This window comes from Nelusetta ayraudi, unplaced genomic scaffold, assembly GCF_046127955.1.
Source record: "Nelusetta ayraudi isolate G7.1 ecotype Tasmania unplaced genomic scaffold, CSIRO-AGI_Nayr_v1 ptg000136l, whole genome shotgun sequence".
Taxonomy (NCBI): Eukaryota; Metazoa; Chordata; class Actinopteri; order Tetraodontiformes; family Monacanthidae; genus Nelusetta; species Nelusetta ayraudi.
The window spans coordinates 3,535,722-3,607,571 of NW_027466186.1; the positions used below are offsets into that span (position 1 = coordinate 3,535,722).

Here is a 71,850-nt window from a genome sequence, read left to right on the forward strand (position 1 = left end):
AAACATAAGTAGGCATCATTAACTTTAACACTTTAATTTTGAGACATTTTCTGTGGAAGCACAATTGAATGCATTGTGGCACCAAATAGAAAAAGCGTTTTTGTTCCCAATGAGTATAAGGGGATCCCTGTGGCGACATAATAGAATACATTAAAATTAGGCACATTAAGGCGCTGTGAGTCAGAAACAATTGACTTCATTGGAAAGAATGAAGCCAATTCTTTACCCAGAATCTCTCATAATCTTCCGTAGCTTCCACGCATCTGTTCTGGCAGCGTCTTCCTGTTGACTGTTTCAAATTGGGCGGTGGGAGGGAGTCCACATAGATAATAGCAGCCTTTGTGACTTGTATCTTGTTTATTTTAGTTTATTTTAGATGTGGTTGCTTCTTTTAAGGCTGTCAAAATGTGTCTGTTTTAAGCGAAAAGCAGAAAGCAAAGGCAGGCTGGGTAAAAACTCAAATACAGTAACAGATGGCAGCTGAAAAATGTGCCATCCTCCTGATATGGCTTTTCTGAGCACAATGTTAAAAAGGAGTCATTGCTAAGGAGACAGCATGATATTGCTCACACTAATAAAAACAGCATGAAGTTGCATGGTCGGGATTTTTCATTATTATTTTCTGCTCTTGGTCCTAATAGCTTTGAATTGTTCAATCTTAAAGGAAGCCTGCAATTATTTCTTCATTTATCCGGTTTGTTTAACCAGAAAATATTAATTTGACGTGTGTGGGAGAAACGGTGTTATATCCATGTTCATGTTGTTTAAATGTCAATGTGATTCATAATTGTATTTCACTTACTTACTTAAGTATTCTGTTATCCATGGAAGTTCAATGAAGTTGGTTTAAAAATATATATAATATTATTTTATGGACTCTTGGTTATTTATCATGACATTGAGCCCTTCTGCTAGTTAATCATAAACATGCTCTACTGGCAGCCGTTCCACCGCAACAGATGCTGCAGACTATGAGATAAATCCGCTTTATGGCATACCAATATTACAGTTTTTTTGTAGATGACTCAGGCTCTCTGCTAGCCATATTTCTTCTGATTGCTGTCTCTAATATGCTGTTTAGAAAATTGTTTTTCTGTTTATCGATGTGTCCATTTCCCTTTTAAGAACAGTATTTTGTGTACTTGCAGAATTTGTTGGATAAACTGTGGCTTTTTTATGTAAATAATAAATGAATAAATAAAATAACAAACCAAAGCAAATTTACTTTCTTTCTATCTCTTTATCGAACGCATATATGATGGTAATATAACTGTATTGTTTTTGGTTAAAGTGGAAAAGCGTTGTACAAACCCTCAAAGCTGATGGTATCCAAACGCAACAGCCCCAGATTTTGACCTCTTAATAGGAACAAAGATATAATGTTTCGCATTAAACCTGTGTATCCTGTCAGGAGATTCCAAATATTCATGCGGACTGCAGTTTGTTTGAGGTCAATCTATTTATGTGGCTCGTGTGACTGGAATGGGGCCTGCAGCATGACCAGCGGTACAGCACGGGATCTGCTTCAAAAGATTAGAGAACAGATGGGACAAACAGGCAGCAGAAAAGGACATCAAAAATAATATCAGATCCATCACTGGCCGCAACAATCAGTGGGTGGACTTTGTGCTTTGCATTGGTAACCAAAGACATACACTTATCAAAAAATCCCGAGAGAAATGTTCATATGTTCCTGCAAATTATATATTAATCACAAATATTATTGATTTTTCTATTTTAATACACTAAAATCCATCACAATATTGTAGTTCTAGCTGTTTGTTACTGACGTCTCCAGCAGCAGGTCAGGCGCCATTGTTGCACAGCGCCCCCTATCTCCGCTGGGCGCCGGGCTGCTCAGATAGACTCCTCCTCCGCCATTTTTTGACTGTAAACATCCTGGCGATTTTAAAAGGACAGCGGTGAGCGGGAGGAAGGCGGCTGGCGCCATCTTGGCTGTTTTAATGAGTACAACAGGGGAGAATACGCTGGGAGAAATAACCTAATCTTTGGGATTTCACTCTGCTGGGACGCACCTGGTAAGTGTGTTTTGCAACGGGAATAGTTTTGCGCTTTTCGGCGACTTTTCGGAGTCGAAGTAAGCATGCACACTCGTGTTTATTTTAAACGCGGCCTTCATTGGAAAAGGAGCCGTTAGCGACCAGCCAGCGACACAGTAGTGTTGGTAAAGCGGGGGAAAAGTACGATGCCCTTTTAATGGGCGCCTATTTCCCGTGTACTTCTGTCCACTTCGCATAATAGTTTTATCCACCGTTTCGCCGAAACAATACATTTATCACCGGGGGATTAACTCGCTCTAGCCATTTCTAATAACGTCACATGCGCACGGCTCCACCGCTTCTTTTGTAGTTAGCTGGCGGCTAATTGAGTTCATCCCACTTGATGGCGCCGACTATTTACTGGGGAAGCCCAACGCTCTGGCGGTTTTTTTGGGGGGGCAGAATGAAAATGCAAACGATCTCACCAAACCACATATTCAACACTTTAACTTGTAATGCTGTTTATGTTTGTGCTCTTAAGAAGTTAGGGACTTACTGAGCCACAGAAAGCGGGATACAGTAGCGTGGGACATGCGCATTTCCGATGTTTTCTTCCCTGACCGGGAAATAGGCGTAACTCCATTCAAGTCGGCGCTTTTTTTGGGGGGCCAGTACATTCTTTTTGACCGATTTCATCTAATAGCTTTGCTAAAAAGTGAAGATTGAACAAATTAACTCTTTTAGTCAAATAAGGCAGAAATCTCGCTTTAGACGATCTTTATCAATGACTTGCGGAAGTTAACAAGTCTTGGGTATGGGCACAACTCATGTTAGCGCAAAACTGTACGAAGTGTTTCACTTTAAGGTCACAATGTAGGTAATCGTTTAGTTTGGAAACAACAGGAATTTAAGGAAAAATCAATAATTTCGCGTGCAGTGGCGATGGTCGTCTTGCGATCTGCTGAGCATGTTGCCATCTGGCCGTCCCTTATCAAGTTATGTTTGGTTCTGCTGATCAGCTTTGAATCAGCAGGATTTTCCACAGAAGCACTTTTGTAACTCTTTATTTAAAAGAGTTTTTTATGGTAAAAATAAAAAGATCGTTCATTGCAAATGAACAAAAGTTAACTAATAACATTGAAAATAAACAAGTTGTTGCTTACACTTGCATCTGTCGTAGACCTTCAAATTTTGCACTTTCCAAATATTGATTGAAAAAGGTTTCTGTTCTATATCCCACACGGTTTTATTAGGGTTAAAAACAAAAATAATCAACCAGGACTGTGACCGACCTATTAGATTGCTGTGAGCGAGTACCAAGTTATGTGACTACTCACCAACATCCCTAATATTGGTCTACTTGATTAAGTGATGTGCTGTGTTTCTCAGGTGAAGCATACCACAGTGTGAGTGTTTGAAGCAGAGGAGCCGGGGCAATGTTCTACGCCCACTTTGTCCTGAGCAAACGTGGGCCGCTGGCCAAGATCTGGCTAGCGGCCCATTGGGACAAGAAACTGACCAAGGCCCACGTGTTTGAATGCAACTTGGAGAGCAGTGTGGAGAGCATCATCTCGCCCAAGGTAACCCAGTAAACTTGTCTCACTGTTGTCGTCTTGTGTTGCGCTGTAGGGCATGTAACCTCTTGAGGCTTGAGACGCCCTCAGATCAAGAGTAGCTGTGTGGCTTTTTAACTTCCTGTTTTTGCCTTCATGAAATTAATATTAAGTTTAAAAAAAACATTTTTTTCCCCACAGTTATGTCCTTTCTACTCAACTGAAGAGACGCTCTTTGCCAGTCACGTATTACAACTGTATTTTTACTTGCGCGACTTTCCCTTTATTCCCCAAGGTTAAGATGGCATTGCGTACGTCAGGCCACCTGCTGCTTGGCGTGGTGAGAATCTACCACAGGAAGGCCAAGTATCTGCTTGCTGACTGTAACGAAGCCTTTATTAAAATCAAAATGGCTTTCAGGCCAGGTAAGGACAGATTTGTTCTTGAAACTATCAAACAGTATTAAGTATTGTTTGCAGTTGTAAACAATTACAGAAATGAAACTTACTTACTTCTGTATTAAGGTGTTGTGGACTTGCCTGAGGAAAACAGAGAAGCAGCGTACAATGCCATCACCCTTCCAGAGGAATTCCATGACTTTGACCAGCCGCTTCCTGATCTGGAGTAAGTTGACATTTTGGCCCTCCCGTTTTCTTTTCAAACCTACTCTGCCATTTTAAAAATGTATTTGTTAGCAGACCTCACGCTCGTTGTCTCTGCCTCTGATGTACCTTTCGTGTTTAATTCAAACAGTGACATTGATGTGGCCCAGCAGTTCACTCTCAACCAGAGCAGAGTTGAAGAGATCACGATGAGGGAGGATGTTGGCAATCTCAACCTCCTTCAGGACAATGATTTTGGTGAGATGATGCTCCTTGTAGAGTAGTCAACTGTGTAAGACTTAAGATTTCAACAGGATTTGTTTAAACAAAAATGAACGTGCTTTTCACAGCTGACTTTGGTATGGATGACCGGGAGATGATGCGTGATGCCAGCACGTTTGAGGAGGATCTCATGCATGGTGCCACGGCCTCAAACCTGTTGCTAGAGGCTGAACCAGGTCCAGCCACTCTTCCTGACAAATCTAACCACATGGAGTATGACGACTTCGGTGATGCTTCCATGGGCAACAGTGATGGAGGAATGCTGGGTAAACCATCACGTTCAGTTTTCTAGGACTAGAATACAATTGAGTTTTCTGTAGGTTTCAGATATTTTTGCAATTAACTTTTTTGCTTTTCCAGTTGACAAACTGCTGAGCTCTGAAGATGGAGGTGGTATTTTCGATGACCCTCCTGCTATCACAGAAAGTGTCATGATGCCTCCTGACCACGGTGACGACGAGGACGATTTTGACAACCTTCAGTCACGTAAGGAACTTGGAGACCTTCAACTAAAACCCAAGTGAAAGTAAAGCTGAGAGCAAGTTGTGTTATCGGTCTGTTTCATGGATTTCATTCTTGTTTTTGTGGTGTAGCGGGTCCAGACAGTCCCGACTCAGGCCCAGCAGAGCCTCTGCCCGCAATGGCTGACCAGACAGAGCAGACCACTCTGGTTCACAATGAAGAAGAGGCCTTCGCTTTGGAACCCATTGACATCACTGGTAACATGTCTTTCTGTTTAAAAATGATGGTTTCATGCTTAAAGAATCCACTCAACTTTTGTTTTAACCGTCAATATAAATCAGTATAGTCATTTAGAAAAGGACTGTATGAATGTGACGCTCTGAATGTTAATTATTGAAGCTGCTGAGACAATTTTCGTCAAAGTGCTCCCCCAAAAAAACTCACAGCAAAACATTTATTTAAGTGATCAACGTTACAAATGAGAAATGATGGTGATGCATTTCTTTCTTTTGTCTCCAGTGAAAGAGACAAAAGCAAAGCGTAAGAGGAAGCTGATTGTGGACAGTGTGAAGGAGCTGGACAGCAAGACCATCAGGGCCCAGCTGTCTGACTACTCGGACATCGTCACCACCCTGGACCTCGCGCCTCCCACCAAGAAGCTCATGATGTGGAAAGAGACGGGAGGAGTAGAGAAGCTTTTCTCTCTGCCTGCTCAGCCTCTGTGGAATGCCAGGCTGCTCAAGGTACTGCATGATGTCATAAGCACGCATTTTGTAAAAGCATGACCCACTGGAACAGCACTCAACTGTCAGCTGTCTTCCTAAGATCAATAGGCAAGCCAAAAGGGAAATTCTCTGTTTAGGTCCCTTTTTTCTTATTGAAAGAAGAAAAGTAGATTTTTAATGTTTAACATGTCATTGTTATTCTGTTCATGCTTAGAGGTGTAAAAGAGAGCAACGAAGGGACGGAGGGTTGAGGAAATGATTGTTTTTCTCTCTTTCAACCTCTCATGCCCACACCATTCCTCTGCAGAATACTGAATAGAACCCTGTTGCTGCATAATTTAGCAAATCTCAGTTTCTCTGCGTCAGTACTCTATCAAACTATGTTGCAATCTCTAATTTGTTTAAACAGTTTTTGTCCGTTTGCATTCATAAATGTACACCACGTTCTTTCCATCTGAGCCTAACTGTTGTACGTCTCCTATCAGATGTTCACGCGCTGCCTGACGCCCCTGGTGCCAGATGAGCTCAGGAAGAGAAGAAAGGGCGGTGAAGCAGACAGTTTGGATGAGTTCCTCAAGGAGCTGGAGAACCCAGAGGTCCCAAGAGAAGACGTCATCGGTCAGCACAGAGATGTTATTGGTAGGTTCAGCTGAAAGATCTGAGAGCGCTGGTGCAACGGTGCACGCATAGGTGTTTCTAATATTGATCCTGCTCATCCGACTCTCAGACCAGACCATCATTGAGGAGCCCAGCATGCTGGCAGCCTCTGTGATGGAGGGCAGCAGGACAACCCTGGACGAGACGGCCATGCCACCTCCATCCACACCTCGTGGTGTCAAACGCAAGACCATCGACAAGGAGGCCTCGCTACCTGTAAGTATCGTCATTGACCAATTATTATCATTCGGAGCCTCTTTTAAAAATTTGTCTAGTTAATATATATAAAATAAAATAAAAAACAGTTTTGGGGGGGAAATTCCTCCACCTCCATGCAGCCAAAAAAGGAATTTGATTTTTTGTATGCATGTATTGACTGCTCCATCTTGCTCTTCCCCTCTCAGATGCCGCCGCTGGAGCCACAGGTGGCCGAGCGCTCCAACTTGTCCCGTTTAGACATGCCCCAGGTGGACCTGCCACCAGAGGAGAGCAGCCTAAACCTCACACAGCTGGTCCCAGAGCTGGACTTGATCGGCGACAAGAGCAAAGATAAGAAAGACGATAGCGAGGAAGAAGAGGTAAGAGTGGAAACGACGAGAAGGGTCACACCAACGTGTGTATGAGTGAACCATTTGAGGCTAAATGCATTCCTGCTGTCCTCAGGAGGAAGACGGTCAAGCTGGTGACCAGGACCAAGAGGAGAAGAGATGGAACAAGAGAACGCAGCAGATGTTACATGGCCTCCAGGTAAAGTGAAGATTCAAAACTCAATCTTGCCACAGTTCTTCTAGCAAATTGAAGTTCGACCAAGTGTTATTTCAGAAGCGTGTCTACACCATTGATCAGTTATTTGCTAATTTATTTTAGTTTGACGTTAACGATCGTTATGCTAATGCCTTGTGATTAAATCAATGATGGGACTATCTTTGAGAGTCACTGCATACAATGCGTCTGCCTCTCCAGAGATAAAAAAAAAAAAGATGACTGAGAAATCACTGCTGGCAGTGAAATTAAATTTGGTGTGACATGTTCTCTCCCCCACAGCGTGTCATGGCCAAGACCGGCGCCGACAGTGTCAGCCTGCTTGAGTTGTGCCGGAACAACAACAAGAAACAGGCAGCTGCCAAATTTTATAGTTTCCTGGTCCTCAAGAAGCAGCAAGCCATCGAGGTCACCCAGACTCAGCCCTACAGTGACATCATCGCCACCGCTGGACCAAGATTTCACCTTATTTAGACATCGGAAGAACGAAAGAAAGAAAAAAACATTCTCCTTGCAACAGACCTACTTTTTAAATTACTCAACTTTTGCCCTTTTTTTAAAAAAAAGAAGAGAATTTTGTTTTCTTTCTCTGCCTTTTTCTGGGGAAAGGGAGGGAATAGCGGGAAGGGGTTTGAAACTTTTTAAATAAAGGATTTTACTGTACAACAGATTGAAACATGCAGTATTCATTTTGGTTTAAATGGATTCAGGAAGAATGTTTAACAGCTATATTTATACCACAACCCTTGTCAGTCACCAACCTGTAAGCTCTGCTTGATTTTGTATTATACTTTAAAGTCTGATTGTCTGCTCATTCCATTTGCTTTGTACCATCGACCCTCACACCTCAAACATTGCAAGTTTAAACAAAACCAACAGCCCTTTATTTTCAGATGGAACCCCGTGTTGATTCCGTACATGTTCCGGAAAGGTACTGTTCATTTTTTTTTTTTTTTTTTTTTCCAGAAGTGTAACCTCTTAAGCCGATCACTGTTGCACTTGTTCTTTCACAAGCAAAATTATTGTCAAGAATTGGGAAACCGCGTTCGACATTAAATATGTTGCAGATGTATGACAGTTTTATTGGTCAAGGTTTTTTTTTTTTCTTTGTAACTTTGTCTATGCTTATTCACCTTTTTGCATCATTTAACTAGATAATGTACTTGCTCCTGTTAATTTTCAGTATCACACCTTTTTAGTCTTCTGGTAATTTCTAGTTGTGAGACATCTGTAAAGATTTGAAATAAAAGTGTTTTAAGTATGTGGCGTTTCTGTTTTCTATGAATGGATGTGACCTCAAGCACAAAAATGATGCAGTCAGGACTTGGTGAAATGACCTATTGGAGAGGGTAATTCCTTTGTCGACCCCAATGTTCACAGCCTGGATAGGGAGGGCAGACGGTTTGAGAGAATGGCTTAAGAAGTCTCCACGGGTGATTTTATCCAAATTCACACCACAGCCCATTTCAGACAGGGTGGGGAAACTTCTCACAAAGGCGTTTTGGGTTCCAACTCATGAATGGCTTTCACCTATTAACATAACAACAACTCACCTGGTGGTAGGGTGGGCCAACACAGTATCACCTCCAAGGTGTTACTCACTGAGCTTAAATACGTGGGATACCCCCAAACGTTTTTAAAACTCAAGTCTTTTGAGATCTAGACACTACAGTCTTCTCAGCACCTGAAGACTCTCGCTCTCAAATCATCCCGCCTTGTTCGCGTGTGTCGGCTTGTTGATGGCCTCCACTAAAGAGTCTGGTGCAGAAGCACCAAGCGCTAGTACGGCTTCCACGAGCGGAACTTTGCACTCCTCGGTACAGCAGATCCAAATAGACGGACTGGTAAGTTTCTCTGCCATTTGTTTTTGATTAACGTATACGTGGACACTGGGCCAACGTTATTAGATTAACGAATGCTGGGAGTGATGGGCTCCAAGAATGCTACGTAAGAATGCTAAAGTAAGAGAGAAAACTTTTTTTTTTTTTTTTTTTTTTTTTTTAAATCATATGCAGAACTTTGAGTACAAGCTGCCTGTAAACAGAAATCCTTTGTGAAAGTAGATCTGAATTTGTGCCAGAAAAAAACAAGATACTGCGTTTCACTGTTTATTTTGTGAGGTATTTACACATTATCACCTCGGCCTCTTAATTTTGGATTTAAATATTAAACCATTGGTTTAATCAACACAGGATTAACAAATTTACTGGAAGAAACAAATTTACTGAGATTGTCCTTTTTTAAGTGACGTCATGAATTTGCGCTGGCTGGCAAAACTTAAACCATTGCTTTAATTACTTATCAATTGTAATGGGTTTGATATTTGACACTTTGTTGACTTGCGCTCAAGTCAATTTACACGGTAATCTTTCCAAGGTGTATCAAAGTACCCTTACGATAGCACCCAGCCGTGGTCTTTTAAAAATAGAGTTTTTATTCTTTTAATAGTAATTACATAAGTATATTAACGTTAGCCTCGCTTCTTGAAATTTCCCATCTTTATATGTAGGACAATGATTAACGTCGAGCTCCGTGTTTCAACTCGGGACAGGAAAATGAATGCATCTAGGCCGGAAACGTGCGACACTCAAATTCTTCCCTCCCTTCTCCGCGTGTGTCGGCTTACTGATGGCTTCCCGTAAAGAGTCCGGTTCAGCATCTAGTGCTGCTATGGCTTCCACAAGCGGAACTTTGGACTCCCCGGTCAAACAGATCCAAATTGAGGGAATGGTAGGTTCCACTTCAGTTGTCTGTTGAAAGAAAAGGTGTTTGGTCGTGCGAGTTTTAATTTGAGCAGACGAGGATTCTAGCAACAACATCAACATGGCGGCCAGATGCTACAAAACCGATATCAGCCAATGTTGCGGTTTCTCTAAATGTTTCGAATTGATTTTGTCTGAAAAAAATTATTAATAAAGTATGACAAACAAACTATATTATCGAAAATGTTAATGTAAACCGACATTACCTTTCGCTTTCCTCTGCGATTTATTCACACGTTTGCTTCTTTATTTTAGATTTTAGTATGAAACTACTGGACAATATTTTGACCTAAATCAAAACATGGATCTAAACTTTCGTGAGTAATGCGATTCAGGATTTGGTATACTGTATTTACATCAAACTTGTAACCAAAGTCTAATTGTCCTTCTGTCTTACGGTTATCGCCTGTGGAAAAAGTATGACCAAACCCTACATGTTTCAACCCGGACGAGAGTATGAATTACTCCACCGGAAACGTCCGGCACTCAAAATCTCCCTTCTTTTTGTCGTGTGTGTCGGCTTATTGATGGCCTCCCGTAAAGAACCCGGTTCAGTATCTAACGCTGCTATGGCTTCCACGGCGGGAACCTTGAACTCCTCAGTTAAGCAGATCCAAATTGACGGACTGGTGGGTTTCACTACAGATTTGTGTCTCTTGAAAATGTCTTGAAAGAATAACACGATTTTTTTTTTTTTTTTTTTTTTTTTTTAACGTAACCAAGCATCGATTCTAGCTCCAGCGAGCATCAATATGGCGGCTACGTGCCACAAAACCGGCTTCTGCCAACGTTGCTTTGACTACTTTGGATTAGTTTTTTAATTAATAGTATAACTTTCTAATGTATGATTGAAATGATAGGCGTCGTTGCGGCAAGCGTTTAGTTGAGTTGTTCACTGCTCGAGGCCTCGATTAATGTATTTATCAAAGGCATAAGTGTGAATACTGTTCCGACATCCTCCGTACAGGTAACAGTATATTACTGACAGCAATGGATGTTGAACCTAGTCTGTCTTTATACACTGTAAGACTTGCAGTGTTACTTACTAAGTGAATATTTAGCAGGCATCGAAGGCTCCAGAAAAATGTGTCCTATATATATCTGTGTTTAGCTGTAACACCAGTGTGCTGATACTGGTAATGCACGTAAAATACATATTATTTTGGTTTTTGTGTTTAAGAAAATCTGATTTGTTAATTTGTGTATTATTGATAGTTTTGCTTGTTTGGTTTAAGCTTTCACAACCATAATATTGTTTTGTTAGTTTGTAGTACCATTGAATAAACAGCAGAGGACAAACTTGCTTCACTTACATGCACACGGTCTTCCTGCCTGTGGCCTAAGCTGCACTGGATAGCCGACACAAAGCAACACTGATGCCTGAATGCAGTGGCTAAACTTTGAATATTCAGCTGCAGCTGATTTTCATATATTATTCCCCACAAAACGTTTAAAAGGACGCTGTCAGATTATTTATTTTTTGTGTGGGAATTTTGCATGACATCATTTGGATTCCATGCAAAAGGTGTCTGATTATGAAACAGGTTTTCACCTGGGCGCATTGATATGCAGCGCTTGCTGCTTTGTTGCATCATGACTCGTCGATCAGAGGCCTTGCTCGAGGGTTGCCCACAGACAGCATCACCACTGCCATGTAACAGCCAGATTGTTTCCTTGCTTTTGAAGTTGCTTCAGCCGCGCTCAGTGCTGCGAAGCAAGGGGGTTCCATTAAAAACACCTACAGAGATCACAAATCTGTCACTGTGTTTGAACCACTCATTCGTCATCTGGCCTGACACTTTTGGCACACCAAACACAGGTCTCGGGCACGTGCGCTGAATTACGGAACAGGCAGAGCAAATGCACAAACACGTTTTTATATTTTGTTTTGGATGCTCTAGGGGATGGAAAGCAGAGGAATTGCTTTTTCCTTTTTTGTGGGAAACATATGAACAAATAGAAAAAGTGACAGAACGTTCGTTTTCTCCCGTAGGCTTTTCCTCTTGCCCCAGGCCCTTAAACTGTGGCTTGTCACAATGGGTTTACACTGCGTAATGTGACTTGGATAAGGCCTAACGCACATGGACAACAGAGATAATTTACTTTGCAGTCTAGCGCCTTGCTACCAGTGCTTGTTCTGTCACCTCTCCCAAATAAGTAATTTTTAGGTCTACACGTGCATTTTTAGGGCATACTCTTTGAGATTTCTAATTCAGCATACAAAATGCTTGCTACGCCAAGCTATAACTGGAAAAGCTGTTGTTTTTAACACAAGCACCCAAGCTTGCTGTGTTTGCATCATGGATCCCCTCTGCTTAACTGTAGTTCCTCCTACGTTTGTGTAAAAGGATATCAATATCCAGTTTCTGGTCACCCGTTTCCTCTGTGGCTTTTTGGCACAGCCAGCCAGATGTGAAATCATGAATACCAATTGATATTTATGGTTTGGGATGAGGGTGGCCTCTGACTAATCCAGGAGGAGTCAAATAATCACGTCGACGCCACGCCAAGGGCCTGTTAATGCTTCCGTTGTCTTCGAGAAGCGCCGCATTCACAATGCACAATTCATTCTGCAAATGTTGACGTGGATCACTGGCACGTTTAATGAAGAGGTCTCTGGGTCCGCCAGATTGACATTGATGAAAGCCGTGCCGGCGACCAATTCCCGCAAGGACACATCACAGCGCTTTCCTGTTCGAGCGTCTCCACATCACTGGCACAAAGCAAAACCCATTACGCCATTGTCTCTCTGCCTCCCTCTCTGGCTGTGCTTCTTCATAACTTGAGACGAGTCGTGGCAGGGATATGAGCCTCTTTGTGTGTGTGAGCGAGCGAGCGAGAAGATTTATGATAAGAATTAACGGCATCCACGAGGGGATTTGGGCCGCAATTGATTTTGCACAATTCAATTTTAAGGGTGTTGATTTATAATCTGCTGTCCACATATCAATCTTGGGCTTTTCCATGTGAAACCAACGGACCAGTTGGCAAGCTAGATCTATTATCTCTGTGTGTATGTGCGTGTGTGTGAGACAGACAGGAGGAAGGCAGAGAAAGACGGCCTTGCAGTGAGTTGCGCTGTTCGTGTGTGCCCTCCTAGACGTGCACACACCTGGAGCTTCCCAGGCTTTACTTAGCAATAGTTGATGGCATTTACTCAGCACCAGGCGCCAGCACAGCAAATCCTCTGACACGTCCAACCCCGACCCCCTTCCTCCCGCATCTCTTAGAGCCGAGACCCCTTTGTTACCTCCTTTATCGCCTTTGGGCTTTTTTTTATGTTAAATTTAGCAGCCTTTATTTTGCCCCAATTTTCAACTTGAATCCATGTTGACCCGTAAACATCTTCAAGTGTGTTTTATTTCACACTTTCTTTCCATTTCTTGTTGAGTTTATAGTTTCTGTTTTTTGTGTGCCTAGGGTTTTCAGTGCGGAGAATACTTATCAGAACTGGATACGGTGCCACTGTTATTCTGCCTCTGGAATTTTTTTTCCCCATCCCGTGGGGTCCAAAAAGCATTTTTCCCAATACAAAAATGCAATACGAAAATAAACACTTGTAAAGCAGCGAGGACGACTCCTCCAGACCGGAAACACGATCACAACGAATCTTTCGATTGTACTTCCCTCGAAAAAATTTTTGCAAAGGTTAGAAAATCCCAAGAAAAGAGTTGATTCACAGCGCATGAGCTGGGTCTCGGCTCGCACTGATTGGCTGACGTGTTCTGATGGCAAGTGACACTTCTGTGCGCGTGCGTTGAAAATGATGAATCGTTCAACCGTATCAATACTTTTTTTCTATGGGGTGAAGGTGGAGTCTTATTGCGAATTGGTGATTGTGAGCACTTGGGACGTGACCATATACGTCGCGTCGGTTGACGCGTAAATGCGAAAGTGTTCCCATGACACTTTATTATTTTACTACATGGATACGTCTGAAGAACCACCTCATGAGAGCGTATAAAACCTTTTAGTGATATTAGAGATGTTTTTCAAAGTGTAGGTGTTTCCATGACCAGTTTTTCTTACTGCTTTATTTAGGTTTTTTTTGCGATTCTACGGGTCATGGAAACGCAGCTACACTCGAGCGTCGAGAGGTTATGGGCTGAGATGACGGAACTACAACCACATTATTTTTTAATCATGCCACTGTCTTGTCTTAACCCCCCTATGTGTCCCTCCTGTTGCGCCGCTCCGCCAGCCTCCACCATCACTTGAACATTTCCTCGCACTCTGCCCGCCAGCCCCTGACCTGTTGTTCCGGCCCCCCCTCAGCCCGGGGGGGACGGGGGAACGGGGCGGGGGGGTGCAGGCGGGTGGGGAGGGAGGGAATGAGATTTGTTCCCTCGACCGCGAGCCGACCCACAGTCTCTCCTCGCCCGCCCCTTGCTCCCTTTTACTTGTTGCGTGACAGGTCCAAAATAAATCACCTCCCAGGACGCACGCACGCACGCGTTGGTGTTACAGTCGGACGAGTGAAGACTTCTCTGTCGCTGTGACGGCTGCTCTGTTGTAACCGGGTCCAGAACCCTGTTTTTTGAAGTGGCTGTGGTATTATTAATGTCTCTGGCTGTGACCTGCACACACTCTTTTCAGTATGATTTATGCCCATCCCCCCTCTCCATTGAGTTTTTCTACTGTTCTGCTCATTTAGCTTTTTGGTCTTTCACCCTGTTTGCTGCTGCTGCTGCTGCTCATCCTGAATGTGTGTTTTGGCCTGTCTGAGCCACAGCTCCTCTCCGCTGTATTCCTTTGGTGTCGGCCGTGCAGGGGGCCTTGTCCCTTTGCCCCATTTTTATCTGCCATTAAAAATTAAATGCACACAATGATGCATGGTCGCCCTGTCCAGATGAGGCATGATGATGTGGGACATCAGGCCACAAGCCCTAAATATATTCTTCCCACTGCACAAGGGTAGCATTTTTCAAATCTCTCTCTCTCCAGGTTTCATCCCCCCCTACCCCCCGTCTTAATTTGCGAGCTGTGCTGAATATTAATTTTCCTTTTGTTATGCACTCAAGAGCAGCGATGCACCAAAGCTTGTAGGTGATGCGCGCCACACACGGAGACGGTGATTGTCTGTGGAACGTGTCTCACGTTTTTTTTTTTTTTGGACAAATTTCTTGCTTCATGACCGATAATTCAAGCCAAGGATTTATTATGCCATTAAGTATTGATCCGGGTAGGACTTGCCTTAACGCATTTAAGTTTCTGCCATTAAATCAATGTCCAAAGCGGTTTCCAAGCGCTGTTGATTTTTCTTCTTCTTCTTCCCTCTGAGGACAGAGATGCTGCATTTGCTGCTACAACAAAAGACAAAAGACAAATACAGCAAAAATAAATCACCGTCTTATCAAATCGTTTTAGTGCGCTGTAACTCGGTGCACCAGACTCCAGAGAGACACGCAGGCAGTACATGGGGCACTTGCTTCAGGGATGGAGACAAAGTCCCCTTCCAATTATGTGAAGAAATTTGTTAAAATTTGTGTCATGTTGTGCAAATCAAAGAAGTTCTTTTTGCGACAAAAACAAAACCTGATTGAACAGGGAGGCAATTCAAAAAAAAAAAAAATGTGGACAAAGAATTCTACAGAATTAAAAGTAAGCTCTCGGTTCTCGCCTACCTGGCTATTGGCCCAACGAGCTTCAGAATCCACTCTGACCAGGTGTGTGAAGACATCCGCAAGTTTGGTCTTTTGCCGTTATTTATTCACACTTTGCGCTCTGTTGGCATGAATGTCAGGATGTAAAGTCAACAAGCCTTGTGGGAACAGTCAGTGTGGTTATTAAATCCAAGTGTAAAGAAATGTTAGATGGGTCATTTATTTGGTCCCGGGGGAAAATCTTTTAAAGGCTGTCATTCCACACCTGAGGCATTGGATTTGAGTTGCTGTCTTTTTACATTTTTATGAATCACAAACATCTGGATAGGAAAAACTGAGTTGGAGACTGTGTATGTATATATAGATGTATTATCAAATAGGAATAATTTCAAGCTCCAGGGCGAATGGGATGAAAATCGACATGATTTCCAGAATGGCGACGGGGTGGGATAACCTGTATGAAAGGGATAATACGATGAAGCAAGAAAATGCAAAGAACCAAACACCTGCCCCCCCCACCCCTCAAACATCGACGTTGCCGTAATGCACGGACATGCAAAATGAATTGACTTTTGGTTCTGAAGGAAATGAATTCTACAGAAAGCGTTAATGGGAGGCAGGATTAGAGCGTCTCTCCCCTCTGCCGTACCTCTCCTCTCCTCTCCTCTCCTCTGAAGCTGGTGCTTTATCCCTACCTGAGTGATATTTAGCTCTGTCCGTTTGGCAGGTGGTGCTGAAGATTATCAAGCATTACCAGGAAGAGGGCCAGGGGAGTGAGGTTGTCCAGGGCGTCCTGCTGGGCCTCGTGGTCGATGACCGGCTGGAGATCACCAACTGCTTCCCCTTCCCTCAGCACACAGAGGACGATGCAGACTTTGATGAAGGTAAGCGAGAGCAACCTTCTCTCTCTGTTTGTTGTATTGATTTTTTTTTTTCACGAACCCCCAAACTCCCAAGCTTGTAAAATGGACTGAAATAACGCCACAGCAGAGGCTTAAATTAATACCTGTAAAGCTCATCATCCGAGAACAACTCGCTGTTATTGAAAGTAGCAGCCTGGGCCACTATTGATAAAATTTAAATGACCAGGAAGCTCAAAGGATTTTGTCTGTTAAAGTTCTGAAACTGCCCACCTCCTATTTTTTGATTATTTTTTTGTTGAAGTCTTTAAATGATTCCCTCCCTGAATGACACATTTTGAACAATCTTTAAATTAAGCCATGGTACATTTGACCATCACAATGACTGTTTATCACTCAAATGTTTTCACTTTCGAAACAATGTAGCCGGTGCCCTGTTATTTCATTTGATTGTCCTTGCTGCGTTAATGGCATGTAATGTAACGGATCTGAAACTTGAATCACAGGCCATTGGAAATGAAAGACGTTTGCGGGAGTCCATGAAATTGACTCATTCTTGTGCCCTTCCCTTGATGCGCAGTTGTCCTTTTTGTTTTGAGCCCAAACACCAAACCAAAAAAAAATCTATCCTATGTATTGTTCAGGCTCACAATTCCCATTCCCGGTGTGCGAAGGAGCCCATAAACCTTCGGACTAAGCCACTATTCAACCGTGCAACGCGCCCTCAAAGTTCTCACTGTTGCGCTCCCTCGGAAATGTTTCCCCTTGGTGTCCCCCAGGGGGCGACGCTGTTGATGACAACTCTGATTTTAAACCAGGCTAACTAGCTGCTGCTCCTTCTGTGCTCTCTCAGTCAGGGGTTGATGTGCCAGGGCACCGCTGTGGGAATGCAGCGCTACAAGTACCGACCGCGAACATGCACTGGTTAACGTTTTATATTTCGAGCGCTATCACTTTTTTTTTTGTTCTTTTGCCACCCCTCCACGCTGTTTCTCTTCTTATCAATGGTTATCGCGTGAACTGACCTCAGCCCTTCTTCCCCTGAGCCCTGTTGCTGACTTCATGTAACAAAAAACTGAAGACCCAACTAAAAGCAGGTCGGGGAGGGCTTGAAAGGTGAGAAGATGTGGGGGGAAAACATTGCGAAGGAAGAAGATTTCGCTCCAGGCCTCCGCAGCTAACGAGCAACTGTCAAAACACTCTGCACGATACTGAAGCGGCGGCGGCTGCGGCGGCGGCACCTAAAGGTCATTAGTGTCAGGAAGAGCTCACTCGGCAAGCGCCATGTCGTGGTTTTTTTTTTTTTATTTTTTATTTATTTTTTTTATAAAACATACCAAATGTTTACATCTGCCAGTCCCTTCGAATTAACAAGGGCTTAAGTGAGTGGCACCTTGCTATTTGCCTTTGGAAGATTTTTTGCTACTTCACTGGGTTTCTTTCCCTCGGCTGGGCTTTGATTAAGCAGCGCGACGTGACAGTCTTCAGGCTGTCTGTCGCTGCAGAAGTGCATTTAAAAGATAAAATGAATGCAGACACGTTGGCAGGGATCCATGTTGTGTCCGCCGTGTTGTTGAAATAATTTTAAATTAAGACCCATGAAGCATGAAGTCGGGGTGTCTGTGTGCACGTAATGTAATATCTTATCTCGAGTGTGGATCTCTTTGCTTTATTCTTGATAAGGCGTTTGGGGGGTGTTGTTAGCACTCTGCCATTTTGTACTTTTTAGAGGAACATCTGCTAATGTCTGACCACGACAAAATCTACTGCTCCACTTTTCAAAAGTATAGAATAGCTGCGTTTCCACGACAGTTTTTTTTTTGCAAAATAAAAGCGATATTTCTAAGTACAGTTGCGATTTGCAGGCGTTTCCATTGAATGGTTTTAAGCGTATAAGCTGTAATTCTCGTCCACCGAGACCCCACTTTGAGGAGGACGGAGGTGCAAAACTCCTTGTATAAATAAAAGAGTTTTTTCTAAGTTTAGGTGTTTTCATTACCAGGTCTTTCTTGCGATATTTCGGTTTTGCGCAGGTCGTGTTAACAGTTGATAAGCCAAAAACCAAAACTCTCCCTTAATGGCCGATGACACAGTGACGATTACATTACCTACCCGAGCAAATGGTTACCTTTAGCCGCACATTTACCACCGTTATGCCTCTTTTGCTGCGTTACCGGCAAGGCATTTTTTTGAGGCTTTCTGGTACGTTTTGAATGCACAGAAATTTGGCATAGTAAGTTTTGAGTATTCCAAGTCTGCGATTTAGGTCACTTCTTTCAGGGCACTGATTTGACAGCGTCATTTTTTTTCTTTCCAAATCTACATGTCAGCAATTATTTTGCAGAGTCACATCAATCACAAAGTGCAGACGCTGACACACACTTGACACGCACGCTGCTGCTTTGCGCGATTCCCAGAAGGATGCACTTGCCATTTAAAATCATCAAGTTGGCAAATTCCGTGTCCGCATTATCTTGTCAACAGTCTGAGATAGATTGCTTTTATTTGCTGCAGCTCAACACATAAAGGCATAGTTTTAAAGCTTGCAGTCAGAATGGAGCCCAAGTGATTTACCTGAAAATGACTTGGCAAAATGTTACGCTTGTAAATTTGCGTGGGTGGCGGAGAATACGATAAGCCCTCAGTTTCCAGTTTTGTGTGGCTACAATGGCCGTTTCCATTAACCTTGGACGTTTGGATTTTGAGGCGGGAACGATGACATGTTCCTGTTGCGAGTCAGAAAAGCAACCTGGATTGTTGTTGTCAGCATTTCCAGCTAATACCAGTATATTGCGGCAAGCCTCACGATTGTTTGCCAGTGAAAGAAAAAATGGATGGATGTGGCTTTTGTGTGGCAACTTTTTCTCAATTATGAGATAGCGACACTGAGTTTACAGTCCAGTGCTGTTCCCCAGAGTTTTGGAGTTTTCCCTCCAATTTTCTGACCTTTAAAAAAAACAACAAGAAACGAGCTCAGGTGGAATTTAATGAAGTTCTCAGCTGTTATAAAGGGCATTATGAAGTGTTTCTTTTAACATATAGTTAATTGACAGTGCTCTTGACTCTTGTACTAGTTCTCAAACCTGTGACATTACAAATACTATTTCAGGTGATCCAAAAAGTAATTGCAAATTAAACTGATTGCTTTACATTTGCTTGCGTCTTCTTGCAGGGCTGGGCACATTGTGGTTAAGCTTTAAGTAAGGGATTGGCTTTTGGCATCGAAGAATCACAAATATAGCTGTGTGCGTGCGCGCGTTTTTGTGTGCGAGCCAACTTGTTTGCTATACTGCTGTTTCATCAACAGGTGCCAGTATGGAGCCGTAATTGCGGCCCGTCCACAGCAGCTGTGGCCAGTATGAGAGGGGAAAAGCAGAGGAGGGGAGTAATTGAGCTCATGCAGCAGAATCGGACCCAGATAGAACCTTGGCTGAACCCCAGCCCTCCTATTTACCTCGTCCTTGCACCGCTGCGTCCTTGTGAGATCGACAAAATGTATGGAGGGAGATGCGCGGAAACTGCGCTCACTTAATTCTGCATGCTTTTTTTTTTTTTCCCCCTCACACTGGAGGGACACCAGCGGGCGTGTTAACAACCAGGAGCCCCTGCCCTCCTCTTTTGTTGCGATATCAACGATAATAAGACGTCGTATCCGGCTGCAGGTATTATTAGCGGAGGCCGCCGCATGTTTTATAAATTACCCCGGACATTGCTGGGGAATAAATGCAACCCTCGCTCGGCGCAAAACAAAAAACACGGCCCCCTCGTTTACACTTCAAGGAGAAGTGTTAATTAGCCTCTGAAAAGCCTTTGTTTCTTAAGAGACAAAACTGTTGCTCAGCATTTCCCCCTGTTCTCAATCCTCGCCTTAAATTAACCATTAAATGTCGGAAAATCTATTTTGACAGATTGCAATTCAAACCCCCGACTCTCGGCAGCGAGTGGAGCTGTCAGCCGTTTGGCCGGAGCGTTGTCATTATCTCTACATTTCTTTGACATCGGCCGATTGTGGAGGCATCGATGAATGAGTGTGAAAGAGGGACTAACGTGAAAGCGCATGACGGACCAGCATGTGGCAGGGAACAGGACAGCTAATGATGGTTAACGAACCGACGGTAGAACACTGGGAGAGAAAATAAAAAAAATAATAATATGAGCGCTGTGTGGTGTTCTGAAGTTCATGCAGTCGTAATTTTATTTTATTAAACTTTTGCGAAATTACAGCACACAGGAGGTCATTATTCAGCTGTTCAGCCTCTGTTCCGGCGTGACGCACCTGACAAAACCCCGCTGGCACCCAGCGGGTTGAATGGATGTGAATAAACGTTAATATCGAACTTATACTGAGATGTAGATTTTACTGGCTTTTAGTGAAACCGTAGGGCAGAACTCAACCACGTCCTGTCCATTATTCTGGTCATTATTCTGGCAAACCTACTGTGTAGCCTGTATAGGGTAACGCCTTGTCGAAAGTGTCATGACAACAGTTGCCCGAGGGTCAGTTTCCACCATCCAAAACTACCAGATTTAGTCAGTCCAGCCTGCAGTTTTCTCCCTCATGCCATGTCTTAAATTCTTTAATGCTTCCCACTTGAATTATTCACAAATGGATAAAAAATGGATTTACAATGAGGGATGGTAATTTGTCCGTCCTGTCTGTCAGAATGAAGAGTTTTCTTTGACAGTTTTGTGCCCAGTTTTGTTCCTGGGAAGATATACAGGTTTGCAGTATCTTTATTTTCCACTAAACTGTTTGCAGATTTTCCCATGCATGTAGTAGGAATGTGGAAAACAGACTTGAATACTGTCTAGAACAGGTGTCACCAACGTGGGCAGCAGGTAGCACCCCAAGGACATCATGAGTAGCCCGCAGACCCGTTGGAAAAATTGCACAGCTCGTTGAGCTGTGTCTAAAATTCAATTTTATCCAACCTTGTTAAGTCATAATTATTGAGAACTCGTGATCTTGATAAGTGTCTTCACATAGATAAGTATCATTAATAATAATGTATAACTCAGAGAGTTTGTTATTTCAGGAGAATCTAGCAAACTGGTAGCCCTTCATACGGCTCAGCACCCATGAAGTAGCTGTCAGTGCCAGAAAGGTTGGTGACCCACCCCTGGTCTAGAACATTGTGTAAACCCTCTAAATCTCAGTCACATGTTAAGTGAGCGTGTTTGGCAAAAAAATGACTGATTTTCATGCATATTTGCATGATGCTGTCACTTCTTTGAAGCGTGCCATTCCTCAATGGTAAGTGCGTTTCAATATTTCAGCCCTTGTCACTAGTGTCCCTCAGCAGGAGGAGTTGTCTTGGAGGTGAAATAAAATTAGCAGCCACCCTCTCTAAATAGGTGCAGAGGAGAGAGCTGCCTCCAATAGTCTCTGTCTGTTCCCCTACCCCCTCTTTCCCTCTATCTGAACTCTATTTATCAGTGATTTGCTCCCGCATGCTGTTGCGTTTTCCTTTCTTAGGTCGACATCATCAGTCTTTATTTGTCTTCCTCTGGCTCTCAATCCTTGTCGCAGCAGACTTGATTTGGTGAATTTACAAGAGAAAGCTGTAAGAACTTGCAAAAATATCACCCTATAAATTTCATATTTCTATTCGTGACAATTATTTTGGACGACATCTATTATTTTATTTTATTTTTTTATCTGTGGTGAAGCATGTTCCAAAAAATATTAACAAAATAAGTCTCTGAATGTAGATCTTTTGATTCTTTTCGTCTGTCACTTTGCTACGACAACTTTGAAAGCTCCCAACATAAAACACTCACATTGTTGCTATGAGCTCGAAAGATAGAAACAGTTGATCTACAAAGTAGGTTGGGTGTAGTTGTCTCTGTATTTACAGGTGTACGCCTATTTTCTACATTTGGTACAACATTAATAAGTCAGTTCACCTGTTTTCTTTATACATATTCAGTTGTTTTTTTTGGCAGAGGAATACTAGCCAGGCGGGGGTAAAGGCACGAGTCCGTTTTGCAGTCATGCCATAAAAAAGCACCCGAAGACATCCACCACATTATTTTTTTTTCTTAAATATAAATAATGAGGGGTGTGGTCATCACCCTGTGGCAGAAATATTGATTTTCAATCTGACTGAACTCCACAGGAACTGGAGCTGTACAGGTTGTAGCTGCCGTGAGCCATTAAATATGCAACTGAAGCATAATGTGAAACATAAAAAACAAATATTTAAATAAATAAGTGAGTGTTGGACTCTCCATAGTTTCATAAACCTGCTGTGACCATATGTGAAAAGCACAGGAGGAATACTACCAACACATACACAGCTGCATGGTGTCTGGGAGAAATCAGCTTGTCGGGCTATTCAGCTTGAGTACCATGCACGAAAATGCCTTCACACCGCCGTACGCTGAACCTGTATGCACAGCAGCGACTTTTACTTTATCACATAAAGTTGATTTCCTCTTCATGTGTCTTCAGAAAGGATTTTGTCATGACTGAAGTCATTAACCCTCACTGTAATGCCATTGACTGGATGCCCTTTTCCATCTTTTCTAGCAGCATTACTTTCACCTTGGTAAATCGAGTCAGTTTTATAGCTGGGGGGTCCGGGTGGGGAGGGTTGCGGGGCAGTAGTGGCAGCCGTCGCATTGTTTAAACACCCGGACGACTCGTCATGCATTTATATTCCAAAGCCTCCTGTTGGTATTCCATTTCCGTGCAGCTGCTGTTCGAGATTTTGAAGTGACCTTCATATGTGTCACATGTAGAGTTGCCCAATGATCCCCCAGGTTGCCCACAGTTCTTTGCTGTGACAGTAATGTCAGCAGAGCGCAGGTAGATGGCGACCACACAATCGCCAGAGGCCTGACGTATTGATGTACTTTATTTCATTCAATAGAAAGTCTGACCCACTATCACACAGTGAAGAAATGTTTAGGTAAATGACCCATTGCCATTTATCCTGGGTCTTGTGATGGTTAAAGTAATTACACACCTTGTTCTTAAGTATCCGTGATCGTTGACCCGCCCACTGCTGAACACACCTGTTACTCGAGTCCCGGTGATGGTTAAGGTGCAGTACAATAAAAACAAACAAACAGTTAAAACGCCTGCTAAACATTTTAACAAAAATAACTGAAAACCAACCTTTTTAACCCATTTCTATTTTATAATATATAAATAGTATTAGGTTATTTTGATCATTTTAACCGGGTTACATGTATATTGCAGCAAGCGTGAGCAAGTGAACAAACCTGGCGTACCAATGTTATCTAAAATGAGGCTAAATATAACCGAAATCCTCAGAACTCTATTACCATACTGTTGTCAGGTTACTAAGGAGACCACTGTCATGTACTTTGTAAAACTTTCTGAAGTTCAACCATTTGCTCGCGGTCGAGGTGGTAGCGTCTCGCAATTTGTTATTGTGGGTAGGACACCTGTTTGGATAGACGGGACGAGTCAGAGATTCACATGCACTAACAAGCATGCACGACCAGTCCGGCTTTGAAAATAAAAGGATAATAAGAGCTCGATACCAATTGGCCGTGGTATTACTCAGTGTTTACTTTTGAAGGACAGAAGCCCTTTCCATCTTATTGCCACTTTGGTTTACTGCCTCGGGCAGTGTTGGAATCATTTCAGTCTGGTAATTAGCAATATTTTGGATGGTTTCAAGATGACTTGTAATGAAGCAGACATCATTTGGCAAAGAGGCAATGCATTTTACGAGGAAGCCAAGGACTTGAACAAAGGTTATTTGGATTGGTTTATTGGGCATCGTTTTGTTTCTGTGAGTTCTTCTCTTTTTTTCCCCCTTTATTTTTGTAATATTTATCTACATGTGTTAAGGATTGCTGTTCCAGTCTTGGAAATAATTTTCGACCGCGCCAGTTCCTCCTCGTTCTGCCACTACCCAATGCCAATGGTAGGGGCTTGCCAGGGACCCATATTGGCTCTTGTCTTTCTTTGCCTTGGCCTCGAGCACAGGAACAGTCGTCAGACTGTTGAAACAAATTTAAGACTTACCTGAATTCAGCCAAGCTTCCTCTTTTGTTTGTTGAGTTTTTATTTATTTTTGGATAGTTGAACAGCACACGATGGCCGGTAGTTACTTTTGATTGTCAGATGTGAAATGAAGGTTTGGCTTTTCCAGTCCCAACCAGATGCAAAACACTAAGGAAAATGGCAAATATATCTTGTTATCAGAAACGATGCAATGCCATTGATTAAAAAAGAAAAAAAAGTTTGGTTTTTCAGATTGGCAATCATCTCAAGTTCATTTGACATGTGTGACTTTCCTCCCGCCGCCATTTGAATCTCTTGGCAAAACCAATTAGCCAGACAATCTCGGAGTGAAGTTCACATGACCATTCTGTGAGCCATTTAGAACTGTTGTGATAGATTTAATAGCTCCAGAAATTATACTATAGAGACTCTGAAAAATCATATTAATTTCCCATGACTCCTCAGTCTAATGGACACGTGTATCTCATTAGAGACTCATTAGTGTAACTTGCCACTGTTTACTATAAATGTGTTGCAATAGATCCACCCTTTCCCATGCAGATTAGGTCTCCGTTTTTGGTTTGGTTCCAGTCTGAGGTTCACTTAATTAATTTTGTTTCAGGCCATGATTTTATTGTTGCCAGTTGTATTTTCTGTTAAGATTTACAGCTAACTGCCAAGAAAGTAATTCAGTACTTTTTTTTTGTTTCTTTGTGTGTGATTTTTTTTTTTTTAATCATTTGAGCGACGGTATATCAGCCCAAGTGAGCTGGGTTGATCTCAATGAAGCCAAGTTGCCAGAATGGAAATTATGCTCTGTGGTCAGTTCTAAATATGTTGTTGCCTCGGATATTTGAGACATTTGGGATCATTTTTGAAGCCCTTCAAAATGAACACCGAGAGCCCATACAAAAAGAACACTGTTAAATGCAAAACATTAGACCCCTTACAAAACGCACAAATATCAACAATTGTCCTCACACACTGAACTTCTATGATGAACATGTATAAACTTTAGACAGTAAAAATCCAAGAATGATTTTGGTACTGCTATTGGCTTGGAAATGCCAATGGCTCGATTAGACAGGGTAATGATCATTTTGACCTTACCCTACCTGTTAATATGCTAAGCTATAATATTTAAAGACCATGTCACCATAAGCGTCTGCTCTTATCTAAAATTTGACTGTTCTCAGCGGCTGTCTGGTGCCGTGATCTCCTTTGACCAAGGTGAAGAGATACACATGAAATTATTCAAATAAATACACAGGCTTAACCCCTCAGAGTGGTTTGAACGTTTTAAGTATTTCTAAGTTTAATTGTTGTCGACAGCAGGGGGATTAAAAATGCCTCTGCTGTGATCTTGTGGATCTTTGCTGTAAATGCACTATTCAGTATGCAGTGAAGTGTTTGAGTATATATCTGGTGGGTTGGTAAGAAGGTAGCCTTCTCCCGTACTGATAAGGTCTTCCTTGAGGTTGGCCCTTCAATAGATTAGTCTACCTGCTCTAAATGGGAAATTGATTTCCTCCGTTTTCCTTGCTCCCCCTCACTGAGGCTAATTAGAAATCACTCGGCTGCCCACCCTTAAGAGAAATATATAAACAGTTAAGATATCATGTGACCTGCTATGTTTTCAGAATTTTTTTTACTGCAGCTCATTTGTAAAGCTGTGAATCTGTGAGATTGTCTCGTCTTTTCTATTTCCCAAAACCATCACTCCCTTTCAACTCTGGCCGTCGTGATGATGTGGGACTAGCTGTTAGCGGCGTACGGGGGCTGTATCTGCTTTTGACTGCCTACCTGGCATTATGAATAGAGAGTGTGGGTCCCTCGGGTGCCGTCCCCATCGCCATCACTTCTACTGTTTTATTCATTCACTCCTTTGTCTCATCACGATTCTGCCACACATTAAATTCTGTGCATGGAGGCTTTGGAGGGGCAAACCGCTACCCCAGGTGGGCTGCTGGGAGTCGTGGAAGACTAAAAGGTGAGCTTGAGGGAAGAGCAGGATGTGACAACAATGACAGATTTAAAGAAAGGGGCTTTGGAAGGCGAGAGGGAGGGGGTTTGAAGTGTTGGTTTTGGCGAGATGTAAGATGGGGAAAATGTCACTGTCCAAGAAAAATATACTACTAAACTCAAGGAGAAACAGTACGGTTGACAGCATAACTAAATAACTAAGACATGCCTGGGTGTGAAAGCAGCCTCAGAAAGATACATTTAATAGTCACAGCTGACTTACCTTGGCAAAATATATCTGGACAGAGAGAAGTGTTTCACCAATGAAAATGGGTTGAATAAAAGGACTTTGTTTTAACATTACATTTAAGGGCCACAATTAGGCTTAATCTTGCGTTAAACTTCATCTTTTTGTCCTTGTAGACCGTGTCATAGGTTTTTCTCTTCTTTTAGTGCGTTGGTGAGCCTCTGATTTACTGAGATCATGTTTAATGTCAACCTAGAATCATAAAGATCTTAAGTGCGATAATCGTATTTTCTAACTGGGACTTGCAGTTTAAATCTTTAATTCAACCTCAATGGGACCGCAAATGTCAGCTATGCTATTGTCGAGCCAATGCATTATCACTTGCAAGTACACATTTAAATGAGCCTCGGCAAGTGGATCAAATAGAACAGTCCATTTGTTCTCTACCATTCCAAAGTCCAAAATTAAAATCTATATTGTGTGCAATCAGACAGGCAAAGAATGCTTCCAACTTCCAAATCAAACCGCAATACAAAGCCCCTTTGACAGTGAGCACCATCACATGTGGCGAACTCATCAGTGTGTTGCACACCCGAAGCAGCTGCTTTGCTATTGTCTCGCTCCTGCCCGTGCCTCAGAGCGTCACTCTGTGTTTGTATGCCCGGCTGTGACCCAGTGTGTGTGTTTAGACGTCTGTATGTGTGTGTGCGTTTGTGAATGTGAGGCACACACGCATCCACGGGGCTTGCTTAACCAAGATTAATTGCTCCATATCCACTGTGCCAGGTGGGTGTGCTCACAAAAGACACACACTCGCAGACACTCGCACACATTCCATTATAGCCTGGCTTCAGAAAATTAGCCTCTCGCCTCTCCCTGCACCCTGGACCACAACCGCAACTCGATACCGCCATTTACTTGCCGACAACTTGCACATTCATCACTTTGTCTTCTTTTTGACAGTTGAGCACGTGTACCGACAAAGTGCCGCGACACAGGGACAAACCACCCGCTCTCCACCATTAGCCTCTGCTCACCTTGACCATATGTACGACAGGAGGTTGTTGATGTTGAAAAGTGTGAAAACCTAAAAGACAAATGGTAAAAGTGAGAAATCTTTACGGGTCTTTAGACGGTCAATTGTCGTACTAACATAACATGGGGCACATCCTATGTTGGCAAATATGTTTAGCCTTCTTAATTTGAGCGCCTAATACAAACCTAACATGATCATTGCTTTTCATCACTTTGAAAAATTGTTTGTGTCAGCAATTTACACTCCAGGGAGATGGAATGCAAGCAGGGTCATGGATCCTCATTTTCTTCTCCGTCCACTGAACCCTGTGGATCAATGCGTGGTGTTCGAGGTTATCCCCTCTTTCACTGGATGTAATTAGAGTATTCATTTTGTTCTATATCGCCTTCTCATTATACTTCATTTGAATCCCTTAAGAAATAATGTGTTTTCCATGCAAGAGCTTGGCATTTAAACCCAGTGAGGATTCTTCAGTCAGGCATCTACTTGCACTTTTTATAGTTTGAGAAAATTGGTTAAATAAGTGGTGGTTCACATTGACTGCTTTCACATTTTTTCATAGTAAGTTTGAGCTTGTGGCCATCTGCACCTGGAAGCCATTCATATTGTATACATTTTGATTTTATATTTATGTATTTTTCTTTTCCTCGTACTGCATTTGTTTCTCTGTCTAGCCATTTCTGGACATGGCTAGCTTTGAGAGCCAACGGGAGAAAAGAAAATCAATTCAAGGTTTATATAGGTGCACATAAAGACACTCGAGGGCAACGTCGGTAAGCTGACTGGTGGGTGGTATTGTCCCACCGGGACAAGCATAGCCCTAACGAATGAGACTCAGACAGAGCCTGGCAACCTGTTGAGGATCTTGTAATAAGATTTTCAGACACCTATGTCAGCGCTCTTATCATGTTAAATGTGCTGCGCGTTGGTGCCGTGCTTTGGGACTACATGGATAGTCTCCATATTATTCATTTGAGAATGTCAAAGGGTTTCTCGAGCGCAGTGCAGCTGCAGACGTTTGACAATGTGAAGACTTAAGTGTCCTTGAGAATAACTCTCTATCCTCCTCATTCTTTCCATCAATGGAAGAGGCATTTTCCACAAACCTGATTATACTTCACTCTACAGGGGGTGGCTTTCCTTTTTGTAGACAAATTATTCCAACCCCCAAATATAAATTGTATTTGCAAAAAAAAAACAAAGGCTATAAATCAAAATGGGTTTTTAGGGGTTTGTGACCAAACACATGACTTGTTTTCTAATGTTATTCACAAGGAGGGAAGAGGGAATTCAAGCAAGTGTCTCAACATGGTCAAGCTGAGCTTCAGCCATTTGCATGGCACAAGTCTTCTAGCTCTGAATCCCTTTGTCAAAGGTCCAAAAACAGCCCGTTTCATATTTTCACACCACTTAAAACAAGGTTCTGTTTTTCTACCTGATGAAAGTTTAAGGTAAATTTTGAACCAGTAGAGGCCTGTTTTAAGGAATGAACATGGACAAATTGTTCTTTGAGTGGTGTGTACTGTGTTCCAGCATTGTTGGACCCATGGGCATCCGACTTTCTAATTCCTGCAGTTCTGATAAGCTGATTTGCAGATGCATAGGGACTTGCACAACCTCTCATATGACGCTGAGTAGTAAGAGTTTAAAGTGGGCAATAAGGCAGGTCCTGGCAACCGTGATGCTAACTTTAGAACTATTGAAAAACAAAACAAAACAAAAACTAATGAAAGTTTCTTATTTTCTTCTTAAATTGGGTGAGCGGGGGTAAGTGAGTTGGATTATAAAAAAATAGACACTTTTTTTATTTTTTTTTATTTTTTTTTATTTATAGATTGGATGAGCACCACACGCTGTATTTTTAGAACACTTACCATTGTCAAAAGAATAGGTAAAAATGCAGAGTTCACACAAATCAATCTGTTTTTAGCTTCTAAATCAGCTTCCTTTTTAAAAGGATGGGTACGGGTGTCAGAAGAGTGCTGATGTGCTTTTCAGCTGTTAAATGAGGGGTTGGAGTACATCTCTTAAATCCTGAGTCTTTTTGTCTTCTGAGGGTTTGAGAGGAATGGAGTTGAGAAAAAGTCGAGGGACTGTACCCCATTTGTAAAATCAGCTTTCTTTAAACTGTAATGAATCCAGAAAAATAGTTTAGCCTTTCTTTTGGACTCTGGCACATGTATGAAACGCCATGATGAGCGGACTTTGCTGTCACCACAGAGCAAAAAGGGAGAAATGCGAGGACTTGGATATAAAGAGCTGCCAGTGAAACTGGCAACGCCATCAATCATTCACAATGTTGTTGGTTTTTTTGTTTTTGTTGTTTTTTTCCCCCCACGCCTCCTGTTTTTCAGTGTGAATTATTCTTAGAGGTTATTGATTGGTCAACACACAGTGAAACAAAATAAGTGTTTTATGTGTTCAGTGTGGGGAAACTCACACCCCAACATTTACTTATTGATACTGGGCCTATCACTTGCTGTGCAGGACAGGAGCAGGGCTGTATTTTTTATGTGGAGTCCAAGGTTTTCCGCCAGAGGCCTGTTTTTGCATTTTTATTTTGTATTTTCCTTGATGGTTTCAAAAGTAATTGCTTTTGCTTATTGTAATTAAGACGTTTTACCCCATGCACATCGGTTATTTACCAAGATGAGGGGGCTTGGGAGTGAAACCAAGGCTAAAAGAAGCATAATCGGTTTACATATTTGGCTCTTTTTTTTTTTTTTAAGGAAATTAGTTATACATTCGCTCAGCTTGTCACCAGGGTTTTGGCTGTTTCTCCTCTGAGTTTGCAAGCTTCCATTAGTCTGTGAAGGTCAAGGTTGGAATGCATCAAGACCAGTGGGACGTGCATCCATACCATCTGAGACAACTTTGTGTCTTTGCGCACATCTTATTGCCTCTGCTGAGATGCTTTGGCTGGAAAAACTTCTTGTGCCTACCAGGAGCCCGTCAGGATTCTGTCCCGTTCATTTTATTGAGACGATTTTTTTCTGGCTTGGTCTTCAGAGCATTTGCATGCAGAGTTCAGCAAAACTACATTAGCTGAGCTGTTATCAAGCTTAGGAGTACGGCTCAACTTGGCCATTTAACTGGACCAGTGCCCTTGGACATTTATTCATTCATTACATATCTTGATTTACCACCAATTCTCTTAGTGTTCCCGTTGACTTGGTTTTAATTTTCACCATTCTCTTTTGTCACACAACTCTGTGCAGGAATATTTAACTTCCAGCCACATTATATAGGTGTCAGCCTGACTTGGTACCATTACGGTCAGATAGATATGTTACCATATACTTTGAACGGAAACACACACACACACACACGCACGCACGCTTGCGCACACACACGTCAACCAACAGTGTGGGCAGACTCATTCCCTATCTTGCCCCTGGGACACACAGTGATTGATAGCAGAGGTGGTCGGGCAGCTGGAGTGACTGAGGAATAGTAAACGGCAGCATATGCTCTCACCTCTCCTCACTGTTGATACTGGGCCCCAAAAATGGCTTTTCTGCCAATACCATGGCTAATGTATGCTTTTATTTCAGAATGGTTGAGTATAAGCATGGATTTTGGAGGGTTTTTACTCCACTTTATCAGTAAAAATGACCTTTTTGAAGTTGAAGCGACTGTTACCAAATAAAGAATGCGGTTGTTCTGCCGTGGATAAGCGAGTGAGCATTCTGATATACAGGCTTCGCAACCCCGTACGCTTGTAAGGCGGCAAGGATACAACAAAATTTAAGGTCTGATTACTTGTAGATTGATCTGGAAAAGCTACCATCTGAATCCTTTTTCGCAGGCCCAAGTCTGACAAAATCAATCAGGGGAAAATGGTCAGTACCTGTTTCCAGGGTTTTGTTGTGTCAAAAACAGACATTTACTGCGGAACTCGTAAAGAGTGCCAGCTGGAATAATGATTCCGCAGCCTCAGCAGTTTTGAGAACTGGAAAACTATTCCTCATTAAAAGAGGCGCACCAACCTCTTTGCTCTTGCCCAATATGGCTTTGGCAAGAGTTAAGTTCAACTCTGGCTGTGCTGAAGCTTGAAACAATGCTACACTGAGCATCAAGTGTCGGCCCTCGTGCAAACAGAAATTGAAAGACTTTATCCATCTGTGAATTTCATTTATGTTTTTGGCCACTCATTGAAGTGAATTAAAGATTATACGGTACAATGCTGTGTTAATCAAGCAAGCATGGGGTTTACTTAATGCTCATGCAAATCTGTTGTATGCTTCGCTGTCAAGGTTTACCAGGTGTATTTCTCAAAACAGTCGGCAGCTTTCAGTCGCGAGACCACTGCGGTGCCATGGCGATGAAAGAACTCTTGAGTAATTTCATAAACAGAGCCAAGTGTTGTCTGTGTTGTCGGTTCATCATGTTGGTTAATTGCCTGGATTTATTTTCTTAGCAGATTGTACTTCTGATTGCCTGCATCCTTCTCTGCTGCTCCCCATCACGGTTGCATGAAAGTAATTATGAATAGACAATGGTCATTATATATGAGCTTTACATATATTGTGTGCTTCTGAAAGGTCCTTTAATCAAATGTAAAATTAGATAAAAGAATAGTGACAAAGAAGAAGATAAAATGAGACGCAATCATTCCATTCAATCAAAAGTACGAAGGCGTTGTGCATGTCTGAGTCCTACAGGTTATGCACGTTCCAGAAATTTGCTGCCAGTCAATTTATGTACTGCAAATAATCCACACTGTAAAAAGAGGAGAACACACAAGGCAAGGGACTGGTGCTGAGGCAACTGCCTCCTGGGGGCGCTGTGTTAATGGCCATGTCATCCAGCAAGTTCCTTGTTACAAATGAGTTATTAAAAAAAATGATTTGGAAACATCATTTTAAGGCACAAAAAGTACATAGTGGCCTTTTAAATGATAATCAAACTCCAATTGTTGAACACAATCAGTCACTGAAAATACCAGTGTTATATATATCAGCTTACTGCACCATTAAAACATAATGGCATTTAACTGAAATGTTATTGAACTGAAAAAAAAAAAAAACGAATAATGCATAAAGTCGAAATGATAACAAGTCTCTTTGTTAGCAGAAATGCAAAACTTTTGTACAACTGAAGCACAATAATCTCCAAAGAAAAGGCACATCAGTCGCTCGATCCCTCTTCTGTTCCTCATAATGAGAAAATAACCTCATTTTGGGTTTGCGGATCTGTTTATATAAACTGCATGGTCTTGCATCATGCGATTATGTGTAAATTCTTTAATCGCAGCAGGCCCTCGCCGGTAGCGCGACTCCAGCTGTCAGGCCGAGCTGCATCAATCAAGCAGCCAGTGGGTGTTGACAGACGATGTACACGCACCCAGCAGAATCCTGATACAACTTAGGAGATTCCACTGCACATTGCAACACTTACCGACATGCCGCAATGTGCATTATAATAGTTTTATCTGCTTGAAGATCACAGGATGCCAAAAGCAGTTGTCATTGAAATGAGATTAATTGTTCAGCGGGACCACATGCAGACAGACTTTAGATTTCAACTATCACTTTTTATAATTAAGTTGGGGGGGAAAAATTCTGTGGATATTATAGAATTAGACTTACAATTTGATATGCTCTGTTCCCATTACAAAATAGAAATTGACCACTGAACCACTGTTTGAATTTCTGCTGTCCATGAAATATGATTGTTAATTCTCTAAATGTCCCGGTGCTTCTTTGGTCCTAGACTACTTCTTCACTGACTTTCTTTTTAGTACTTCTCTGTGCCTCAGAAATCCCAGAGTGTATGACTAAATCTCTCACTCGGCCTTTTCAAAAGCGTTCCTAAAAACTTGGGCAGGAAGTGAACAGCGGGCTGGTGCAAGAGAGACAAAGTAATTGGTTTGTTTTGCCAGTGGTCCATCCCTCAGGTTGATCTTTGGAGGTGGGTTACCTTGTGCATAATTACCCTGTTAATGACGGGGCGCTGGGTCAGGTACACACAAGGGCGTCATCGGAGCGAAGCACATTGCGAGCACAACAAGAGAGAGGGAGGCGTCCTCATTGGCCAGCGGGTGTCCACCAAATTCTGTTGGCCTTTCAAGTTTAGTCTAAAAATACAAAAAAAAGAAACAGAAAATCCAAGACACTCTTCTTGAATCATAAAAAGCCTTTATTTGGATGGCTAACTCATGGAGAAAATTTAAACCCACCTGTTTCGGCCATCAAGCCTTCATAAGGGTATGTTAAGTGTGTAATATTTGGAGATTTTGAAGAAAAACGGCGACATCAAGTGGTTACATTTTAGATTGGAACATCTTTTCACTCTCTCCTCCTCCTGAACGTGCCAGTGAACTATGGTGTCCTGTGCGGCCAAACCTGGATACCTTGTCCACCATGTCCATCGTTGGTTGATTTGAAGACGCGAGCATTCACCCTAATTACAAAACACGCTGCCAGGCGGGCTGGATTGCCCTTACACGGCTTCCTTAAAGATTGTTGTTCCTGAAAGGTCCAGTGTATACAGTTTTTAAGGAAGCCGACCTATAGGTAGTTGCATTTCCATTACCTCTACAATTGTGCAAAACCTAAATATTGCAATAACAAATTGGCAATGGAAACACCTACACTTCGAAAATCCTCCCAAATATCGCTAAAAGGTTTTGACGCTCTCATGAGGTGGTTTTTCAGACCTATCGATATAGTGGAATATCGAAAAAGTGAAAAGAAAAGAAATCGATGTCAAGTTGACTTCGCTTTCCACATTAAACCAGGCAACAGCGGCTTCCTACTGTCTCTGTTTGTGCGCCAATGAGGTGGAGGAGGAGAAGGAGGTGTGACACATGACACAACAGCAGCAGCAGCATGTGTCCTGCCCCGACGCCCCGCCCTCTAAAGAGGAGCTGACAGCAGGAGGCTCCCGCCCTCAACACGCAGCGTAGAGCCGAGCACCAGATCCCCCCCCCCCCCCCCCTCCCTCCTCCATCCCCCCTCGTCTTTCCGCTCTCGCTCTCCGCGTCGACGACTCGGCTGCTCAGTCTGCTCCGTTTTAATTTGCGCCCACGTTGTTTGTTACCGCGGACGCAGGAAGACATCTGGAGTCGCTCGCGCTCGCCGGGCCCGTCGGTTAATTTCTCGTCACCTCGCCGGAGCCTCTCGAAAGGCGCTCGCCTGCCGGGCATTACGGCACAGCGAGGCAGTGACTCGACGCCGCTCGTCACCGAGAGCCGCAATCATGCTCACGCCCCACCCTCCCCTCCCGATTCCTATTCCCGTTATCTTCTCCTCTCCTTCCTGCTCGTCCCTCCCCCTGTCCCCTATCCATGTGGTCCTGCTTTGTTTTGTGTTTTTCCTCTCGCTGACCATGTCAATCACCGAACAACAGGCCAGATTCCGAGATGAGATTGAGATCTCGTCCAATCTTGCAGAATTGCCTGTAAATAGGGTCTGTGTCTCCCATCCCAGAGTTGTTACCCAGAAAATACGAAATACGAAATCTCACATTGTGGGGCCAAGCAGTGCACCCGAGTGCCCCTTTTCATTCCTTTCCCCATGCTATTAGAGTATTTAACAGTGTTATTGTGTGGAGAGCAGCTTCATTTGTTTCCCTTGCAGAGTTGCAGATTATGAATTCATTTCTTGGGTTTATGAAGTGTTTTTAATAGGGAACCTGCAGAGAGGATATCCTTGCAATGCAGCTGCACATGCAACGTCCCAAGCTGCAGTCTAAAGCGATTCACTCGTACAGTAATCCATCAGCATCCTTTAAGTTGTTGCAAAATCTGCTGTAAAAAAAAGAATCAAACAAAAGAATGAATGAATGGAGGAAGAGACTTATTCAAACCGGGTGTAATTTTTGCAAGCTGAAGGTTACTGGTAGACAACGCATTATTTAGGGGGCGACAGCTTCAATTTTTATAGAAGGCAACTTTTCAGTTTGTGCATTTGAGAGAGTGCAGCTTGAAAGTGACCCCCCAGGTCCTGCACTGCATACCTTATGCTTAACTGCTCAACATAATAGTTACTGCTAACCTTTTCCACCGCTCGCCTCACCTTCACACCCCTCCTCCCCTGGCTCACTTTGACACCTCCCCGCCACCCCCTGCATCTTAGCCCCTGCCCCGGTGAGATGCCGGCAGAGGAGACGCAAGGACAAGAGGGGTTGAGGTCAACATACGTTTAATGGAATGAGACATCGCGGCGTCCGAGTCATCATTTAGTCAGACTGCTATTAAATATGGTGCCCGGCGCAGCTTCACAGCTCATCATTTATTTTGCTTTGTCCATGACAGCTGGCACATTTGCTTTAAAGGCAAATTTTGACGTGACATAATGTGACATCGCCAATATAGGCGTAAAATGTCATTAAAGGCTGATTAGAGTGGTGGCCTGCAAAGCATTTGCAAGCCAGAACTGGTGAAGGGCAAAGAGTTACACAGCGCCGTAAGCGGAACCTGAAAATACATTTGCAACCTCCAACCTATGTACAGGACTGTATTTGTGTCAAACATTCTGACTTTTGAAATGACGGAATCCTTCGCACTCATTGCCACCGCACTCGGAAGGAAAAGCGCAGAAAGCAGTCATTTCTCATTCAGGTCTCTTCGCACTTGTTGGATTGTCACACAAGACCTCCCACCACCCTTTTTGAACAGCTTATAAGTAATGACGTCTAATATGATCAAGAATTCCAATTGTCATTCATGCTTATTTCTAAGGAGCAGTCGATGGTGAAATGCTGCCATGTTGGAGCTCTGGAGTCATGGCAGTAAATCAGTGTGACAGCCGCCTTTATGATGCATGACGTGGTGGGATTCGTATTGTAGATTTGACCGTTTTCCTGGTTGGCTTTGCTTTAATGAACACGACAACCAGGGAGTCTAGTTCAGATCACTAATGTGGGTTAAGCAGGTGTGTGTGTGTGTGTGTGTGTGTGTGTGTGTGTGTGTGTGTGTGTGTGTGTGTGTGTGTGTGTGTGTGTGTGTGTGTGTGTGTGTGTGTGTGTGTGTGTGTGTGTGTGTGTGTGTGTGTGTGTGTAGTGGAACACCAACAGTTTCTTAGTTCTTCCTTCACTATTTCCAACGTTGCCCTCCATCCCTTCCTACCTTCCTTCCCCAGTTTTTGCCCTTGCTTTGTTTCTCCGCCTTCCCGCCGTCCCTCCCTCCCAGTTTGTTCTCGTTAACGGCCCAACAGTGGAGGGATGTGCTCTACAGGCCGGGGTCTGTGGGGCCACAGCTGCCCAATAAACCCCCCTGATTTATCAGCCTCCTCCAGCGAGGCTGCGTGGAAAGACCCCCCCCTACTTGTGTTTGCTGTTACTTACAACCGGCAAAGGCCCGCTGTTTGTATTTCTCTCTGCTCGTCCTTAGGTTGTGTCTCGGGTAATGAAATGACTCTCTCTGTAATGCATCTGGCCTGGCTCTCCAGAAGCTGAAGCCTGTCTGTGTATCTCTCTTGCCGAGGATATATTTACTGACGGAGGAGGGATTGTGGTGACTGGCGATCCCAGTTGATGGTCATTTTATGATTCTCCACCTCGCCGCCTTGATATAGGAGGAAATCTATGTTGTCACTTTCATTGCATCCCTTCTTTACTTTCTTGTATTTTCTACTTTTGGAAAAAAAAACAAAATCACATCTTCTCTGCTCTGTTACTATATGCTTGTCCAGTTCCAGATGGATGCCAGACATTTGCAAATCCCCCCCAAAACACCCGTAAGCTGTTTTTAATGGAGCTCTTTGATTGAATGATTTAACACTCGTCTCTCTCTGTCTCCTCTGTCTCCTCTGTCTGTCCCTGTCTCTCCATCCATATTCTCTTGATCTCTCCAGTTCAGTACCAGATGGAGATGATGCGTTCATTGCGTCACGTCAACATTGACCATCTGCACGTGGGCTGGTACCAGTCCACTTACTATGGCTCCTTTGTCAGCCGAGCGCTGCTCGATTCTCAGTTTAGTTACCAGCATGCCATTGAGGAGTCCGTTGTGCTTATTTACGGTGAGTACGACTTTAATTTTCCTCTTTTGGGGTTTTTTTTTTTTTTTTTTTTTTTTGAATGGTGATGATGTGAAGGACACCCAAACACTGGACACGACATTCAAAACAATCCTTGAAAGTTTGATGACTTTAGAAAGTTTTGCCCGGCAAATTGATTTCACCGTCTGTTGTTTTCGGGGTCATGATCGTGACTTCCACTGTTCACCATGGTGAGGGAACACAAAACAATCCAGAGTCTTTCAGACTGGATTCATTGACTGTTGAGTTGTTGTTTCTTTGTGCACATAATGACAATAAATACTCTTCAGTCCTGTTCAGACATTGCCATCAATGGTACGTTAATGAGGAAGATGAGCAAGTTGGCAAGAATCCACACCAATCTATGAGCAAGGATATAATATATGTAAATATATATTACAGAAGCCTCAGTTCATTGTATATTGCAACACAAAACAATTCCATGGGTGGCGAAACAGCAACTCTGCCTTGCTCTAACTTTACTTTATGGTTTCCGGTTTTCACCATTTTTGACAAGCGTCCCCACAACATCCATCTTAAACTAAAAATAACGCTGCCGTCTCTCGTGATACTGTGTGTTAACATTTAAGAGTCCAAGCAGTACATCAGTGTGACAGATGGAGAACAAGATGAGTCGAGTATTTCAAAGTTTTAAAAAAAAACAAAAAAAAACAAACAAACCCAACAACAAATGTTGCGCTTGATAAGTCTCTCCAATGTCTGCAGTGATTTAAAGTATGCTTCCAGTAAACTCACCAGTTAGAGGATATATTGGATATATATTGGATCGGATCTGTGATATATGAAGCCATCTCAAGATGGCTGTAAATTTAATTTCCTTCAAACAAAAATTCTGTTCAGCAGCAGGGATGCCGCTTTATTGGGAGCTCAAGTTCTTGTGCTTTACAGCAAGGCCGGTGGTGATTCCTCCTTTAAATCAACAGTGGATCTTTCTTCTTTTTTTTTTTTTGCCACATTTTTCTGCAGCCTTTAAATTTCCAACAGAGGAACAGGAAGGGCAGCAAAAAATATAAATGACCGAGGTAGCTGGTGACATGAGGTGCACCTGCTTTTTGACAAACTGCCTTCAGTGCTGCCTGATGTTGTGGGCCACCAATACCATCCGATCCAATCACATTTAAGGGAAATAAGATGGGCACAATTGCAATCAAATTTATGATGCACAAAGATTTATATTGACCACCTGACATTTTAGCCCTCGCGAATTAGACTTGCCAGCCAGGTGGCCACTGAGGTAGGCAGAAAGTCCGCCTGTTAGCCGCCCCTCCCACTTAAAACCAGGGCTCCTGGTAATGTCAGTCAATAATGCTGCACTTAATGGATCACGGCACGGCAAGGAATTGACATTATCTCTGTTTAAAGTCAAAGAGAAAGAAAATTGATTCCATTTTTGTTCTCTTTGTCATTAGCCGAGCGGTCGATCTGTGCCGATAGTTGAATCAATCTAGTGGCTAACTGGCGAGCAAATCGCTTCCGTCCACTGACAGCTTCAAATTGAAATGGGTTGTTAAAGCAGCTGGTTAACACGTGCCCGGCTATAACACTTTTATTACATAGGTGAATGTTGAAAAGGTTACAAAGAGAAGTACTGAAAGGTAATGTGCAGCTATTTGTGCTTCCCGAGCTTCCAAGAGCTTCCAAGAAGGAAACCGCTGATCAGGCTTTGAAAGCAATTAAACAGAGGCTTTCACACATTTCTGTCACTTTAGTGCTGTTTGCATGCAGATCATGGACCTTTTTTTTTTTTTGGAGTAAAATCATCTGTTTAGTGCTGAAGCAACAGAACACCTACAGTTCTAATTTGTGCAACAAAAAAAAAACAACTTTCAGACTTCCAGAAGTGGAGGAAAGCTGTTATGTCATGCAGAGTTTTAATGCACCTGCTCGGTATTCAATGGAAAGGAAAACAGTTGTCTTAATCAGATGCGACTGCCTGCCTGCTCTCCTTTAGAAATGGGCCGGTGTGAATTTAAATTGGCGGCGTCTCTGGCTTCTCCCGGGTGAGGGTGGGTGGGATTGGCTGAGGTGGAGGCGAATGTCTTGTCACAGCTGGGTCAGGAAGAAGTCACACTGAGATCTTGCCTGATTGTGTTTTTGTGGTTGTTAACTTGTCCAGTCCAAGTCAGAATGTCATTACATTAAATTATATATTTTTTTCGCTCAGACAGGTAGATTCCGCAAGGTAACAATAAAACATATACATTGTAGTTGTGTGAATAAAAACTTTCTCCAAACAAACTTGATCACTTTCATACTTTTCTTCAGAAACAAAACGGAGCTAGTCCAGCAAGAGATGTTATTATCTACTTGCCAGCTATTTTTATTTATTGATTTGAGGATGTTTTGCCTGCCTGTATAGCACTAATATGCGTCCTTAGCAGTTAAATATGGCCATTTGTAACCCTGTCTGTCCTTCTCTCATCCCTCAAGACCCGATCAAGACGGCTCAAGGATCGCTGTCCCTCAAAGCCTACAGACTCACCCCGAAGCTCATGGAGATCTGCAAAGAGAAAGATTTCACACCGGAAGGGTGAGTTGCTCTGGCAGAACACAGCGAGAGAGACGCGGTCAAGGACTTGATGTTTACTGTCAAATCTGACAAAGTGCAGATATTCAAATAAAGTTTTCTCAAATACATTTTTTGAATATAACCCCGCTGATCTCATGAGTTGAAATTGAATACACTCACCCCTGTTTTTTTTGTTGTTTTTTTTACTATGCACATTGGGACAAATATAGGTCTATTTACCCCCAGGAGAGAATGTTAATAACCTTCACAGGTTGATGCTGATGATTTATCAATTCCCCTCGCTCCTCAAACAAATGCACCGTGTTTACGTTCTCCCTGACCTCAAGGCTTATCGTAATTGCCTTGAAATTGCTGCTAAAAATGATTGTAATGGGTGGGCTATTTTCGCAGCGGTACGGGGCAATCCAACTATGTAAACGATCACATGCCATAGCATGCAGGGGCACACATGCAAAGTAATGCGCAAAAAAAAGTACACTAAAAAGAAACAACAAAACGTAGATATCGCAAAAGTTTGGAATTGCTGTCCATGTAGAACTTTTTTTTACCTATGCATTTTAAATCCACTGAAAGGTAGCTTATTTGCAGACAGAAGGGTCAATTTAACACCATGATTGGAGTTCTTTTTTTACTTCCTTCCCTATTTTTTTCCCCCACTGCATATCGCCAGCCGTGTGTTTCAATTTCCAGGCCCTCTCTTATTGACTCATTGTGTTTGGCCCAGAGTCAGGATCCTTCTCATGTCAGCTTTTCATTAGCTCCTATGATTTATTACGGCTGCAATCTGTAGCTATCAGTGGTCCCCTCTACAGCTCATGATTGAAAGAGGATAGCTATAGGAAGGCAAGGGCCATATTTATGCAAAACAGCCAGCGTTCAACATGGGGTCTGTTCTGTCTTTGAAAATAGAGCAAAAATGTGTGCAACAATGTGTGTGTGTGTGTGTGTGGGTGTGGTGTGGGTGTGTGGGTGTGTGTGTTACTCTTATGTTCAGAAAGTTTGTGCTGAAGCTCCCAGTCCTTGAAATCAGCCCTTCATGGTGCCACAACTTGCACTAATAGTTAGCGTGTGCCAGTGACGGCATCCTTAGCCAGAAGTCTGTTCTGCCCTTTGAGACCACCTCACTGCTGCCTTGTTTATATAATCAAAGACATGTGGAAGTTACATCAAAGCATCAGTAATAGTGCCAAGCTAAAAATGTTTTTGCACAAGGAAAAAAAAAGAAGCAGAGTAGCAGTCTGACTCCACTCCACTCCTGCAAAAACCTGTGACATAGTGAATATAGGCTTTTTGGATCATGAAACCACCAAAGCTACCATTCACGAGTGCACAACAGAACATCTATAAATGTATATTATGGGCCCTTAATTATTAAAACTTTATGAGCAAAGTTAATTTAACATTGAACTATATTGTGCAGAAAAATCACTTACTTTCATCACTGCTGGTATAATTGGATAGGACATGCGGTTTGCTATTGTGTAGTGTAAGCCTTTGAAAAGCAGAGAGGCAGGTACAAATGAGTGCTAAATAGACTTGTTTCTTTGAACTGCACCGTAAGTCCATTAGGCCGTGGGGATCGTGGTCAATATGGCTTCAGCACACAATACAGTCCATCAAAACAAACGGGCTGTGAAGTCCACCTTTAGCTTCTTCCACTGGAGGAGCTCCAGGTCAGGTCGAAAGAGCGTGGCATTCAGCCCAAGTCCAGCATGACTTTGGTCATTTGTCGTGCCTGAAGTTTGCTTTTGCAGCGGCTTTTGAAATTGCTCTGAGGGCATTTAAAAAGGTCACACTATGTAAGACATATTTTAAAAGGACCACAGCCAGATAATCATGCCAATATGTATTGCTCAGAATTATAGATTGTCCTCACAGATTGCTTTGACCATACGGCTGTTTTTTTTTGCGCACACCACTCACTGCCCGAGGCAAGATTGTCCACATCTTCCTCCTCAGCTCCCCTCTAAAAGTTTGCTTGAGGCAATGTTCCACTCAGAATACTAAACATTTCAAATTTACCTTCAGAGAGAGATGATGCGGCGCTCCAGCAGCGTGCATTGCACAGGCAGACGCAACACAAAACGTCTCTGTTTCTGCTTCACCCGACGCAGTGGATTAATGCAGTGCGGGCCCCATTGAACCCCATAACTAGGAAGATGCATCTAACAAGACAACATTAGGCTTATGCACTCATTAGTTTGGAGCTCCTGCACTGTGCACAGGTGACAGGCAGCGACGAGACAGCTAATCGATGCACATTGGATTTATGTGTGACATTAAGCAAACTTTGAGGCCAGCGCTCAGAGATTGAGAGAGAGAGAGAGAGAGAGAGAGGTGTAGCCTTGACCTCCAATTTACACCAAAATCGTCTGCGGAGCCCCGTGGAAACCGCTTCGTACCCTCTCACACCAAACGCGTCCACGAACGGGGCGTTTAGCGCGGCGGTTCGATCGGTTCAGACGAGGATTACAAGATCACGCGACAGCCCAGGTAGTTTTGCGTGTCTTTAAAGAAAACAACAGTAAAACCAAATTCTTTTGCTCATCCCAACTGTGTCTCGAAGTATCAACAATACTTCGAGAAAAAGGAAAAATAATAATAAAACGAACTGCTGGTAGCATACAAAACGCAGGTATTTAAAGTATACCTGCATTTTGCTCTTCATAGTTTCAGATTTAAAGTGAAATCTGCTTTTTTGTTTGACAGCTGAACTGAACAGTGTTGAAGCTTCACAGTAAAGTATAGCACATACAGTATAAAACCAAAATCCGGCACGTTGTATATTATGATGAAAATCAACCGGATCCACTGTGTTTCCAATCACTCACTTCCTGCCCTGGGGCGGCAGCACTCAAATCGTTTATGTCATATCAAAATGCAACGCTCACGTCGTTATTGTTCATCTCACTTTTTATGCCGCTGATGTGCAATCTGGCAAAACACAAGTTGAGCGGTAATAACACAACAACGCTCCATTTGCAACATCGTAATTGCGTGCATGCAAGCAAAAATATAAATGGGGGGAATTTGCCTTAATCAGACCTAAGGGAGCGACTCTTCACAGCAGAACAGATGTTTCATGGAATTGCGTTCGATCAATAGGTTAACAAATGGTCACCCCAGATGTGTTTACAATGGTTATTGTTCTGCGGGGACTTTGGCGTGAGATTTGTTCTTTAATTCCACCACAGATTCATACTTGTTCTCATGCGCTGTGGCATGCGTGTAATCCCCCTACTTGGAAAAACAAAGCATGATCGGCTTCCCCCTGTTTTTATTATAAATGTGTGTGTGTGTGTGTGTGTGTGTGTGTGTGTGTGTGTGTGTGTGTGTGTGTGTGTGTGTGTGTGTGTGTGTGTGTGTGTGTGTGTGTGTGTGTGTGTGTGTGTGTGTGTGTGTGTGTGTGTGTGTGTGTTCCTTATTATTACCAGTTTGTGATTCTCACTATAAAAATGCTTATGCCATCTAATTTCTCTTTTCCCCTCTTTCACTGTTTGCCGCCAGCTTGAAGAAGGCCAGCATCGGCTTCGAGAATATGTTCGAGGAGGTGCCTATTGTCATCAAAAACTCCCACCTCATCAGCGTGCTGTTGTGGGACCTGGAGGACAAGTCCACGGTCACAGACAAGCACGAACTGCTCAGCCTCTCCAGCAGGTCAGACCAAAACTCATTAAGCGCTGTTTGTCTAACGGACACCTTGGCTGTAAATGTGTCAAGGGGGAATCCAGGCGCATCTGCTATCTGGATCAACCATTTCCAGCAGGTTTATCTCTGGGAACCGACAACCAAAAATATGATGGCGTTGTGAGATTTCCCCCCCGAGCACAGACCAACATAAACGGCCCTCTAATGCCAAAGCAACTGCAAGCAGTCAGGCAGTAGATTTACTGCCTTTTGTGCTTGGTGACTGGGAATTTAGCTTTAAGTATGTGAGTCTCACTCAACATTGTACATTTTGAATGTCTTACGATAAAACAAAATGCCCAAAGATCTTGAATAGAGAGTGCTAATTTTAGTATGAATGTCCATGTTAATAGATTTCATGCTGTGTTGTGTGTGATCATGTGCACATGACAGCATTTGAAAGCGTGATAGAAATAGAGGGATGCTGAGTTTAGGGCAGTGAATGCATCCCAGTTTGTTTTGTTATAGGCTAAATTTTAGAGTTTAACTTTAAGACATAAACTTTCATATTCTAAACACAACTTTTTTTTTTATTTTATTTTTTTATCTGGTGCCGTTTCACTTCTGTCATGTTTTTTTGGGACTCAGCAGATCTACTGTGTGATTTGCCAGTATAGTAAAAAGTGCAGGCTGCAAATAAAAAGCAATTAGAGCAGCAAATTTTTTCGATTTTCATAAAACGAAACAAATCTGTCGCCATTATCTCTTTACTGAGTTGTTGTTTTATTTTTTATTTTTTTTAACCTTTTTTTTTAGTAGACTTCCCAATTAATTCTTAGAACAAGAGCTGGGATATTCTAAATAGCCTCTAAATTTGTTGCTTCATAATTCTCATTGATCTGTAGCATCTCCATTTATCAAAAAAGAAGAAAGACCCTAATGAGGTTTTCAGAAAATAACAAAAAATTTATGCATTTCACCACAATCTGTTGCATCTCCAACACAAACTTCATTTACGACCATACATTTTTCTGGAGGCCAAAGGTGTTAAACAACAGTGGTGAGACAATTTCAACAAAACTGGTCCTTTGGGTTATCAGGTCAGCGAGTGGATCAACCTCACAACAATTTAAGGCCTCTTTCACATATTGTCCCCACTAAATTACCAAGATAACCTTTCAGGCACCGGCACCAATTTTAATAATGACACATAGTTACAACCCTGGGAACATTTCTCCCTCGCACCCTTTCGCTCTTGCCGTGGCTTTATCAGAATTGATGGGTGACAGGACAGTCCGGCAGTACATGGTAATTCTACTGTAATGGATGCCAGCCGCCTTAAGTGGAGGATGAGGCAAGGCCAAACGTGTCAGTGCAAGGAAAAATAGGCGCCTTTTACTCCACTTGCTCAAGGTGGGACTGCTCCTGTCTTGTTTGCACATCATCAATCTGTGTAAAAGTTGCAACGGTGCAATAATGACCGGTGAGCTGGCAGCGAAGGAAGTTGCACCAGCGGATTGATTGACGTCCGATTTAATGGCGTGAACCCGCAAGTTCAAATAAGAGGAAAGTACTGTGACGTGAGCAGTTGGATGGAGTTTCTTCTGCTCGAAGAGGGTTCGAACATTGGTACGAAAACTTTGTAGAGGCCAGGGCCAATTTCAGCTGTGGCTGAGTTTGTGTTGGGCACGATATTCTACTTACTGTGAAGCACTGCTGCTAGAATAATTGTCATGTTCTGTCTCTTTCCTCGTCTATCATGCACTATACACACAATGCATTTGTTTGCCCCTTTTGACGTCTCACTATCCACACATTTTGGTGAGTGAGGTGGATAAAAAGGTTTATTTGGCACTTCATTGTATCCTGCTGTTGGCAATAAAGCGTTGGTTAAATATATTGACTCGGTAACTAAATGCGTTAAATGAAATGGCGAACGTCAAAACAAACTGATTCACTAATATCTCCAGAAATAGGACACACCACCGAGCGCCGTGGTCTATTACTAATGAGAGCAGTATGAGCGAAAACTCATCCCCATCACAAAAACTCACAGCCCGAGTCTCTGCGCCTCGCGTTTAAATCCCAGAGACTCTCGCCATCGCTCTCGAGAGACTCCATCAGCAATCACTCGGAGATAAACTGCTGCAAGTGGAGCAACAGCTGTGAAGCTTCCCATGGGCAGGTGTGAGAAATTAACACAATAATGAGCCAACGTGCCAACTCGCTCGCTGCTAGTTGCGGCAACGCACCAGGCTCGTCGGTACATGTGAGAGCAGCATGCAGGAGTACTTGCACTCCTTACTTGTGAAGTGTGTTCTCCAGCAAAAGTTGTGACACACAAATTGCCTTCACATGTGTGCACAGCTGGAATAATCTCAAGACAGACAAGGACGACCAATTCGATTTTATTCTTTGTGACCGGTTCAGCCAGGTCAGCACAGCTTGCGGCTTCCGATTGGAGTTAAAGGGCAACACCAGACATATGACACAACCGATGCAAGCAGTTTTAAACTGTTTCAGCTCAGAGGTCTCGCCAAAATGAACTGTATTAGTTCAATGGAAACATCCTCTCCAAGAATAAATGGCGTCTACAGCTTCAATGCTTATGCCAATAGCGACAACTAGGCTCACAGTTGCACCGTGCCTTGAAGCTTGGTTTTGTCACTGAAAAAAGGCAAGCGATCCTAGTCCTAAGACCACCACCATAACATTTTTTATTGGAGATCGGCAAAATGGATGATCTACAAGATGACTAGACAGGGTAGTGCAGCAAGTCTCGGCAAAAGCAGAGCTTTTTTTTCTCAGTAGAAACTTTCAAATATAAATTTTTTTTTTTCATATTTCATTTGTCAAATTAAAACTCTGAAAATCCAGTCGCAGTTTTGATAGCAGACTCTGAATCACTCTGGGCCTCTGCCGTAGCATTTCCCACAGGCCCGCTGATGGAACGTCTCACAGGGCGAAATTGTTCCCTGTTGTCAGATGTCCTCGTATTGGATTGCTGCACCCATTTCCCTGCATTTTTTTTTTCATTTTTTTTTAGTGACAGTCCCACTCTTGTCTCATCATTTCCACCCCTTCAAAAAAAGGTAATGATAATGGTTTTTACTTAATGTTTTGCCCCTTTTTCTCGTTTCCCAATCTGCAGCCCCATTTGTCAATGTCACGGCCGTCTAAGGCTGAGTGAATTCAGTTTCTCTCGGAAACATTGCTGTTCTTACCGCTGATGATGATGTTGATCGTGGTGATGGATTGCGCGAATGGAAATTTATTTATGTTGCCCGCTCATCTCAAACGGCACTGCACTGCTAGGGTGCAATGCATTGTCGCAAAACAGTCTGCATTAATGGCCGGCTACAAAGGTGTGTGTGTGTGTGTGTGTGTGTGTGTGTGTGTGTGTGTGTGTGTGTGTGTGTGTGTGTGTGTGTGTGTGTGTGTGTGTGTGTGTGTGTGTGTGTACGTGTACGTGCGTGTGTACGTACATGTGTACGTACATGTGTATATATATGTACATATATGTACATGTGTATATATATGTACATATATGTACATGTGTATATATATGTACATATATGTACATGTGTATATATATGTACATATATGTACATGTGTATATATATGTACATATACGTACATGTGTATATATATGTACATATACGTACATGTGTATATATATGTACATATACGTACATGTGTGTATATATATGTACATATACGTACATGTGTGTATATATATATGTACATATACGTACATGTGTATATATATATGTACATATACGTACATGTGTATATATATATGTACATATACGTACATGTGTATATATATATGTACATATACGTACATGTGTATATATATATGTACATATACGTACATGTGTATATATATATGTACATATACGTACATGTGTATATATATATGTACATATACGTACATGTGTATATATATATGTACATATACGTACATGTGTATATATATATGTACATATACGTACATGTGTATATATATATGTACATATACGTACATGTGTATATATATATGTACATATACGTACATGTGTATATATATATGTACATATACGTACATGTGTATATATATATGTACATATACGTACATGTGTATATATATATGTACATATACGTACATGTGTATATATATGTACATATACGTACATGTGTATATATATGTACATATACATATATGTGTGTGTGTGTTTACATTCAACAACTGTGGAGGGGCTTACATTGTCCATTATAAATCATCCTCCATACCCCATATATTTACTTTTTCTTCTGTGAGGATGAACACCTCGCCGGTCCATTACCTTCAGTGTGATTAATGTAATTGCTTTGCTCCATAGAAATGCCGGACAAAGGGAGAATATGTAAACACAGCCTCTGCTCGGCAGGAACACATTGTGTTCTCGGCACAGGGATCAAGTACGGCAAAGTAAAGCTGAGGCTTTATGGAGTCTGCAGCCGTGGACGCAAAACAAAGATGTAAACGGGGTCGAGCCTGTGGCGTCGGCAAGAGATGTTGCCGTGAATACATGCATTGTGGGAGGGGCGGGGGAGGGGAGAGAGTCACCCAGTTGTCTAGCTCTATTCAGTTTGATGGGCTTTGAAAAGTTCTGCAGCCAATAATAGTTTCCGCTGATAGCTAAATCTAATTTTCAAATGCAAATGTGATGAGCTATAGGCTATTGAGTAATCGCCACATCATGATTATGCTTTTATCAGCAATCTTGAATTTTGAGACTCATTCTTCTAAACCAATTCTTCCATTTGGGCGGTGAGAAGGGAATGTTTAGCATCTTTTCAGATTTTGGGTGTAATTGGGTGTTTTTTTAATTCTGAATTTCAGGTTGACTGCTTATATGATGTTTGACTGAAGTCCAGATTTTGGGTTTCTGATCATTTACATTCATAGCTTTGTGGCTCTGAAAAGTTTGTTTCCAATCTCACTGAATCTTTAATCTTCCTCAACATGCAACACATTGACACATTGAAGCAGAAACCCTCGCTGCAAGTTTCTTCTCTTTTGATAATCGAGCCAGCACAGTCAATCCTGCTCTCCTGATAAAAATCACATTAGGGTGAACTGGGTGCAACACATGCCAGAACAATGACAGTGATCAAGCTTGTTCCAAAGATGGTGAGCTCAGCAAACTAACTGAAGTATTAACAGTTACTCTGCAGCTACAGTTGCGCTTTTCTGTACTTGGCTTTTGAGGAGGATGATGAGAAAAGATTCAAAAAGTTTCCTACGAATGACCCAGAGTCAAGTATTTTTTTTTGTCGTTTTCTCACAAAGTTTTTGGCTCAGTTGGTCCTTCTTAATGTCAACAAATCAGATTTTGTGCTACTGAGGGGGATCTGAATATATATATATATTTTGAGCAGTTCACTTCAAATAGCTGCTCTGAAACGCAAAATGTTTTGTACCTCCATCCTCCTCAAAGTAGGGTCTTGCGGGACAAGATTTTACGAGAATTACGGCTTCTGCACATCACACCGTTCAATGGAAACACCTGAAAATCACAATTGTGCTTTGTCAAAATTTTTAAAAATGTTGCTTTTATTTTGCAAAAAACTGTCATGGAAATGCAGCTACTGACTTGTGGGCGCGCACTCCCTAGCCTCACCACTTGGCACATTCGTACACACCAGATGTTCGCGATGGTGGTTTTTAGACACAATTATTCTCTTTGCACACATTATGAACGCACATCACACACGTTGGCAAGCATAACGCTTGATCGAATGGCTTTAGATGGACTTTTGTCAGCGAGAATCAATTTTGACAGAGTCGAGGGACTAGGCTCTCGGGGAAAGTGTAATGGTGAGATTTGTTCCTGGGTCATCGATTTTCATGTTTACAGTTCTGACACCACAGTGGAACGTTGACAAACTGATCCCCAAACAGTCCTCGGAGGCAGACACGATGGCAGTGGAACTGCCTCAGAAGTATAAATGAGAGTGAGAGAAGTGAAACTACTGAAACCGTACGCAGCGAAGCAGACTGGCACATTGGATTGCAAACCCATTTTCTTTTAATGTGAAATGCAACTTTCTGTCCATCAAAACAGACCCCAGGCCATGCAGATGAGAATTTTGTCACACAGCATCAAGCATATGGAAATGCTTTAAAATTCCCAATTGCAGTGTTCATGCAATTATGATTAAATTCATACTTGTACTGAACCAATACTAAAGATTATCTTCAAAAATTGATTACATAAAAAAGACTTGTCATGTCAAGGTGAAACCGTTCCATAACCATGTACTCAAACAGAGCACATGATTAATCCAATCTTCTATACATACTAAAAAAAAAAAAAGAAAATCAAAATACCGAGCTACATAACCATTACTAAAGTAAGAGCTGTGTGTTGTCAGCATGGCAGTGGCGGGACGGAGAGACGTGGAACGCAGACAATAAAAGGAGTCTTCAAACCTCAGGAGAGACAGGCCTCATATCGGTTGTCTTTCAAGAGAGCTGGTAGTAGTAGAGCTGATCTGAGATGTGTGAACTTGAGAGGAGGTCAGAATGGGTACCAAATAGACTGCTCAAAGATGTTGAGGTAGCAAACCACCCAGGTGAAGGTCTTTACTTGTCTGCCACTATCCACTGTTGTGAAGGTAACACCAACCAGTTGCTTTTCATTCATTCATTTATTTATTTTAAAATGTTTTGTTCATTAGAAATGATGTCCCTTGTGAAAATAAATTTGAAAGTAGTCCAAGCAAGCACTTGGATTGGACAAAGGGCATGCTCTGACTGTTTATTTACAAGACAAGCTAATGTAATTTGCATAATGGGACCAATTTGTGACGTGAAGTTGTCTAATTTGCTCTTTTTTTGTGTGTGGCGTCGGCTTTTGCGGTTCCGTGCTCACATTTGTGTTGGATTGCTGGCAGTTGTGATTGACGTGGACACAGATTGCACCAATGTTAAGCCAGTTCAAGTTCAGACTGACATCTGGAATGTGAACTTTAATTAAAAGAATAAAAAATAAAAAAAGAGATATGCGGCGGCCATTGGATCACGGGAATGAAGGTCTGGCTGTGTTCTTGCTTTGGGGTCACATTTAAATGGAGTTTCCTAATGACTAGCAGTACGTCTGATTTATTTGAGGAATGACATTGTTTGTTGGAGGAATAATGATGTCATAAGATTAATAATGAGCCTCTTTTTTTAGTCTTGTCAGCTAAGCAAAGTTTTTGTAGAAGCAGCGTCACCACTCTGGTTTCCCTCGATATGACACAGTCATTTGTCTTCAAAGTGAAATTTCACGAGGTATTGACCAGCTGATGACATTCCCACAAAATCTTTGTCGTCGTCCTTTCCAGAAACTGTATGTGTATGTGACTGACACGCTGACCTTTTCCCCCCTCCAGCAACCACTTGGAGAAGAGCCTTCAGCTCCTGATGGACCGAGTGGACGACATGAGCCAGGACATAGTCAAATTCAATACATACAGCCGCAACCTTACCAAGCAACAGCAGCAGAAGCACCAGGTACCTGTTGTGTACACACACACACACACACACACACACACACACACACACACACGCACCACCCACAGACACGAACAAGCACCACTGACACCATCTCAGCAGCATTTATATAAGGAAAGGAAAGCCAAACACACACTCACATTCACATTCACAGACTTGGGGATTCATACACCGAGGCGCCTATAGGCACTAACTCAGCAGGAAAACAGCAGAAATATGTTTTTCAACTCGTTACAGCTGCGGTCACAGCACGAAGCCATCAGGTGCACCAGGTAACACAACATAATTTAAAAAAAAAACTTGCAGATTTGGTCCCAGGTTCACAAACTGTGTCTGCGTTCACCAAGGACCGCCGCAACTAACTTCAGCAAACAAGCTCAAAATATATGAACGTCACCTCGTGCACATTGGTGTTGTACCAAGCAGCCTCACCTTCTCACGGGGTTGTTTTTTATTGAACATATTATTTACACTCCCTTTGATACTTACCCTTCCACTAGAGCACCGTGTATTTCCTGTCGCTCTGCATCTTTCAAAAATAACAACGAGCCCCCTTCTCGCTCTCGGAGCTCTCACACCATCTGTATATTTCATTTCCACTCTAGCTTACCAGTTTCTAAACTGATACATGGCTGCCTTCAAACAAGAGAGGATATTTGTCCCTTGGAACACTGGGTTGTTGTAAAAAAAGAAAAAAAGAAAAGGGACTCTAAACCCAGATGTGCGACACACGTGATGAAGTGGAAATATGAAATCAAGTTCTTAAAAAAAAAAAGATTGTCGTGCTCAGCGTATGTGCACGTGCAGTATATACACCAATGAATGAATCAAACCATTTTTATGACCTTCACTTCATCAGCAAGTCACATCTTAATCAGGGGCATTTCCTGCATTGCCTTGCTTTTTGTTCAAATGTTCTATTTAAAAGATATTTATCAGCTTTTATTGCCTTTACTAATGTACTTTGGTAATATTGAGCCACTTAGTGAAACCTAAATAGGTAGATCTATAAAATGTATTTAACCTGTAGGCCTGTCTGTAAGTAGCTCACACAGCCCTGCACTCCGATGCCCTCGCAGAGCTGGCAGTGCAACGTTGAGCACACACACAAAGGTCCTCGTCATTGGGTCCGGTGGTCAACCACATGCATCCGACCGTGGAGTTCTCCAGCACTGCCAAACATATTGAAACCCATGTTGACTTGTTATACCAGCGTAAAGGCAAATAACACGATTTGCAATGATCAATCTGTGGTCTACAAATGTTCAGACACTTTGGGAAAGTAACCTTATTAGAGCTCTAAACTTAAAATCATCTCTCTGTGCACCACACCTTGTCTGTCCAAATCCCAGGTGCCTGCCACTGATAACCACTGACGGTCAATACAGTCGGTGTCAGAGAGAATAACGCAAACATGCCCAAAGTTTGTTTTGGAAAAAAAAAAAAAAAACCCAGGAAGTTTAATATCAGCTTGGGAAAATACAGATTGTGTTGGGGAAAAATGGAGGCTGTGCCTCTGTTGCCACCTTCAGTGTGAAAGATCTTCATGAATATTAACAGTTGGATTCCTTTAACAGAACCTAACAACTTCAAAATACCAAGATTTACAGCCCTGTTCCCCTCTGAAGAGGTTGGACTTGATCCAATCATGGATTTATTACCCGTGGTGTTTGCCACCAGGGAGTGACCATCGTGCTCTGAAAATCAAGGGCTGGATCTAATTAATGACAAATATAAAATGCGTTTTGGAATAGACCTCGTCATCAAGAAAAAACTGAACAGTCACTGCTGGCGTATCGCATCGCAACAGATTCCAAACTTTGTTCGTAAGTGACAACAGTTGAAACACGTGCACCAGCGAATTCACAAACTCTGCAGGCACAGAACACATGCGCACCACCTACAAGCGCAAACCGAGCCCTGGAGCAGAACAAACACCAGAACAAAACACACATGGGCGAGGGGGGTAAAAAAAAAAGAAAGAAAGCAGCTCCGACAGCATCTGCGACTGCAACTCGCTGGGATCCATCGCACTCTGAAACGCAACACAAACGGTTACACACTCGCAAACGCGCACACAAACATCATTCAGGGAAATGGAAGTGAAGAGGCGGCAGATGACTCACTGATTGTGTGTGTGTCCATGTGTGTTTGTGTGCGTGCGTGCGCGCTTGCTATTAAACATAAATACATTATCTTGCGAGTGCACTGGAAGTGGAGAGGAGGAAACACTCGAGGAGCTATTGTTGATCCAGGCTGACTCATCCCCTCTGGGAGCCGACGCCGCCTTTCGGCCAAAGCAAAGTAGTCACACTCTTGAGCGGCCGCCGCTTAAAGTCACGTTTGTAACACCTCACGCTCCGTCATTTTCACACAAGGCGCCCACAACCTGGAGACCCACACGCCTTCGTGTACCTGCATACCCCAAGGCTAATCACCCACATCAGTCATTAGGGTTCTTCACTCCCACCCCCCCACCCCCCCTTCCCCCCACGCTTCGCACCGTGTCTCTTCCAGGAAATGGTCGGTGCACACTTGTGCAGACTTGTAAAAAATATTCCGTCTCCTTCTTGGTCCAAACGTAACGCGGCATTTTCACTTGAACTGGTCACGTGACTCCTTACGTCACGTTTGGTGACATGTAAATGCGAAAAAAGTGGCTGGCTACCGGCTTTGCTGCTTCTCGGCCGCTGGTGATCGGTCTTGAAAATAGCAATTTTTATTGTCGGCACGGTGAATTTATCAAATCAGTCCTCAAGATGTATATTGAGCTTTTTAAAAAAAATTGTCAGAGGGATTTCAACCATCGGATTGTCTGGCTGAAATGTCTTTAGAAATTCGCCAAGTCTGCGAACAGCCGCAGCGGTGGGTACTTTCGTGCGAGACTGTAACTTCAGACATGAAGTACTTCTACTGTATATCGACTGCCGGAGGAGCAGCACTCCACAAGGTGCAGGGAATCGACTTCGGCCCTTCATACCGATGCCCAGCGGCAGCGTGGACGCTTGCGTTGTTCGTGCAGCTGGTCCTACTTCCATCATCATGTCAGAAGGACGAAGGGTGGTTCTTCTTCTTTTACAGGTGTGTTCTCTCCTGGCCAAAAATAAATAAATAAAAAAATAAAAAATAAAAAAAACCACAAAGGCTGTCATTGGAGAAAAACTCAATGTGGATGCGGTTGTCCACAGAACATGCCTTGGAAGAAAGTAAACACAAAATGAATTTAAACGGAGTTGCCATCTTTGACTTTGACTCTCGCTCAACCATTGCATTATGGATGATTCTCCAACATCCTGGAAAAGTCTCGGGGAGAAATAAAACCTGAATACGCGCGACGGCGTTTCAGGTAGCGCTCGGGAGGAACTCGCACTTTGTTGTGGAGCTTAAACGGCTTCTCCTTCTGCCGCCGCCGCGCTGAGTGACGGAACCTGAGCAATTTGTAAAAAAAAAAAAAAGGAAACGGATAAAAATAGCAGCGAGTCGTTCCTGCTGCTAAACGTCGACTCAAAAGAAGCGATTCACGCGTAGCGCCCAATTTGGATGACTTTAGTTTTTTATTTTAATTTCCAAACGTGTGCTGCTTAGTGCTTTTTGAAGCCACGTCTGCAGACAGAAGGTGGAGCAGAAGCGCGAAACTGTTTTTGTTGGCTCGTTTCTGGAATTTGCATTCATTAGCATTTAGATTATTCACACTCGTGGTGGGTGCAACACACTGGCGTGGGTGGGGGCGCTGTGGGGAGGGGGGTGGGGGAGGAGAAAACTGAGTTAGGATTCATTTGAAGAAATAGTTGGGGTTTTTTTTTGTTTTTTTGTTTTTTTCAGTTCATATTCAGTCTTCTTTTCCACCACCCCCTGCGTGTTCCGTCACCCGTACAGGTGCGCTGAGGGATGTTTGGTTTGAAGACGTCAACTTCTCCCCCCCGCACCTCCGACCTGCCTCTCCACCAGGCTTTGTCAGTCATTCCATCTGTCTAAATTAACAAGGCCGCCAGGTTCTCCAGAGACCCGGCACCTCACTCGTTCACTCACTCACTCAGCCCCTGCGCATATCACTCCATCCCTGTCAGTGCTCCATCGACCCCTCCACCCCCAACCCTCCCCACCCCCCCAATCCTAACCCCCATCACTCCACTCCCCCTCCTCCTTCACATCTCGCCCTCTTTCCGCGTCTCAATTGAACGCAGTGCCTCGCCCCCCCCCCTCTCGTCTTCCCTCTTCTCGTTCCCCCTCTTTTGACGCCACTCTTCTCCCGTCACCCAACAGTACCTCCAGAGGCGGCAGCAGGAGAACGCCCAGCGGCAGAGCAGGGGAGAGCCCCCCCTCCCCGAGGAGGACATCAGCAAGATGTTCAAGCCCCCCCAGCCGCCGCCGCGCATGGACACGCTGCTCATCGCAGGTGGGCAGACGCACAAAAAGCACCAAATCCACCTCGTCTTTAAAACTGTCTTCCTCCCCCGTGTTGTCGTTTGTTCTTTTGCATAATTATTCCCCTCGATGTCTGAAAATTACCTTCAATTAAAGTTCATCGATTGCTACTCAGTTGGACTCAGCCTCCAACCACCGCCATTAAACACCCTCCGATCCTAAGCTTTATTTTGGCTTGCCTCTAATTCCATGTTCTGTTTTTGTCTCCCCCCCGCCCTCCTCCTCTCCTGTTGCTCCAACCCACCCGTCTGTTTGTGTGCGTCTTTTGTGTTTCTGTCTCTTTGCTGTGGGGGCGCGTGGGCGCTACGCTGCTACCCTCCGACAGGGCAAATCAACAACTACTGCCAGAACGTGAAGGAATTCACCTCTCAGAATCTCGGGAAGCTGTTCATGGTGGAGGCTCTGCAAGGCAACAACTAGAGAGGACGAGCCCAGACGGGGAGCGGAGCGAGAAAAAAGAGATGCAGCCCCAAGTGGCGAGGAAAAACATTGCAACTTTAATTTCGAAGCAGCGTCTGTTTTGCATTGACGTGAAACTGTTTAAGATGAATTCATTTTTGTTTTAAATAAAAGGCTTTAATCTCTAAATCGTGTCCGGTTGTTTATTAGCGCTGTCGCTGATTGCAGCGTCTTTTTGTTGTTCATGCTCAGCTAATGTTTCACATTCCAGAAGTGTCGCAGAATATAAATTCCATCTTAATCAAAGCTTCAAATAACCAAATACTTGCAGCAGTTTTTCTACCGTCATCCGTTTCTACATGGATTTAGTCCTACTGTCCAAACTTCTGTAGCTGGCTAATTACTGATCACTGATAGTGTAAATTACTGCACGGTCAGCCGCACAATACCCATGTAAGCAAAACCTGAGCATTGAATGCCGTGCCAATTAAATGTTTTGGCCCCTGCTGCTGTGCTGCAACTAAATGGACTTTGTCTACTTTACTTTACTTTGATTGTCTACTTGTTTTTTTTCCTCCTTCCTCTTTTGAAACGCTCCTCCTTTCCTCCCCACCGCCAACACTTGGCACCTGTTTATTTTTAGGATACAGAGACAAAGTCCCCAGTGTGAAATTTGACATCCAACAAAGATTTCTTTTGAGCTTTATAAATGTTTGAGGAATAGACTGCAGGTGTGCTTGGAGACAAATTAGAGATGCTTCTGCACCAGGTGGAATGCTTATTTTGTGTGTCTAATTCCTGTAGATGCCAAAAGAAAAACAATCAATGCGAGGATAATTTCCCACAAGCAAGTGTAAAAGGATTCAAAGTGCATAAAGTTTTTCCATTCTAAAAAGATTTTGTAAAACATTTCTTTTACTCTCGATTTAAATTGCTTTGAAAACACATTTACACACTTTTCTGTCCATTTTTTCTACTTTCCAGTCAAGTTTCTTTCAGTTAGTCACTCATGAGGTTGCACCAAACAGCCGTGTGAGATTTCTATCCTCCCCCCCCCCCCCCCCTCCCGTTAATGAGCCCTCTAGCTGCAGTGTCCCACCGGTGTGGTCTGTTCATCAGCCGTGCATCAGTTTCCATTTGCAGATGGTGCTCTTCAGTTTGTTTTCATGTACTGTTGAGCTGTCCGGCTGATTGCTCGCCCGCTTGTTCGCTCGCTGGTGGCGCGGCGAAACTGCGGGCTGACCTTGACCGCTGCGTCTGGGGCTCCAGGGAGCTCCAGCAGACGTGCGTCCCACCTGTCTGCAACTTTGCTGTCTGACCTTGTGCTGCTATTAGCCTCTGTTAAACTCTCCTGTCAGCGGAGAGGGACGTACTCCTTCCAAGGGTCCCACACCAAGTTTCTCTTTTGAATATCGGCCACGTTTTTAATTCTTAATTTAATTGAGATGATAGCTTTGTTTTAATTTAAAGCCCTTGGGCTGTTTTTTTTTTTTTTTTTTTAACTTTACGATCGATCTTGGAAGGTTGGCTGGTTGTATCCAGTTGTGCATGCAGGCAGGGAGAAATGAAGATAAATTGCGTGAAGCGTCGCTGAACTTCTCCTGGTAACCCTCCTCCAGACCCCGACACCTCCTCTGTATTGGTGCGGCCATTAATGACGTGCATTTATTTTCATAAAAAGGCAGAGAGGTGCCTAATGCATCCATAGTCACTGAAGTCAGCTTTTTTTTCTTTTTTTTTTTTTTAGTTTCAGCTTTACTTCCAGAACTTTGCACAATAGAAGAAAAACGAGCACTTATTTTACAGTCTGAAGCTGTCAACGCTTTATCACACACGCACACGCACGCACTAACAGTTTTTTGTTGGTGTTTGTGTGTCTGTGTCTGAACGTGTGCAATATGGCTCTTTTTTTTTTCTGGCCCAATTCAGTTGGAACCAAATGCTATAGTTGACTTTAAATTTAATAGAAAAAGTTCACACCTGCCTTGTTTAAAATTCTTAGACAAACTTTTTCCCTTTTTATTCTACTTCAACTTAAAAGTCACATTTTAAGCAAAAAAACATGTCCATGTCACACGATACTGTTAGAAGCCATTGACTCAATTCGGGCTGGTTTATGTCTTCTGAGACCACGTTGCATGTCCTCTTCTAAACACATGGAAGGTCCGACAAAGTCTCAGTGTTAGCAGGAAGCTGAGAATGACCATGTTTTGGCCTGAGGCTGTAAATAGAGGGCTAAATATGCAAAATTCCTGGAGATCCTGAAGAGTTTCTGTATAATTAATCATGCAAGGCTGCGCCAGTGGAGTCTGGGACGAAAAATAAAGATTCATTAATATCTACAAAATGGGACTTTTAGCCGGAAACTCGGCCTGCGTCCAGTCGTTCTGCCGGCAACCTCCACCGCCTCTGATGATGTAACGAATGTGGCCTGCTTCGGTGGTGGAGCTCCGCTGAGTATCGGATCCCTCACAATTACTTCCTCTTTCCATAACAGCGTGCGGCTCATTTTGGGAGCTTGTCACTGGTGTCCACTCTACATAACGCCACCAAGATAAATGATGCCTCTCTCGTCCCCCTGTTTAATAAAGAGGCTGCCAGCGCGCAGTTCATCGTCTAATAATTATACTGCACCTCTCTCTCCCTCTCTCTGTCTGGTTGTTCTGTCCGTGACCTTTGGTTAAACAGCATCATCTCATTCAGCAGACGACGCTATTTAACTTGCGCTGCCCAGTTAAGCGATAACTTGTACTGCTCCCGCTTGTCACCTCTCACGATTACAACGTCAGCCCGACATGACTGAAACTCATTGGAACAGGGACGCTCGAGCCAGAAATGATTTCTCCTTCAAATCGTGACATGCTTTTATTTTCTGACAGGCTGACAAGATGGGAAATAATAATACACCAACGAAGACTCGGCTGATAGTTATCATTAATTATCGCACCGTCTTCCCCCCCCCCCACTTCTGTTGCACCTGCGCTGGTGATTTATGTTGTTGAAGGGTGTCAGACATTCCTTCAGACAGTGATTGGCATTTGATTAACGGCTTATGTTTAGCTGAATCCCATTTCCTTGTGATTCCGAGGCGGCGCAGTACAAGAAGGGGGTATGCTGCCCTTGAAGGGCTGACTGAGGCTTGGTCCCCCTCCTTCCCCAACCCCCTCCCAGTCCCTAATCCCCAGATGTGTGAAGAATTACAAATTACAAAATCCAAGTGGCCTGAGCGGCACCCCGAGCACCAAGTGGCGCTGCCCCCTCTGGTCCCTCCGCAATACAAACACGGCGACGGGAGATAAAGTCGAATTTAAAGTGACAGGACTTTGTTCAGAGAGGAGAACAGCTTGAACTGAATCATGAGGTCACCGAGCTCAAAGGCAAGCGGCCGGAGGAGCAAGGCGGTCCGTCTCATTACGTCCAGACTGTAACGTCGGCAGGTGGTGTCGGATCCCGTTTTGCCATTGACAAATACTGACGGCTTAGAATTGGTGGCTCGCACAAAGCAGAGCACCTATATTTAAAATTGAACCGATTCCATTGTGTTTTGCTCTTTTTTTTTTTTTTTTGGCCAGCCGTGAACAATTAATCATCCTTCCAAAAAAAATGAAAACGGCTTATTTGGTTTTCCCTTTACGGCTTCTGCAAACTAAAATAGAGATGGTTTTGATGTACTTCCCACGTTTGGATGGGGAAGTCTTGGTGACATCACTGATGTCCGATTTCTGATCCAACTGTGTGTTTGGCACCAACCATCTGAAAGATGGTGTTTTTAGCTCGTACTGCTGGGACCCCTGTCAAAAAAAATCAACAGGAAGTTCGCAATTCGGGTATTTTGCTTACATGTACAATTACATGTACAATCCAGAGAACATTTCACACACTAAATATGCTCCAAACGTCATCAAGCACTCGGGTCAAGACTTTTCAAACATTTCAGAACCATGAACAATGAACCCAGAAGACACGACAGCGCCCCCTAAAGAAACAAAACACCCCTCCTGCACAATAGGAATGTCGTACAGCAATGGAACAAAGAAATCACTTGTTTCTCTCTTTAAAAGTCATATACTGGCAGAGGATGATTATCTGTTTCAACTGTATCTATGTCATTGATTGTGGAGTCTTGAGATTTTTTTTTTTTACATTTTGCCAAAAGGCAATTTAGCGGCACTTTGCAGAATTTCAACATTTTGCTTCAGAATGGTGGTGATGTGAAAATCACAGGCCTGTTGAAATTTCGTCAAGAATAAAATAGTCCATGACGGTGCAGGATGTGAAATATATATACATATTTTTTTAGCTTGACGTAAGACCTTGGCTGGTTTCCAGACGTGTTACGCCACAATGTCTCGTAGTACAAACGCCTCAGAGATTTCTCCAGGCAAGCCCAAGGAATATTTCCACCTCACTTGATGAGTGTAGAAACAGCTTTCTGTGGTGTCAAACTCTGCGTATGCGTCACTCGACACAGTCAAACATCCCAGTTACAGGGAGAAGACATTTTCAAGTGGAGCGAACAACCTTTCAGAATCACAGCGTGTTCATGTTGTCAGAATTTCAAATTGTGCTCATTATTTTTTTGCCAGGCGTTGAACTATATCGTGATGAATTCTTCCACTTAAGAAATTCCTCCTGTTTTTGTCTGTACTCTTTTACCATAGCTAATTACTCTAGTAATTAAAAAATGGCCTTGTGTCTCACTAAAACCACCCTTTTCTCTCTTTTGTGTTACACAAGGGGCCCACATGAGTTCAAACATATATTTGAATTTTAAACCAAATAGAAAACCAGTCAGTCCTGGTTCTTAATATATACCTATACTATTCTATTCTAAATGCATCTAAAGATCATTAATCAAACAACGACCATTTCGCTGCTGAAAATACTACTATATGTGTGGGTGTATTGTGTGTAAATACTGTATATATGTGTGTATTTACATAATTTATAATTGTGTTTCTGGTCTTTTTCATCTGCTTTAATCCTCAATTTTCTTTTTCGTCTTCATCCTTCTTACAGCTTTGCTGTGCTTTTATTTAATCCCGCAGATGTTCTGGCAAAATATTTTACTTGAAAATGCATAAATACATTTTAGTCGATTAGTTGGAATGTTATCTTATCCATCTACTGGATGTGTATTGGCGGGTTGGCTCAGAGAGCTGCAGCTGAAAGGCTCTTGTCTCCCTCCGTATGTCCACTCCGCGTGCCGCTGGAGACGCTGCTGCGGGGTTCAGGAGTGCACAGAACTTCTGCTCCGCCCTCATCTCTGCCGAGAGGAAATAAAGAAATCCAGCCGAGCGGCGGCATATTGTCCCTCCCACACGAGCCTGCTCAGTTAAGCATGACGCCCCTGTGCATCAGTGAAAGTGAGACTGACACCCTCATAAGCGAGACAAAGAGGCTCTCACACCCACGCACAGGGAGAAGCTGAGGCTTTTTTTTTTGTTTTTCAGTATGCAGAGTTGTCATCTCTGTCCGTCTAAGTTGTGTTCCAATTTCAGCACCACATCTCATCGGGTCCGGATGAATTTCCTCGGCACGCCCTCTTCATCAGACTTGAGTGGTCTTGAAAAAACCCATCGCCCAGAATTCATTTTGCCAGTCAAGATTACAGCAGGAGGGTCTGAGTGTTTACAATATATTCATATATTATTGCATTTTTAGCATGGTGCGGTAGTTTACACCATACAGGTGATCGTATAGCCACCTTAGTTTACGCCATACAGGTGTAAACTAAGGTTTTGACAAACCAAACTTAATGCTCAGCCTATCAAAAAAAAAAAAACCTACGTGAGAATACATTCTCGAATTCCTGAATTTCTTTCTCGAATTCGTCAACATTTTCTTTGATGTGAATTTGCACAGGCAGGGCATGGAGTCTGGTGCGAGTCGAGGTTTGTTCTCCAAGGTTCTGATCTTGACAAGTTGGCGCATTGAGAAACCAAGTCTTCGCCCCCGTCGTGAAAAGCCAAACATTTAAACTTTCCGCCTCTTCAAAGCGATTACGTTTGCTTGCCTGATTCCTTTTTTTAATTACTTCTTTTTAGGTGATGTCACTTCTCCCCTCGGGCACAGATGAGCCTAAACTCTGTGTTTAAGCCGAGCATGGGAGGAGGACGGGGGCTTCGGCTTCGTAAACAGCTGAAGCGTTTTTTTTCCTCTCTCTTTTTGCACACTGCAGTGGGGAGAAATGCTTAATTAGGATTATGGGATTTGTCTCTGCACCTTCAGATTCCTGAGAAGGCAGCTGCGAGATGTCAGAGGGATAAAAGTTTGGTCTCATTTAATCAGGGGAGTGTGGCCTGCGTAGCCCTGACCCCCCGGTGCTAATTTATTACCACTCAAACGCAAACATCAGCTTCCTTTCGGCCTCCCGTCGCCCCTGTCATCCGTGATGGAGAGAATCAGCTGGTTGAACAGAATCAAACCTGTTATTTCCTTGTCAACTCTCAGCACTACCCCACCACTCCCCCCTATACACACACATACGCACACCTCTTATTTTTTCCCACTCCCTCCCTCTCTCTCCCCTTTTCTCTCTTCTTTTTTCCTTCCTTTCTTTCCCTGGCTCAAATATTGCCATGGCAACTGTAGATCCTGTATGGAGTAGCTGGTGAGGATGTAAAGTAGTTCCCATGAAAAAATAATCTTGCAAATCCCCGAAACAAAGGCAGAGAGGGAGGCAGACGCGCTTGTAGGAAGTGGTTGCGCTACGGTCGAGGGGGAGGAGGGTATTTAGCATTTATAGGATTATTCACACGAGGAGTCCGACGCAGGCGTCGTCGGAATACATTTCTACCTGTCAGCAAGGGGGGTCGGGTTGGGGGGTGGCGGGGGAGAACCCCCGCGTTCCTCTGCGTTCCCCCTTTTTATCTCCCGACGATTGATGTGCGCCGTGATTGGCAACTGTATAGATTGAGTCCTGTGTTCTGGTTGCAATTCGTCTCTGCTTGCCACCCAATTCGACAGCTGTCACCCGGCGGTGGCACAAATCCCACAGGTCATTATGAGGCTGGTTTAATCCCCACAACAGCGGCAGCAGAAGCCTTTCAAGGAGGGTTTTGGAGCACGATACCCTGCCTGTCACATGCATCCGTGGGCTTGGGGCGAAGGCTACAGTGCATTGTTGTCGTCCCACTCCATCACTTATGCCTTGTCTTATCCCGGGGCCTCGGAGACTCATGTAGTGGATGTCTTTTTTCTTTCTTCTTCTTTACATTAACCCCCACCTGGATATCCATCATATGCTGCGTGTAATCTTCTCCCACGCTTTGTCTCCATCCTGCAACTCGGCCTTGTTTGTTAAGGCTCGGTGCGATGAATGATGTTTGTCTTTATGGGTTCAGGTCGGGGTGGATTAGCTAATGAGCTGCCCCCCCTCTGTTTGCCGCCTGGGTTATTTGTTTGTTGGAGGCCTGATCTTTCCATTTATCGTTCCTTGTAAATTCAACCCCCTCTGGTGTCGGCCCGAGCTGCTGCTGACGTTTCCACTTTATGGTGGTGCGAGGGGTCAAGTGGGTGAGATTAGCATTAAAGATGAAGGCAGCAAAGGGACATTCAGGCCTCTTCAGTGTTTCCTCAAAAAAAAGTACCTTTAGGTGCCCCACAGCGCACTAATTAACACTTTGCTTCAAAGCTGTAAAATCCAACGACCATCATTATGATAAGACCTCTAGAAGTCGCCTCGGTCATCCGCCTGTGCAACAGCATTCCAGCAGTGCAAGTAACATCACAGGAAAAACCGCAGTGTCTCTTTAAATTTTTCTCCGTTTACAGAGTGAATCGATGACCAAACAGCTTTAAGCCCGAGCGTTGTGCCTTGGCAGGGCTGATCTAATCAATTGCCAGCTCCTTGAGCCTTTAATTAACATACAAGTATAAATACATTTTTTTTTCATCAGAGAAGTGCTGAGTGATTTCTGCCAATTTTTTGTTGGGTACATTTCTGCCAGTTTTATATTGAGCTTACATGACTTCTTCCTTGTTGCGGTATTTGTTAAATTTCCCATCCCGAGGCTGATAATGAGGAAAAACATCATCTTACCTTTATTTAATCAGACGTTGTTCTCTCAAACTGAACTTCACTCACAATGTCTCATCTCTGTATAATTTAACAGCGAGAACAAGCCACAATCTGAAAAATAGACAAGTATTCAGCAGTTGAAGATTTCCCCGAAGAGTCGCAACACCTAAAAGGGGGCTGATTATTGGACGAGCCAGGGATACAACTCAATATGAACGCCAATGTCAATCTGGGTTGGTAAACAGTGAGCTGCTCAATTTCATCGAGGATAATGTGTCGGCGTGTGTCTGTTGCTTGTCTTTGATTTAACCTGTCAATGCAAGCACTGCTAATGGCAACAGTGGATGTTAATGAAAGTCACAATAGTTTAACTTTTTACCTTCAGTCACGGTGACGAGATCGATGTGTTTTTTTTCCAACTCATTCACCCTGGCTATACGATCATGTATCTATGTGTACGTCCGGAGCGAGGGTACGATCGTGACCCCGTTCATTTAGTCAGGCGTCTGGTCTCCTTTGGGAATTTCATTGGCATCTCCAATTGGAAAGACTTACCGAGAAGGATTTTGTTTTAACAGCCTGTATTAACTTGCACTCATGCAATACTTAGGTAAAGCAGAATTCCACAGCTGCATCCATAATTGCTGACGTTACCCTGCATATTGTGGATAATTTCATTAGGCTGTTATATAGCTGGTGAAGCACTGCTCATCACAGGGCAGTGAATCAACTGAAAGAACCAAACTGGATGAGGTCACAGTGAGGGACAGAAGGAACATCCAATCACCTTATAACGTTCCACAACTGTTCTTTATGAGCTTCATTGCAGATGGATGTGTATAATACATCCCCTGGATTTATTAAAACACCGCCACTGCCGAGTCAGGTTTGGAGTTTGGTTTGGAATGAATTGCTCCCCCTTTTCTATTGCTGTGCTCCCAATCAGACCCACGGGATTAATGCCGTTACATCTTTTCCGGATTTGGTTTCAAGACGGTCCAAGATGGTGCGCTGCATCAGTGGCGCTTCAGGACAAATCTCCCGGCCTTCTTCTTAGTGCAGGCCAGTAGTTTGACTCCCATTTTCTTGCTAATGCTTTTTTAAACGGCCTGTTGCTTTTTATTCATTGTTATCTATCATCCTGGCTGAAGCTCTGAACCTCAAACGCTGCACTTTTTTTCTCTCCTTTTTTTGTTGGCTCCCTTATCATATATTCACCCTAATGGAGGAAATGAGAAAATGCCACCCAGCGTAATTTATTATAATTCATGATCGGCTCGTCTCTCTCCCCCTAAAGTCGGGAGACGCCAGGGTACCCCAGGTTGGGTGATGGATGGGATGCTTGTGACCTATAATAGACAGACGCACAATTAAAGTGTGTCTTATCTCCCAGCTGTGACTCTCTAAGATAAATGCTGATAGCATCCGCCCCTTTGATGTTCAATCATGCACTCTGCCTTGGTCCCAGCTTGTGTCCTTAGAATGACTGATGTGCATTTGAATTTTTCTTTCTCGCAGGTAAGCATTAGCATTCCGCGCACTCATTCGGCCCTCTCCTCCTCGCCCCGCTTTCCGCTGTGTTTGTGATCTGTTACTCAAACTTTTCTCGCTGAAAGCCAGAACCCAATTTAACTGTTTACCTCTCTGGCCTTGTACCCGGCCGATGCATTGGACATACTTTGATTTCAGATAATTTACAACCTGATGAAGGCAATCGAGGGTACCTCGTTTTTACTTGTATTTTTCTGCGTCTGCCTTAAGCTTGTGTTTGTATTTTCACTTTGCCTCTTTCTGAAAGTTTACACACGCCCAACTAAATTATTTTTTGCAATTCGACTTTTGCAGGCCATAATGCTTTTACCGCTGCCCGGTCACAGTCTCCATCATTTTATCCTCCTGCCAGCATGTTCAACAAATTTGATTTACATTTAAGCTTGGAGTCGAGATCATCTTTGCCAGTCGCTCATGTTAAAATTTGCTTGAACAGATTTTCCTGTAAAACATTCATATCTCACACATCTGCGCTTTCCTGTTTCTAAATCTCAAATCACCTTACGCTAATGGCACATGTCCTGTCATTTCCTCTAATTTAATACCAGCGCATCACAGGCTTTCGAGGAGCAAAAGATAAATCCGATTTTGTGAGATGCGATCAGGAGCGGCAGCGGCCTGAAACAAGTTTTGTGAAATATATGATACGATAAGACAAAAACAAAAAACCCCAACAGACAGTCAAGCGACATCATGCCAGCTCATTTATTTTTCATGATGGAACACAAAAGAACTGCGGCAATTAATTCCTCCCACCTTTAATTAAAAAAAAAAATTCCAATCACTTTGCTGGAAAGTTCAAAAGTTCGCCACAGAATTAGAAGCAGGTGTGAATTTCACCTGAAAGAACCTTTCAGCAAGTAAATAAATTACACTGTATACATTTTCTTGACTTGATGCTTCACATCATATGAATAGCAAGTTAAGTAATAAGTTCTTGTAAAAAATAAACAAATAAATAACTATATATATAAATATATATATGTACATAGTTAAAAAAAAAAAACTTTCTCCAAAGTCTTTCCCTGAGCCATACATTAATCACAAACTTCTAAAAGCAAGGCCTCAGAAATGTTTACATGCCTCTGGGGGGTGAATATAAAATTGCTGGATTGCTACGTTCTCAACTTTGAGATCTCATTTATCTCATTTATCCACCAGTAAAAGGTTTTTCAGTCACTAAAAATGCATTGGTCACTATAACTTGTTGGCTTCTTTTGCCTGTGACCGAACTAGGAAGCCGCTACTGCAAGCTCAACTTAAACACCCCACAAAAGCAGAAAACACCAGAAGTGGCAGTGAGCTTTGCTAATGCTAAAGAAATATGCGTTAGTAATACTGCGATAGCTGCGGTTTCATGGCATCCAACCCCCATAATTCGAAGAAGAGCAAACACGCGGCGCCGAAGGCAGCATGTTTTGACGGCATGTTTTCATTTCACTACCGAGTGATTTTGGCACTTTGGCTAATCACTGCAAAAAGCAGCGAGTGGCCACGGGGCGGTGGCGAGCGGCCAGTGTCGCCTCTCGCACCAGCAGGAACCATCGAGCTGTGGCTTCCTGGATAAACTGGCAGCAAGAAATGTGACTGGATAGATATGAAGGATGTAATAGACGGAGATCAGTCCGACCTCCTGCCTGGGCTCTGCCTTCCCTCCTGAACCCAGAGGGAGTCGAGGAACGACCCTTCTCGTGTGGCTGGTTTGATGAATGTAGGTTAACAGCCATTAAATAGTTACATACTACAACATATTTTTATTGAGCGAACCTTCTTTTCCTTTGTACAGAGAGAGCTCACTGTGTTGGTGTGACTTAGCAGCCTGTTCTGCTCTTCCCTTCAATCTGCTGGCTCTGCAGCAGGAAGTGCCTCTGCAAAGTGGGAGGCAGTGGTACTGTGTATCTTCAGGCGTGACTTTGGGCAGAACAACCATGCCAAAGAAGAAAATGAATGTAGAAGATATCGAATAATAGATGAAAGAAAGCTGTAGACGGCGGAAGAAAAGACGTGCCCTTCACTCTGTCGCCTCTGTGATGGAACGTTTAGCGGATGTCTGCTTGCAAAATGAACTTCTAGATTGCGAAACCTGTCGATAGTTCAGACCGTTTCTGCCGTTATCGTTATCTGCCGGCTCCGCCCCCTCCGGTGGCAAGACTCAAACGTCTCCCACCGGTCTGCAGGTGGTGTCGAGATCACAGGGTGCTTTCATGCATTCGGCAGCATACGTGATCGCTGTTCAATTAAGCGCATAGGGTGGAAAATTTAATCAGGGCCCCGCTTTTCATCCTTCATACCTTCATGTGTCTTCGTCTTTTCTGGTTTCCCGCCGTCGCCTCGACATAAAGCAAGTCTTTGGTGTCTGAGCGGCAACATGTGCTCGTCGCTCAGCGGGCGCTCGCTTGTCTGATCTCTTGTTCCCACTGACATCCGGGAATGCACCGATGTCGAGGGGTAAATCCAGTTGCTGGCCGTGCATTTCATGTCTACACCTTCAGTGGAGTCGGACTTCTTCCTACCTAAATGAACACTCCTCATTGTACCATCAGTACTGTCAAAACTCATTAAAAAAGGTTGAATAAGTCCAGCAAAAGTACAAGTTTGTTGAATAAACTTATCATTGTTGCCTTTTCATATGACATCTTCGAGACAATAACCAAATATGCTATGCACTGAAAATAAAAGTATACACATTATTTGCATTTGTTTTTGATACTGTGTAACTGTGGTCCATTTATTTCCTTTGAGGGAGGCAGATGACATTCACTCGCATTATTTTGCCATGATGATTCGCAGCCTCCACCTGTGACCTGAACCGCAAATAACGCAGCGCTTGGCAAGAGCCCCATGAAATCCGAGGGGCCACGACACAGATACCTGCTTTCCAAAGCAAATCGGGTGGAGGGACCGTGACTTTCCACAATGGTTCCCTAACCCTTTTTTTCTGTTCTGATCCTTTTCTCTCTCTCTCTCTCTCTCTCTCTCTCTCTCTCTCTCTCTCTCTCTCTTTTTAATTGTGTTTATCCGAAGCCACCTGCACTGTCACGCAAGGCCACTCGTGTGCACATAGCCAACATGGAATTTGAACAAGAGGCAGCTCGGGGCAGCCAGAGATGGGCTCTTTGCAGGGGGAATGGCAGCCTGAGGGTGAATGATTTAGAGCAAATCAGGTTGATCCTTTCCAAACCTTTTGCCAGAGACACAAGAGTCAAAGCCAAGCAGTGGTGATTTTTGTTAAAGTGTCGGCTCTTCTCACCCTCTGTTGGCGCCATGATGGAATAAGCGCTCAAACTGCGTTTAAGGAGGGATGAAATTGGTAATTCCTGTTGCATTTTATTTATTTTTTCCTCCCAACCCCCTCTCCTCCCGAGGACCCCTCAGTGGAAAAAAAAACATCCCCTTTCGGAGGTCGGTTTCACAGTGTCTGGTTTTTGCGGCCCGATCGGTGCACTCAGCAGAGAGAGAATTCTGAATCTCTCTCAGCCAGTTTAGGAGGGATTGGCCATGCTGCACAGGGCTGATTTGACATGGCTCGCGCACCGAAAGGAGGCACGTCTGATGCACTCGGCACCGACTGCAGCTGCGCGGCTCGCCAAGGTGTATCAGCAGCCACACTCTAATGACCTTCCCCAACTCCGTTTACATTCCTTACGCTGTCCGCCGCCGCTGCAGGAGCTCGACCAACTTCCCTGGAAGCACGATGCCAGTGTTTTCCTGCTGCGAGAAAGACTAACAGAAAAAAAAGAAGAAAAAGTGGGACAATTGAAATTACAAATTACGAGCGTGGTGGAACCCGGCCCAGATAGTTCCCACTGTGACTATGTATTTCAGACACCCTTAAATTTTTTTTACACAATCCTCAATTAATGTTATTATTACTGGCAACATTTGCCAGAGCATTTTTTTTGGTGTGTGGTTCAAAGGGTTTGGCTGCATCAAAGGCACACCAGCAAATGGAAATATTTAGTTGTTTATAGTTCAAAAGACAAAATAAGAAAACTTGTGCTCTTGTTCTTTTTTTTGTGCTGTCGTGCTCTGGATGTGTTGAGGGGACATCCAGTTCTGAGCTGGACAGAACAATGCACAAGCTGCTAGTATAAACTAGTAGCTCGCAGTGCAGTTTATACAGTGCAGTGCAGTTTATACTTGCAGCTATAAACTGCACCTGGCGACTTAAGACTCTGTGCATCAAAAATACATGGTGTCCAAAAAGTTTTTTTCCTCAACTGTAGGTGCAAAAACACTGGCATTAAAACCAATACAGTACTCTATCTAGGACTTACATAGAAATTAAATGCATGCTTCATTGTAAATGTGAACGTTTCTTGCCAAGCTCTAGTAATAGCGTTTTCAACTGGTCATTAGTCAGCTTTTTTTTTTTTAATATCTAGTTTTACACCCAATCGGGCAAACCAATGGATAACCTTGACATCTTGTTTCCTAGTTCTCTTGGCAGTAATATAAAAAAATATGTCTACTTTCTGAATGTTTATCCAGTCAACCCCCAAGTTTTGCGTCCCCTTATCCAAACCGGACCGATACCTGGAACAAGTCTGTAGGATTCAGGACACTCCACATGGCTTTCCAGTGATGGGAAATATTTGCAGAACTCTTTTTCTCTCATTTGTTTTTTTTCGGGGCTGCTCGTCATGTTTTGATGAGCGTGTCCTCCAACATGGCCCGGCCTGATGAGTCGTATGTCACTTTTACCACAAATCAGATGGGAAATCAAATGTTTCCATCTCAATATTGACGGAGCCGTCTGACTGTCTGGGCGCCATTTGCCGTTATAAATAATGCAAGGCCTCAAGAGTCTGCGCGTCTCAACAGTTATTCATATGAGATTGCCTTCTTGAAACATGCCGCTGTCCTGGCGCCGCTCGGAGGCATTTCAATCAGCCCTGCTGACGCCTGCCTGCCTAAGACTGCTTACTGTCGGTTAGAACACACAATGGCGAACCTTTTACATCTACTTTTGAGAAGTGAATGTTGATCATTTTGCTCGAGATGTGTCCATGGATTACACTAAAAGGTCTGGCTGCTCTTCCCCGCCCCCTCCAGGTTCAAGGCTGCTGAGCGAGCGAGGTGCATTCTCTCCTTTCTTCCACCATCGACGGTTCAAAACGCTTAAAAGAGTGACACCCAGCCAGTCAGGGCGATGTGAAAATTAGCCGCTCACCTATTGCTCTCATAATCAATATTCCTCATTAAAGCAATGAATCAGATGGATGTGAAAATGACTTGACCGTGTGAACAGGGCACCCACTGGTGATGGACCTGTAGAATGGGAAATCAGATTGCAGAGTTTAGCCATCTTCTATGTCTCTGTTCGGCTGCAGCCTTTTATATCGTTTCTCTTGTTTAGCTGCGGTTGTCGGCTACATCCAGTAATAAGGCCCAGAAACACACTCGGAGGCGAAGCGCTGCCTCAGGGAGCGACCGGCTGGGATGGTGCCAGCAAAGTGTGCATCACGACTCCAGGATAATAAACAGGCTTCTTCTTCGTCTTTTTCACCCCAAATGTACTCGCATCTCATCTGTTTACGCACATGTTCACAGCGCTGGTGTCACCACCTGCTCATTAGGAGGAGGAAGCACTCACACACGTAGCCATCCATCACCGGTGGCTCAGCCTTCTGGGTGGAGGGTGCGGAGCGCGGGGTGGGGGTGGGGGTGGGGGGGGGTGTTGCCCAAGGACACTTACCCAGGTGACCCCCAAACACAATTTAGACTAACAGATAATCTTACTCATCAGGGGTGAAGGTAAAAGGTGACAATAACGGATACATCAGTGTCAGTCTGGCGCTCGCAGCTTGTTTGTCATTTGCCCAGGAGCAGGTACTGTGGGCTCGAGACTGGAAACATGCGAGGGGGCGGCCGCGTGATGCAATTTATTCTTATTATGTCACAGCAAATAGATTGGTGAGAGACACCGTATAATTAGTGAGCTAAATGCTGTTGATGGTTCCTTCCCATGCAAAGGTTTTTTTTCATTGTGAACCCGAAATATCTTCAGAAATCATCTCTACTGATTTCACATTTATAATTATATTATATTATATTTCATTTTGTTTTATATCATACCTGTGACTTGGTTCCAAACAAGAAGCCTATCACATTTTGATCTGTGTTTTGGTCTGGTTTTGTTTTGTAAATGTTTTGGTGACTCCTTGAGCAAAAATCATGAAATATTCAAGCATCACTGAGCGTGGAGAGATTTCAACAAGCTTTGCGAATGTGATCAGTCTCAGAGTCTTCTGTGTTTTCTCAGTGAG

At 43.2% G+C, this 71,850-nt stretch overlaps 2 protein-coding genes across 4 annotated transcripts; both read left to right on the forward strand.

Moving 5' to 3' along the window:
* Positions 1-1,906: 1,906 nt before the first annotated feature.
* On the forward strand, positions 1,907-8,304 carry LOC142879518 (double-strand-break repair protein rad21 homolog A-like). Its single transcript, XM_076012868.1, has 14 exons — positions 1,907-2,039; positions 3,390-3,580; positions 3,849-3,978; positions 4,078-4,177; positions 4,307-4,413; positions 4,506-4,703; positions 4,798-4,923; positions 5,031-5,156; positions 5,419-5,642; positions 6,110-6,263; positions 6,352-6,497; positions 6,686-6,859; positions 6,945-7,028; positions 7,326-8,304. Exons 2-14 carry the CDS (start codon positions 3,437-3,439, stop codon positions 7,515-7,517), a joined length of 1,905 nt encoding a protein of 634 aa, XP_075868983.1. The 5' UTR covers positions 1,907-2,039; positions 3,390-3,436; the 3' UTR covers positions 7,518-8,304.
* Positions 8,305-8,679: 375 nt separating this feature from the next.
* On the forward strand, positions 8,680-56,196 carry LOC142879378 (eukaryotic translation initiation factor 3 subunit H). 3 transcript variants are annotated; one of them, XM_076012628.1, is made up of 9 exons: positions 8,680-8,863; positions 10,411-10,434; positions 16,136-16,292; positions 37,298-37,465; positions 39,935-40,034; positions 43,542-43,691; positions 51,063-51,183; positions 55,447-55,579; positions 55,934-56,196. In XM_076012628.1, exons 1-9 carry the CDS (start codon positions 8,783-8,785, stop codon positions 56,026-56,028), a joined length of 1,029 nt encoding a protein of 342 aa, XP_075868743.1. In that variant the 5' UTR covers positions 8,680-8,782; the 3' UTR covers positions 56,029-56,196. The 3 variants fall into 3 exon arrangements, with proteins under 3 accessions (XP_075868743.1, XP_075868742.1, XP_075868741.1); XM_076012627.1 differs by lacking the exon at positions 10,411-10,434 and having other exon boundaries at positions 8,680-8,887; XM_076012626.1 differs by lacking the exons at positions 8,680-8,863; positions 10,411-10,434 and adding an exon at positions 9,620-9,773.
* Positions 56,197-71,850: the final 15,654 nt, after the last annotated feature.

Bases quoted from the DNA above. Each gene is read 5' to 3' on its own strand.
- LOC142879378 (XM_076012627.1), top strand. From the start codon at position 8,783: ATGGCCTCCACTAAAGAGTCTGGTGCAGAAGCACCAAGCGCTAGTACG. The intron at 8,888-16,135 runs GTAAGTTTCTCT...TCCGTTTGGCAG, and splicing joins AGATCCAAATAGACGGACTG to GTGGTGCTGAAGATTATCAA. The intron at 16,293-37,297 runs GTAAGCGAGAGC...TGATCTCTCCAG, and splicing joins CGATGCAGACTTTGATGAAG to TTCAGTACCAGATGGAGATG.
- LOC142879518 (XM_076012868.1), top strand. From the start codon at position 3,437: ATGTTCTACGCCCACTTTGTCCTGAGCAAACGTGGGCCGCTGGCCAAG. The intron at 4,704-4,797 runs GTAAACCATCAC...TTGCTTTTCCAG, and splicing joins CAGTGATGGAGGAATGCTGG to TTGACAAACTGCTGAGCTCT. The intron at 5,157-5,418 runs GTAACATGTCTT...TTTTGTCTCCAG, and splicing joins GGAACCCATTGACATCACTG to TGAAAGAGACAAAAGCAAAG.